Source organism: Aythya ferina, assembly GCF_964211825.1.
Source record: "Aythya ferina genome assembly, chromosome: 31".
Taxonomy (NCBI): domain Eukaryota; kingdom Metazoa; phylum Chordata; class Aves; order Anseriformes; family Anatidae; genus Aythya; species Aythya ferina.
In genome coordinates, this window is record NC_140328.1 from 1,199,407 (window position 1) to 1,269,882 (window position 70,476).

The 70,476-nt window shown below is 43.9% G+C and overlaps 4 protein-coding genes and 1 long non-coding RNA gene across 7 annotated transcripts in view; 4 read left to right on the top strand and 1 right to left on the bottom strand.

The window, feature by feature from the left end:
* Window positions 1-905: 905 nt before the first annotated feature.
* On the top strand, window positions 906-10,037 carry LOC311425462 (sulfotransferase 2B1-like). Of its 2 annotated transcripts, XM_084501332.1 has the most exons (9): window positions 906-1,171; window positions 6,398-6,537; window positions 6,868-7,028; window positions 7,319-7,493; window positions 8,059-8,267; window positions 8,646-8,772; window positions 9,128-9,222; window positions 9,310-9,490; window positions 9,744-10,037. In XM_084501332.1, the coding sequence occupies exons 4-9, from the start codon at window positions 7,358-7,360 to the stop codon at window positions 9,857-9,859; spliced, it is 864 nt and encodes a 287-aa protein (XP_084357458.1). In that variant the 5' UTR covers window positions 906-1,171; window positions 6,398-6,537; window positions 6,868-7,028; window positions 7,319-7,357; the 3' UTR covers window positions 9,860-10,037. The 2 variants fall into 2 exon arrangements, with proteins under 2 accessions (XP_084357458.1, XP_084357457.1); XM_084501331.1 differs by lacking the exon at window positions 6,398-6,537.
* Window positions 10,038-15,646: 5,609 nt separating this feature from the next.
* Window positions 15,647-22,160, top strand: LOC311425461 (soluble scavenger receptor cysteine-rich domain-containing protein SSC5D-like). The gene is made up of 7 exons (XM_084501330.1): window positions 15,647-15,778; window positions 17,398-17,424; window positions 18,201-18,527; window positions 18,968-19,297; window positions 19,665-19,994; window positions 20,636-20,965; window positions 21,864-22,160. Exons 1-7 carry the CDS (start codon window positions 15,679-15,681, stop codon window positions 21,896-21,898), a joined length of 1,479 nt encoding a protein of 492 aa, XP_084357456.1. The 5' UTR covers window positions 15,647-15,678; the 3' UTR covers window positions 21,899-22,160.
* Window positions 22,161-23,836: 1,676 nt separating this feature from the next.
* Window positions 23,837-42,065, bottom strand: LOC311425542 (scavenger receptor cysteine-rich domain-containing protein DMBT1-like; the record flags this gene model as incomplete). Its single annotated transcript, XM_084501486.1, has 11 exons — window positions 23,837-24,217; window positions 24,570-24,893; window positions 27,433-27,756; window positions 28,564-28,887; window positions 30,825-31,148; window positions 33,280-33,603; window positions 34,294-34,617; window positions 35,992-36,315; window positions 37,161-37,484; window positions 38,885-39,208; window positions 41,954-42,065. The coding sequence occupies 11 exons, from the start codon at window positions 42,063-42,065 to the stop codon at window positions 24,207-24,209; spliced, it is 3,039 nt and encodes a 1,012-aa protein (XP_084357612.1). The 3' UTR covers window positions 23,837-24,206.
* Window positions 42,066-59,256: 17,191 nt separating this feature from the next.
* The window catches only part of LOC311425514, a 25,603-nt gene continuing 14,383 nt past the window's right edge, over window positions 59,257-70,476 (top strand). The window contains exon 1 of the long non-coding RNA XR_014686361.1: window positions 59,257-59,288. This is a non-coding gene — a long non-coding RNA (uncharacterized lncRNA). The remainder of the gene's footprint in view (window positions 59,289-70,476) is intronic.
* LOC311425471 (butyrophilin subfamily 3 member A3-like) overlaps window positions 63,816-70,476 on the top strand; it is a 151,409-nt gene continuing 144,748 nt past the window's right edge. Inside the window, exons 1-6 of one of the 2 annotated variants that reach the window (XM_084501360.1) lie at window positions 63,816-63,893; window positions 66,310-66,384; window positions 67,170-67,442; window positions 68,540-68,638; window positions 69,306-69,332; window positions 70,434-70,460. In XM_084501360.1, coding sequence (XP_084357486.1) covers window positions 63,851-63,893; window positions 66,310-66,384; window positions 67,170-67,442; window positions 68,540-68,638; window positions 69,306-69,332; window positions 70,434-70,460 — 544 coding nt within the window. In that variant the 5' untranslated portion in view covers window positions 63,816-63,850. Of the gene's footprint in view, window positions 63,894-66,309; window positions 66,385-67,169; window positions 67,443-68,539; window positions 68,639-69,305; window positions 69,333-70,433; window positions 70,461-70,476 lie in introns of those variants that run through there. The other variant, XM_084501361.1, reaches the window with a different exon arrangement.

Genomic DNA, 70,476 nt, shown 5'->3' on the forward strand with positions numbered 1-70,476 from the left:
TCTGGGCCCTGCACTGGCAATTTAATTCTTGAACCACAGATGCAGTGTGTCCCAGTCTCCCCCTCATTCTAGTCAATTTATCACTTCTTAAATTTATGAACCTGTTTGCTTTTGTTATTCCGGACTTCTATTTCTAACACTGCTATAGATGTGTCTGTGAATGGCTGGGGAAGAATGTTTTAATTACTCGTGTGTCTGGGAGTTTCAGAACAACTGATAACAACTAGTGACTGTTGTGGGATACTATGTGGATCTTTGGTATCTGGTTAGGGAGGGCCGAGAGATAAAGAGGAAGGAGAAAGAAGCTGAAGGACGGCTGGGAGACAAGACTTGAAGAGGATGTTCTATAAACTTGGCATGGTGCCCAGTAAGTACAAAGGGGGAGAGGAAGACTACGAGCCTTCAGCATGAAAGACCCCTAGAGACCCCCAGAAGAGACCCCAGAGGAGACTGCGCATGCTCCAGTAGGAGGGACTGCACCCCGGAAGCTAATTTTAATAATCTATTTTTTTTAGAAGTAGTAATGAATATGTATTAGTCTAGGAGCATAAAAATCAGCTGCTTGATGTAACTGGTGTGCGTCCTGGTGGAGCGGAGACTCCCGGTGCACCCAGTGCTGCTTGCTTACCTCTATTCCTTTATATTCTTTCAATAAATCCTATTTTTTTATTTAATCCTAATTTGAATCCTGAGTCATTTATAACACTCCCCTCCATGAAGAAATTTGGGTCAGAACCTGGGAATGAAACAGAAAAAGATGAAGCACCAGACCCCAGCCTTGCTGCTTCCAGCCCCAGGACCCAAAGGGTTCAGGGTATCTATTTACTCATGCCTGTTACAGTTTTATGATGTGTTTGTTCCATGTTTTATGAAGTATAGGTACGCAATTCTTAGAAAACCATAAATTGTGTCCTCCAAAGTGTCAGGAGAGTTGCTGTCATCTCTACATTGATCCAAATGTCTCTCTTTCCTTTTTCTTTCCCAGAGTTCCAGTTATTTTCTCAATGCTGAATACCACAGGGTGTGGGAAGAGGAGTGCATGGGCTGCACCGAAGAAACAAGCTCAGACGCAGATAATGAAGCACATCTGTATGCAGGGGGCACAGCTTGACATACAGAAATACTGACAGTAGGAAGAAATCAGGATTTAAGGGACTTTCAGCTTGTGCAGGTAAGAAGTAAGATCAAGTAATATCTCCTCAGTCTTTCATATAGGGAGAGGCTTTGCTGATATACCAGTTTAGATTTTTTTTTTTTTGTCAGCTGTAATAATGTTCAACAATGTTAAATGCATTATTTTTCCCAATCCATGCTTATATTTTTGAAAGAAAAATACGTTATTAAGGCATGCTTAAATAAAACTGCCTTTATTTATTTATTTATTTATTTATTTATTTATTTATTTATTTTCCTCCCTTCCTCTCTCTCCTGGCTTTCTTTTGCTGTACTTGACACATCCTGAATCCACTTGGGAGACCTTGCGGGTACCTTGTGGCTGGTTGCCCTTGCTGTACTCGCACCGGTCTGCAACCAAACCCTTCTGGCAGCAGTACCAACCAGATGTCTTCTGCACCTAGCTGTGCCTCGATGCCTCCTTCCTAGAGTGGATGCTGTACTGCAGATACACAGCCTGGAAAGGAACAAGGGGAAGGAGCTACCCGTGTCAGAAAAGAACAGGGGCGCAGCAAGCACTCCCCAAAGAAGGAAAAAAAACCTCATTGGAATCTTATGTATGTTATTTGGAGCTGCTTTCTGCTGCAGCTGCTACCCACAAAGCACCAACACCTTGAGAATCCCTGTCTGCAGCCACATTTATTCAGTAGCAGTGAAGGAGAAAGCTCAGAAGAGGGAAAAAATCTTTTTCCTGTCCCACAGTTAGAAGTGATTTTGATTAATCTCCTCGTCCAACAGCTTTGGAGGAAATTAGAGCCAGGGAATCAAATGGAGAAGCAGGGGGAACCATAGCCTGGTTTGCATCAATCCATGAAGACTCCATGAAAAGATTTTAAGTGAGGGAAACTGAGGAATGGGGGAGGTTGAGGCAGAGAGAGGGAGGGAGGAGTGGAGAGAGAGATGGACCTTGGGGAACTGTTTCAGACATGCAATAAGACGACCAGGAATCATGGAAAGTGTTTTGAGAGGATATGAAAGATATGACAGGGTGTGACTGGAGGTACATGGGGTGGTGCTGGTGGAGAGTATGGGGGCTATGATCATGAAGACCTTGCAGGTGCAGAAATTTTCAATTCAGCTGCAGAGAAAAAAGTCAAAGATGATATTGAGATGGATGCATGCATTGCCATCTCTGTTAGTCTTTAATACCTCTGTTGCTACCTTTTCTCTTTTTGTACCACCTGTATAAGGTCTGGGCAATTCTGGAGGTTGTTAAAGGACATTAAGGGCAAATTAAAATTCCTGCATACAAGTCCCAAGATCTAAGTTACTGAAAGGGGCAAGACCCTTCACAGTGCTTGTGACTCTGCGGGCCCTGAGCACTGGAAGCAGCATCTCAGCTCCACTGTAGGGTTATGAAGATTGTTTTTCACCAGCAAGACTGGCAGATGGCTCATCCTCTGTGAAGATGTGATTTGTATAGTCAGTATGAATTGCCCATTCTAGCAGAGCAGCCAACAGTTTTTAGAAATTATGCTTAAATAAGCAAAATAGCTCAAAATAAATGCAAAAAGTGTGTTTTAGGACAGCTTCTTAGGATTATTCTCTGGGTAGTGTCTTCTCTAAGCTACTCAAGTGGAACAACACCTGTGTGTTTTTTTAAGGAGCAGCCAGCCCCTGTCCCTTGGAAGGGCTGACCCTGTTACTTGCCATCTGCAGTTCCTGAAGCCATTTTGTTGGGTCACGACTCTGCTAACCAAACCTGTCCTTTGGCATTTGCTTTGGGAAATTTCTGAGATGCTTCTGCCACCTTTTATCCTCATGCCAAAGTTTCGGTACAAGAGGGTTTAGGATAAACCAATAGCATGGACAATCACCATCAGGATTTACGTAAACCTTTTCAAAGAGCTCAAATACAAAATTACCTGCACTGTGTAACATAGCCTCTTAAACCAATCTCCCCAGCACAAGAACAAGGCAGGGAAATGTAAGCCTAATTGTTTGCAAGGGCTGCAAGTGATTCCAAGGACCCATGGATAATCCAGCTCTTTGAATTAAGTTTGCCAAGAGGCAGAGCAAACAAAGAGATACAGGGCTGCATGGAGCTGCTCCAGGCAGGGAATAAAAGAAATGCAGGAACTGTTTGAAAAGCCACACCAAAAACAAACAGGTTTGCAAACAAGCACAGTCAGAGGAGGTGAAGGGATCTTTGGAGGCGCTTCAAACATTCAAAATGAGATTTTCCTTCATGTCTCCCCAAGCTGCTTGGACTCTGACAACACCTCAGTGCTGCAATTCACTTTGTTGCCTTCTTGGGAGGTGGGGAATGGCTTGGTTTGGGGCAACTGATGTACACAGGGACACGATGACATGGTGACATGGACTTCCTTGTGGCTTATCCCAGTGGGGACCATTGTGCTCACCAACCTGGAGGGCTGCATTTATAAGCACCTGAGAATTAGACATGTCAATTTCTTTATGCATCCCTTTATGTTCAGAGGGGAAGGGCAGAGTATCATGTGTCAAAGCAGCAGGCATTTGATGTTCCTCATAATCCCATCTGGACATGCTGCTGCTCAGCATCACTTATCACAGGACCACCACTAGGTGCCTCCAGAGGAGACCCAGAAGCCTGCCTTACACTGAGACAAATCTCCCTTCTGCAGTCTACATCTAATTAACAAGTCATTAGGTACCCAGAGAGGGTAGTGCATTACCACTGCATCGCCTTTAGGTGAGATCTGTGAAAAAAATAAATCTCTTTTCCTTTCAGTTCCAAACCTGATATTGACATTTTGGTGCCTTATTTATTTTTAATTTCCACCCAAGTAGGGATTTGGTCTTTTTGGAGCTGGAGCAACAGGGTGATTGCACAGGCTGCTCGGAAGTGCGGCGTGTTTGACTTCTGTTCCCCTTTGGCATGAATGTTTTTTCTTTAATGAGACTTCACTCAGTTATCATAACCTTAATTAGGTTAATTTAAATTAAAGTAATAATTTCAATTAATGACTTTAATTGATTTTAAATAATTTTAATTTCCTTTGAATTCAGGTTTCATTGGATTCATTTGGGGCTTCTTTCTCGGTGCTCAAAAAGGAATTTATTATTCATACATCATAATTACATTTTAAAAGACAAGCATGCCTTAATTCTTTCTTAGCTTTTTGTCCTGGTTTTGGCTAGGGTAGAATTATTTTTTCCTCCTAGTAGCTGGTATGGTGCTGTGTTTTGGATTTAGGATGAGAATAGTCTCTATCCTAGCCAAAACCAGGATACTTTTAAATACTTCTTACTTTCTGTTAATTGTGCTTTAACAAGCATAATTTGAAATTGTTGCATATTAGTATTTTTACTTGACAATCTTGAAAATTACAGTTTTTTCCTTAAAGTTTGACTTAAAACACTTGGTTACATTTTAAAATCCTCTCTTTTTTTTTTTTTTCCCCAGTAGCATGGATGATTTTATGCTACTTTTTTAATTTTAATTTTAATTTTATGATTTTCAACATATCTAAAACTTAGTATCATATTTTTTCATTTTTGTCTCTATCTTAACTAACCAAACATTTTTTACTGTTTTACTGCCTTCTAAATATGATGAGATGTATATTTCTAAAATACAGATGATGACCTTATTTTTTAAATAACTGTCGTGGTTTAACCCGACCGGCAGCTAAACACCACGCGGCCGTTCGCTCACCCTCCCCCCTCCCTCTCTGGGACGGGGGAGAGAAATGGAAAGTGAAGCCCGTGAGTTGAGATAAAGACAGTTTAATAAGACAGAAAAAAAAAAATAACAAAATAATAATAACAATAATAATAATGATGATACAATGGTGATAATACGAAAGTAATAATAGTATGTACAAACAAGTGATGCACAATGCAATTGCTCACCACCCGCTGACCGATGCCCAGCCTAACCCCGAGCAGTCCAGCCCCCTCCCCCCGGCTAGCCACCCCTATATATTGTTTAGCATGACGTCAGATGGTATGGAATACCCCTTTGGCTAGTTTGGGTCACCTGTCCTGGGTCTGTCCCCTCCCAGCTCTTACTGCACCCCCCAGCCTGCCCGTTGGCAGGACAGAGCAAAGGCTGAGATGTCCTTGGCTTAGTATAAGCACTGCTCTGCAACAATTAAAGCATCGGGGTGTTATCAGCACTCTTCTCATTCTAAGCCAAAACACAGCATTCCACCAGCTACTAGGAAGAAAATTAATTCTGTGCTAACTGAAACCAGGACAATAACTATACATCTAAGATAGGGTGTTTACAAGCACATTAATTGCCCATTTTAAAATGATCATTTAGGCTAGTGTATTTACTTACTGGAGTCAGGCAAGTCTAGTTATTTATTAACTGCTGATTATAAAAAGACAGCTAGATTCTCTTTAGGTCTGTTCTGAAGAATGTAGATTCTCTTATGAACTGCAAGGAAAAAATAATTTTTTGCAATTTTTGGAGGGCTTTCCTTGAAGCTTTTAGTTTTATTTAACTTTTTTCTTAGTTTAGAGCAACAAAGGTGATGGGTAGTCCCAGGGATTAATTGCATTCCTTGCTTCTGCTGTTAATTGATTGCCTGTGTTCAGTTAACATTCCTCTTTGAAGTGTTTAAACATTTCTTAATTCCCATTTTTTCTCCTGTTTGCTTTGAAAACAGGACGTGATCAAAAGGGAAACTGCTGTTTTAGTTGTTTGTCTTATAAACAACTGTCCTATGCACTCAAAGCCAATATTTGCTACTACTCAGGCACTTTTCACACACACCATGTACTTAACTTATTTTTTCAGTGTACTTAATCAGAACATTGTGTTACATAAGTTTTTCAAAATACCCTTTTTTTTTTTTTTTTTTTTTTTTAATAATAATAATAAAAACTTCAAGAAATAGTTTATTTAGTCTATTGCATTCATCCCTAGTGTAGCATTTAGAAAATACCTTTAATTTCACATGTGACTATGTGGCTGCCTTATTTACTAAAAGTATTGGTTGGTGTTTTCTTGCTTCTAATTAAGGCCATTAAACATCCCTGTCCTTGGAGTGGAGCACCATATAATGCCTCACTGGAAAAGGAATTTCCCCTATTCCTCTCCGTGTAGTACAGTTGTTCAGTTAAGAAGGTTTTTCATGAAGAAGAGGAAGAGTAACCAAGAATTACCCCATGCCTTATTGCTGCAGAGGCAACTCTTCTTTTCCTGGCAGGTTATTTTTTTAATGTCACAGGTGGATTTGCTAAATTGCCTTTTATTTATTTTTTTTTCCTTTTTTCTTTTCCTGAGTAGCACTGAGCTCCATTCTCCTCCTTTTGGAGGATACAGCATTTTTTAAGATGCAATCTCAGCATAGTTTGACATAATGGAAAGGACCTTCAGCTCATGGGAATAGAATGGATTTTTCAAAGCGGCTGTGGGAAATATAAGTGGTAAGAAATGCAGGCACTGCAGTAGGACTCCTTGGGTCTTTCTGGGGGCTTTAAATAGTATATTTGGAGGAAAATGGAGAGTTACATGGGAAAATAAAGGGGCATGGGAGAAAACTGGGATTCTTGCAGGGGGTCTGGGTTCAGGGCAGAGGATGTGGGGGACCGGCTTTGATCTCTGCTGTGCTCCCAAAACACCAGTCCCCTCTACCCGCCCCCTTCCCCCCTGCAAGAAAGGGAGGGCTGCTGGACTTTGGAGCTTGTTAATCATTGCTCCAGAATGGCAGCACAAGGGTAGGAAAACTTTTCCTCTCCTTTTTATTCTCTCTCCAGCCCCTGGAAGCCTTGAGGTCCTACAGCTCCTGCAGCAGAGTAAAGCTGTGTCTTGGGTACCGGACAGGGAATTTTTGGCTTCCAGCTGCCTCCTGTCTCCCTGGCCTGCCCAAGATCCTGCTAAGATAACTGCTACACACCCATCCAAGCTGTGAGGGCAGGTAAACACCTGGGGCAACAAGGGAGAAAGAAGAAACATTGGTCCATTAGCAAGAATTTAGCCCCAGGGCTTCTTAAATGCCCTATAAGCCAGCAGTTCCCCATCTAGACAACCTGCTGTTGATGTAGGATCCTTAAGAGGAAGTATCAGAGAGTGTGTGTCACTACATAACACACCCCTACCCTGATGCTTGGCAAATGGGATGGATGGGGTCCTCTTCGGGGCCTGCTATGTGGGAAGATGTTTCCTAGCTTGGAGTCAGAACTCTGTCTCTCTCCTTCCCCGGTGTAGGGCTGCAGAGCTGCAGTGCCCCGTCCTTACCTGGGCACAATGCCAGTTCACTACGTGACGTACAAAGGCATTAAATTCCCCCCTGCCTACAACTCTGAGCACAGCTTGAGTTTTGCCCACAACGAGTTCTTGGTGCGGGATGATGATGTCTTCAACGTGACCTACCCCAAGTCTGGTATGGCAGGGGTGGCTGAGGGGGCGGGGGGGGCAGGGGTGGGGGGGAGACTGGAGGAGTGCTCTGTAGGTATCAGGGGAAGGTCTGTGGCAGAAAATAGGTTGGGATTGTGGAATCATCTCCAGGGGCTGTTTGGAGGGTGAGTCTTCTCTTGTGGTGGGGAACAGGAATGTTTTGGGTGAGATTTCCTTTTCCTTTCCTTTTCCTTTTCCTTTTCCTTTTCCTTTTCCTTTTCCTTTTCCTTTTCCTTTTCCTTTTCCTTTTCCTTTTCCTTTTCCTTTTCCTTTTCCTTTTCCTTTTCCTTTTCCTTTTCCTTTTCCTTTTCCTTTTCCTTTTCCTTTTCCTTTCCTTTCCTTTCCTTCCTTCTTGCTTCTTTTCTTCCTTCTTCCTTTTCTTCCTTCTTCCATTTTCCTTCAAGCTTCTTCTTCCCTTCCCCTACAGTGATTTCACACAGGCAAGGGAGAACCTTTTCCTAGGGAGCACAGCCTTGGTGATGAGGGTGCCGGTGAGGTCCACCCATCCCAACCCCCTGGGCAAGTCCCTGCATCTCTGCTATCCCTGGCAGGCACTGTGTGGATGACCGAGATCTTGAGCCTCATTCGCAGCCGTGGCCACCCCAGCTGGAGCCAAACCATCCTCAATTCGGACCGCATGCCTTGGTTCTCCACCCGTCTGGGCCTGGAGGCAGCCCTCAGCTACCCCTCACCTCGTCTGCTGACTTGCCACCTCCCTAGGCACATCTTCCCCAAGTCTTTCTCCCATTCCACTGCCAAGGTGGGACGGGCACCCACGCAGAGCTTGAAGGGGACTGGGAGGCTGGGAGGGCCACTGCCCATGATCGGGGAAATCTTGGGGTAAGGAGGCCTTGGGGAGTGAGAACTTTGGTGTTGGCCTAGGGTGGGAGTCCTACACACCCCCCAGATGGAAATATGCAACCCCCTGTCTCACATCTTGCATCTTTGGATATTCTGGGGAAGCTCCGATGACTCTAGGGAACTAGTGTGTTCATGGACCCCTGCCCAAGGTCTGTGTGATGGAGCACAGCGTTGATCCTTCTGTGCCAGACCCCTCAATTTACAGAGCCAGTGACAGTGCCAGCAATTTGCCTTCCCTTAGTAGGAGTGTCTCACTCCTGTATGCACTCTACCCCAGGTTATTTACACCCTACGGGATCCTCGAGATGTCGTTGTCTCCTACTACTACTTCTCCAAGATGTGCAGCAGCTATGAGGACCCCACATCCTTTGACCAGTTCCTGAGGGACTTTCTCAATGGAGAGCGTGAGTGTGGTTTGTGGCTTGCTCAGAGCATTTGTGTGTGTGGGTCTCTCATCACCTCTGACTCAGGGCTCTTTTCCTGTGGTCCACTGATGATGGCTGTGAAGCCGAGCTTCCCCCAGAAGAGGGGTGAATGGCTCAGGAAGAAAAAAAAACAACAAAAAACAAACACAAAAATACTTCTGGAGAGAGGCCCACAGGCCCACAAAGCTCTGCTGGGCTCTGAAACAGATGGAAATTCCATTTCCCTGCCTTCTTCTACAGGGTTCAGATGTCTTCAGGAAGTCGTGGTCAGCAAACCCTATAAAACCCTGGCAGGATCTGACCCATGCCCCTTCTGCCTTTTGTCTCCCATCAGTGCCCCATGGCTCCTGGTTTGAACACGTCCAAGGCTGGATGGAGATGAAGGACCAGGAAAACTTCTTCTTCATCACCTACGAAGAGCTGAAACAGGTAGAGACCTTGGCGGACCCACCAGCTCCAAATATGCTGATGTGTCACAAGCTCCTGGGTGCTAACAGGCTCCATCTGTTCCCCCAGGACCTGCAAGGCAGTGTGAGACGCATCTGCCAGTTCTTGGGACAGGATTTAGATGATGCTGCTGTCTCCTCGGTAGTTCGAAATGCCTCCTTCTCAGCCATGAGGGAGAACCCCATGTGCAGCTCTGTCCTGCTCCCTGCAGACATCATGGACCAGACTAAGGGACAGTTTCTGAGGAAGGGTGAGCAGGGTGGGTCCATGGAGGGTGAAGCAGTGGGGCTTTGGTGTCCCCAGGGGGACAGACAGACAGAGGGTGTCTGGAGGGCCACAGCACCTGCATTTGGGAGTGTAGAATGGTGTCCATGGGGAACGTATCTCATTTTGGACAGCCCCTCAGGGTGGTAACTGGACCCAGGGGTTGTGCCTGTGCCTTTGAGCAGAAAGGGGGGCTGTGCACTGGGATGTGCTCTGAGATCGAAATGTTCCTTCCACAGGCATCTGCGGGGACTGGAAGAACCATTTCACAGTGGCACAGAGTGAGACCTTTGACAGGATCTATCAGGACAGGATGCAGGGCCTGAACATGGCCTTTCCCTGGGACAGACATTAGGATCCAGACCTAACTGAAGCCAGCTGAGCACTGGATATAAACCAGCTATTGGCACCAGGGTTACCTGTCTCTTTTCTGCCACTGCCTTGGACCCAGGGATACAAACGTCTCTAAACCTCGGCGTACAAGCAGTTAATTTGCACCCCTTCTGCTTGGGGATTGAACCTCCTGAGTTGTACCTCTCTTGTCTGTTCCATCTCTTGACCTTTTTTAGCCTTGAGATAAGCTCTGGGCACCCTCTGGGGTAGGACACATCTCCCTGCCCTCCAACTTGTTACTCTCCTGCTGCTAGAGGAGGGTAGCACACCCCTGAAAGTACACAGGTGAAACATGTCCTATCCATGGAGCACAGATCAGGTCAGCTTTTTCAGTAGCTTCAGCCAGCTAAGATGTTTCCCTGGGACTTCTCACTGAATGCACTGTGGTCTCTTACTTCAAGGTTCAGTTACTCAGACTCCTTTTCCAGCAGGAGAAGAGCTCAAAGAAAATAGAACAAATAGAGCTGTTTTAGCAAAAAAGTTCAGTTCATGGTTACCCTTTCTCCCCCTAACTCACTCCTAAATGCAGGGCCCTCATTAACAGGTAGGAACTAATATATGCTCAGGGCAAGTGCTAGGTGCTTTTATAGCCTCTGGAGGGAGAATGCAAAGCGAGTACACTTCACTTGTATGCATCTCCTCAGACACACGGAGAGCATCCTTCACGTTTTTATACCCTTACATCTCACCTCAGATCAACCAGCTGCAGTTATAAATCCTACCTTGCAGTGGGGCACAGATATCAGGTCTCAAATTAGATATCTTTTTACACTTGATTCAGTTCTCACCTGTTCACTCTGTCGTAAAAACATGCACACTAATCCTGCCCAACCCTCTCTGCTAGACTGACCCACTTGTTTTCCCCAGGGAAAACCAGAGCACAGCTTTGCTCACACCAGAGCCTGTCCCAGATGAGCTTAGCAGAGCTGTAGCAAACTGCTTTTGCCTCTCAAAGCTCTAGCACTATTCTGGCCAGCTCTGACTCCCTCTGCACACACTTCCCTGTCACTCCCCGGTACACCCAACACATCTGATCTTCTTCCTATATAAAATAACTCTGGCAGCCGTGAAAAAGATCCCTTTATTTCAAACATTTTGATCTGAAAAACACAGCACATCTATCCTTACACCTAAAAAAGGCAAAGAGCATCTCCTGGTAAAGCACTGTGAAAAACATCCAATGCAGTAGGTCTGATGACAAAAGGACAAATGGCTGAGTTCTCACTGTAAGAACGTCAATGATACAGTAGCTTTATCCTGGCATGTCTGAGAAAGTGGTGATATTATTGAAAGATAGCATGAGCACTGATGATCAAGATGATCAAGTCAAACTGCCAAGGCACTTCAGGGTAAACTAAATGTTAAACAGCATTATCCAAACACCTCTTGCCATGGTTTTGGCTGTCATAGAGATAATTTATTTACACAGAGACTTGTATGATACTGGGTTTTGGATTTTTGATGAAGATAGTGATGATGACACACCAGTGTTTTAGTTGTCGCAGAGCAGTGCTTGCACAGAGTCAAGGACATTTCAGCTTCTCATGCTGTCCTGAAAGTAAGGAGGCTGGGGGTGCACAAGGAGCTGGGAGAGGACAGAACCAGAACAGCTGACCCCAAATGGCCAAAGGGGTATCCTATACCATGTTCAGCAGTAAAAGCTAGCGTAAAGAAGGAGGAGAAGGCGACACTTGGAGGGATGGTGTTTGTCTTCCCAAGTAAGTTACACACGATGAGCCCTGCTTTATGTGATGTGTCTGAACACCTGCCCACTGATGGGTAGGAGTAAATTAATTCATTCTTCTGCGTTGCTTGCATACAAAGCTTTTTCTTTATCTAGTCAACTGTCCTTTTCTCAACCTGTGAGTTCTTGCACTTTTACCTGTCCTGGTAAAAGACTCTTCTGGTAGAGAGTGAGCAAGCAGTTTTTTGGTGCTGAGCTGCCTACTGGATTAAAACACATCACTTTTGAACACTGACAGTCATGAGGCGTCAACCACCCCTCTAGAAAGCTTATTCCAGTACTGACCACCCTCACAGCAAAGAATTTTTTCCTAATATCTAGTCTGAACCTCCCCTGCTGCAGCTTTGTGCCATTCCCATGAATCCTATCATCAGCTTCTAGGGAGAAGAGGCTGACACTTCACTCCGTGTGTCCCTTCCTCAGGAAGCTGCAGAGAGCAATGAGGTTGTCTCTTGGCCTTCTTGTCTTCAAACTAGACAACCCAAGTGTCCACAGCCTCTCCTGTGGGAGAATCACCTCTTTTTGCCAGCTGGCTATGCTGCGTTTAACGCATATCAAATATATATATATATATATATATATATATATTTTTTTTTTTTTGACAAAAAAAAAAAAATATATATATATATATATTGGTTGGCCTTGTCATAGAAGGAGATTGATCTACTAAAGCAGGATTTTCCCTTGATGACTCATGTTGACTCTGCCTGATAACAGCTTTGTTCCTTAATGTCATTCAATAACTCCCAGGACAGTCTTCTGCACAACTTTTCCAGGATGGAGGTCAAACTAACATGTCTGTAGTTTCCTGGGTCTTCTCTCATGCCCTTTTTATGGCTCGGTGTAACATTGCCTAGCTTCCAGTCAGCAGGGACCTCTACGCACTCCCAAGATCTTTGGTAAGTTGTAGAGAGGGGTACAGCTGCTTCCTTCACCTGAAGAGCAGCACAGAGGAATTCCAGCCTCTCTAGCCAGTAAGGAAGGGGTCTGAAAAAATGTCTCTATACTAACTAAATTAGAATAAACCAGAGGAGTTAGAGATGTAGGGCTAGGCTGGGGGTGCAGCAGGAACTGGGAGAGGACAGAACCAGGACAGCTGACCCAAACTGGCCAAAGGGGTATTCCATACCATATGGCATCATGCTGAACAATTAATATGGGGGGCTGGCCAGGGTTGTGGGGGCTGCTCTGGGACAGAGGCTGATAGGAGTGATAGGGATACAGTGTTCAGGAAAAAATCATCCAGAAGAACAAAATCACACCAAATTACTAAGGAGAGAATATGACAGAATGGCTTATTGGGTCATAATTAAAAAGCCAACAGTCCAAAATGAAATACATAGATCAAAGGTTATATCAGGTAATAAGAATACATTGCGTAATCACATCTGCAACAAGGGAAAGAGTAAGGAAAGAGTTTACCAGCAATGCAGAGAAGAAGAGAAGCTAGTGAAAGTGTATACAAGTGTTTAATTTTTTCGCACTTTCTTCCATTCTTACTAAAATATTTACTATTTTGACAGGGCTAAAATAATTACAAGTAACAATAAAGGTGGAAATCAAGTTGAAATACTGGGTGTACACCCAGGAAAGACAGATATTTTAATCTTAATTTGAAATCCCAATCCTTTCAAAAATAACCCTTTAATATTTTTGTGAAATGGCAATGATCGTCATCAACAATACTTGTGAGATGGGGGAGATTCCAGGTAACTGGCTGGTTTGACCTGGTGTGTATGCTTAGGAATGAATGAATGAATAAATGGATGAATGAGAGAAAAAATATGATCATGATAGGAAAGAAGAAAGGGTGGAAAGAAGGAAGGGAGGCTGGGAAGAAAGGAAGGAAGCAACCCCAGTGTATTTTAGAAGATTTAGTCTAAGTTCAGTTCCTGGAAAAATACGGAGCAGAGAGCCAATACTTCTATTTGTAGTCACCTAGTAGATAACATTCTAGGAGTTATCAGTGAACACAGGTTTGTTGAGTTTAGCTATCAAGTGAGCAATCAACTGTACAAATACAAATCGGGAATTACTGGCCAACACAGACAGACAGAACCTAAGGATCAGTATCAAAGCACAACAGGCTGCAGATCAGTAACATATGGGTGTTGTGAAAAACAAAACAAAACAAAACAAAACAAAAAAACACACAAACCTCATCTGAGACTTCTATAACAAGGGTTCTCATTTACGAGTAATGTGTGTGACACTTTTATCTTCCCATGGGCTCTGGGGTCTCTGCCACACATCAGTGTCTGGGTGTAGGCATCAGTCTTTGATAAAGGTGTTGGCCAGATGCTGGCCTGCTTGAGATAGACCATGAGTGAGGCAGCAACTGCTATCAGAACATAGAAAACAGGGCAAAGATGGAGAGGGTAAAAAGTCTGCTTGATGGACAAACCCCGAAACTAAGCAGATGGATGCGAACAGTCTTCAGACAATAGGATATGAAACTCAGCTACTCTGAGTTGGATGCAATGCTCTCTTTCACCACACACAGCTTTGATATTAAATGTATTAATAAAATCTGAATAAAATTTGTACTGATGCATGTCTGCAACTGAGAGTCGTGACCCAGGTAGCTTGAGATTTATACTAATTCAGGCCTGCTTTTCTGGTCTATTACCTCCACTTTTCATCCTCTAGACATGCTGTTGCAATGAAAGGATTTGCTAGCTCTACGTTCATTTGCATTCCCTGTGAGTTGTCACCCGTTCCTACACTCCATTTCTGCCAGAGATTTTCTCTCCTTGTCTGTCATTTCCAGAGGCTATCTCAGCTTCACTCTCTTCCTTGGCTTGGGGAAGACAGAGGGGTGTTGCAAATAGTCCCTGGGTTGCACAGTCTAAGCAGAGGAGTATATCAAAGATGCACAAAATCTGCAGCTTTTTCACCAAGCTTTTTCACTGGGGTTAAAGACATCTCTATGTATTTTCAGCAGTAATATTTTCTGTGTGTTCAGCTGAGCTATTCTGTACCCATCTCTGGGGTTCCTAGGGATGATGCTGAGCAATGGTCATACTGGTCAACCACACATGTTGCTCATCTAAATGCAAGGAGTATTTTCTGAGCCCCTCTTGTACAGCAGTGGAGGGTGCAGTGTGATTCTCCTATCTATCACTCTCCTTTTGGCATATCCACCTCCTCAGACAGCCTGATGGCATTTCCCTGCTTAGACATCTTCAATACTGGTGTCTGAGTCCAAAAAATGAATGCAATCACCTCCTAGGAGTGCTTGATGAGCTCTGCTGAGCATGAAAGTTATCTGAGTGCAAGAAGTTGGTATGAAGTAGATCCCACACATGATAGCAGCAGCATCATATCCCTGTAGCATCATTTCTATGCTTGGGCATGTGACTGTCTGGGTGATCCAACTTCACAGGGGATCTGGGAGCTTGGCTTTCATTGCCAGCAACAGAGCATCCTGCTGCTTCTGTATCTGACATTGTCAAGACTAGGAGAAGTAATCACACTGACAGAAAAATTAACTAAACTGTGAACACAGACAAATATTAAAACAATATTGCACAAAGTTTTCTTTGGAACAAACATAGGAGAAAAAGGGAAAAAAAAAATCTCATCTTAGGATAAAGCCACTGCTTTCAGCACTGGGAAAAGGTTTTTTTTTTTTGTTTTTTTTTTTTTTTTTTTTTTTTAACAGACTCCCTTGCTGAACTAGTGCCAAGGGATAAATCTAGTTTTCCCATATATATTAGTACCCTATTCCTGCCTGAAGCCAGTCCTGGAAGATGAGTTGCAAAACACCAGGTGCCCCTATCCTTGCCATCAGTGGTCCAGAAAGATCTGAACTGAGAGGACATTTTTGCTCAGCAAATTCCCGAAACAGCCCAGTTTCACAATCCTATGGCTTACGGCTTACGTGACACTTATGGCACAAGGGTCACTTCCCAGCAGAGCCCCTTGGCTTCTTGCACTTTGCTGAACACCTGCCATGGGGCACAGGGGGAGGTTTTGGGATGGAGGGGAGGAGCCAGCTCCATGGGGACTTCTCAAATACCCTGTCCCTTGGGTGCATGTCCTGCCTCTTCCCTGCCCTCCTCTCCCGTGGAGACACAGAGCACACGTTTCTCCCTGCTACCAACATGAGGTTCATCCTCCTGGCATGCCTCTGGGGTAAGTGAGGTGGGATTCTTTTCTCTCCACTTTTGGCTTGTCATAACTTTACCAACAGTCCTTCCCTTCCATCATTGCTTCTTCCATAGTCCATAGCACAAAACAGATGTGACATTGCAGGGAAGTGAAATGTAATTGGTGGTGTCTACTTTGCAGTGAGCTGAATCCCTCTCTAGACTACCAGGGCTGCAATTGGTGACTTGGATCCCCTCTGGCATCTCAGACAGCCACAGGTGGACAGCTGGATGATGACCCATCTAACACCAATGCCTAGACACTTAAGTGTCTCGTTCAGGAACTGAATCCCAACCCTTATGAGATAAGACAGCACTGCACAAAATGGGTGCCCTTGTTTCTGCCCTGTGGTTCCACAGGCTTTGCGGGTTTCCATGTGTCAGGGATGGGACCAGACCTAGTAGCAATGGGCAGGGGATGATCTGTGGTTGCAGTATGTGGATAGGCACTGAAGATGATAAGCTATCTGAATGTAACTGGAATTTAGAGAGAGAAGGAAGTAATTATGAATTTTAAAAGTAGCTAAAAAAAGTGAGTAGTAAAAACACTTACCTGGGCAATAGTGCTAATGCCACTTCTGGTGTCAGCTATTCTGCCCTTGCCTGAAGTTGTTGGTCAGTGCTTGGGACCTTGCCAGGCTGTTACATGTAGGAGCATAAACTGTTGTTTGTGTTGAGCTCTTTTTTGCTTCTGACCTTCTACAGTGAGTACAAAGTCTTCTTTTCCTGAGTTTCCAGGACAAACAGATTCTGGCAAGCTTTCCCTTCCCAACTTTGCCTCAGCCTCTAATTAATCCCTAGAAGAAGCCTCTGGGCAGCAATACCACTCTTCACAGATTTCTACCTTGAAGACGCTTTTTTTGCACAGCCCCATTCTTTGGCCGATAACTGTCCCAATTGCATATCATTCTTACCATTAATGTCTACAGGCCTGGCAGTAGCCCTGGAGTTAGTTTTGTCCAGTGTCTACCTGAAGTTCAGAAGCAGCAATGCCTCTTTAATGGGTCTAGTCCTTACAAAAAAAGGAAGCAATGCTGTGGCACTTGCAGCTTATCAGATTTTCAGCAGTTTCATCCAGATGTGCACCTCTTGCCTAGCTTTTGCTGAGATCTGTGTGCCTATCCAGAGCCTCTAGGGAGAGACAAACACATCCAGATGCAGTTCGACCTCCTCTGGCTCCAGTCTTAGGATGAGCTGTCTGTGCTTCAGCCACAACTCAGATCTTTCTGCTGACTATTACAGGAGCCTAGGTAATTTAATCAGTCTGCACAAAGAATTTCAGATCACCAAGTATGGACAAGATGAGTCTCAGCTGATCTCTTATTATATTTTCACATTATCTGCCCAAATAATTTTTTCCCAGTACACACACACACACACACATATATATTTCTCTCCACATTTTCTCTCCTTATCTGAACTCTTTAACACAAATGCTCTAAAATGAGCAAAACCCATTGACAGCAGGATTTGAGAGGCTGAGAACAATGATGGGCTTTAGCAGAGCTCACAGGGTCTTTCCTCCTGTCTGGTGTTTTGCTGCCCTGAATCTCTGCACTTTGCAGAGCTGATTCAGACTAACTTCCTGTATTTCTTCTATTTCAGCTTCCCTCACAGGAGTCCTGCTGGCAGGTCAGTATTTGTAGCAGAGTGGATCATGGGTCATAAATATTGGAGTCTGTTCTCAGTTACATGAATGCCTGGTGTCCCCTTGACCTATATAAGCCAATATGAAGGTGTTCCATATTTTAGACCCCTGTACTTTCCAGTCACTGAATTATTCCCACTGGAGTTCCCCAGATCCATGCAAAGGGGTGATGGTGTCTAGAGATACTCAGTTCTTGATATAGGGGTGGCAGGTATTGTGATTAGGGGACTGGTAACTGGGGCTGAGACAGATTTTGAGACAGATTTTGAGACAGATTTTGAGACAGATTTTGTGGCCTTGTGAGTTTAATAACTGGAGGAGGACTGAGTCACAGAGACAATCCTTTCCAGTCCTGAGAGCTTTTCCGGGGAAAGGGCGAAAACTTCTCAATTCTCTCTTCCCTTCTGCTATCCCAGTGCCTTGTAGCAGTGTCTGTTGGGAGACATTGGCCTTAACCACGGGCAAACTCAGACAGAAAAAGAATGTTGGGGTAGTTTTGGGGTGGCTACACTTCTCCAATTATGGTTGAAAATGAACCCTGCAATTTGTTTCTCAAAATGGACTTTTGGTCACAAAGGCACCTGCAGCATTTGGCCATTCCCAACTCAAAACCAGGTTCCCAGACACCAAAGATCTCGGATACTAGGATACACCAGGCTTTTGTTCCCCCTGGTCTGGCAATAAGGACAGCCTTCTGGGGAGGAACAGCCCTCTTTCTCATTCCCTATCTTCACCCTGGGGTGTTTGTTCTTCTCTGAAGATGCAGACACAACCAAACTTGAGATCCGTCTGGTGGATGGCCCAAACAGCTGCTCTGGGAGAGTCGAGGTGCTTCACAAGGATACCTGGGGGACTGTGTGTGATGATGGCTGGGATTTACGAGAGGCCAGGGTGGTGTGCAGGCATCTGGGCTGTGGAACGGCACTGTCAGCCCCCCACGAGTCAAAATACGGAGAAGGGAAGGGCCAGATCTGGCTGAGTGACATGAACTGCAAAGGCACAGAAGGGTCCCTCACTGAATGCAAAGCAAAACCGTGGGGAGAGAACACCTGCAACCATGTGGAAGATGCCAGCGTGGAGTGCTCAGGTAAATTCCAGATGTCTTCAATTTTATGCCACATTGTCCCTTCTGTAAGCTATGGCACAATTTCTGACTCGTCCAACTAGGAGGTTAGGGATGCAGAGTGACTTTGTTGAGCTCCATCTCCCTATCCACTTTGACCCAGAGAAGCTGCATCGTAAGTCCAACAGAGCTGGGATTAAACACAGACAGTCTGATCCCTCTCCTAACACCTTCTATGCATTTTTTTTCCTTTTCTTTTTTTTTTTTTTTCTTTTCTTTCGTCAACCTTTCTTCTTAAGCCAGAAGGTAGGAAGGGAGCTGTTGATAGGTATAGGTGTTAGGGGTGAGTAGAGAATTTTGGTGTATCATGGGAGATTCTGTTTTCTCCAGGTGATCAAGGGCACAGATACTTCTCTAAAACTTCTCTCTGTTTTTTTTTTTTTTTTTTCTTTGTTGATTTTTAGGAACTGACATACCTGAGCCAGGGCCTGTCCGTCTGGTGGGAGGCCCAGACCGATGTGCTGGGAGAGTTGAGGTGCTTCATGAAGAGCAGTGGGGCAGCGTGTGCCATGATGACTGGGACATAAAAGATGCCCAAGTTGTGTGCAAACAGCTGGGTTGTGGGGATGCAGTGCTGGCCCCCATTGGAGCCAAATTTGGACGAGGCTTTGACACCATTTGGCTGGATGATGTGAACTGCACGGGGGTAGAAGCTGATCTCTCTGAATGTCAGGCGAGGCCATGGGGAGATCACAACTGTTACCACGGGGAAGATGCCAGTGCAATCTGTTCAGGTAATCCTTGCATCCTCCAACTTTTTCCAGCTATGTGTTGGGGTGCACTTACAAGTGTGGATACAATCATGAACAGGAACTAGGACTTAACACAAAGCACTCACCTACTGTATTGGTGTTGCTGGTGGTTTGGGGTCCTTACACCCTAAAAGAGGGCTCCAGTCTGGAAGGTTTTCTCCTGTCTGCTCACTGGGGTGTTCTGTGGTCATTTTTCTCCAGTTCAGGCTTGAGGTTAAGACCATGCACAAGAGCATGGACCATGTCCATGAGTGTGGGAGGGAGAGGTTATGCAGGGGGGGGGGCTACCAAGGTATGAGTGCACAGCCTTCTGCCTTCCTGAGCATGCCCTCTCTGGATGTCTCTGCAGAATCAGGGATTACCATCTCCACCTCAGTCCGCCTGGTGGATGGCCCAAACCGCTGCACTGGGAGAGTCGAGGTTCTTCACAATGATGTCTGGGGGACTGTGTGTGATGACGGCTGGGATTTAAGGGAAGCAAAGGTTGTGTGCAAGCAGCTGGGCTGTGGAACAGCACTATCAGCCCTCCCAGAGTCAAAATACGGAGAAGGGAAGGGCCAGATATGGCTGACTGATGTGAACTGCACAGGAACAGAAGGGTCTATCACTGAATGTGAAACCAAGCCATGGGGAGAGAATACCTGCAACCACGTGGAAGATGCCAGTGTGGTGTGCTCAGGTAACCACCTCTGAGCCCTCCCCTGCATGTGCTGGGCAGTAGGATGACAGATCCCACTGTATATAAACTTGAATCAGATATCATCCCAAGCCCCTGTGAAAGGGGCAGTGCACCTCTGTGTATGTTTTCTAGTGGAAACAGGGGGACACAGCTGAGGAACTCATCCCATCACTGGGTGCCAGCCCTGTGATGCAGAGCAGGGGTGACCAGTGGTGACACACTGATGTAGCTGTGCCAGTGTTGCATTAAATTCTCTCCTACACTGTGGTCCCTTGTCTCACCTCTGTCCTGCAGGGTGGTTATGATCAACAGACTCCTCAAACCAGATACCCAGTAGAGCCTGAAGCTGTCCATGAAGACCAGAAAAACTTCCTCCTGCCCTTTTCCTACAGCCTCTTATTTCTTTTGTTGGTGTTTTTTTTTTTTTTTTTTTTTTTTTTTTTTTTTTTGCTTTTATTTGTTTGTTTGTTTTCTGTCCTTCCTCCCACCCCAGAAAGCTCAGGTGTCATTAGAAGAACGCTGATGGCATATCTTCATTGTGCTCAGGGGCACCTGAGCCCGTGTTGAGCAGGCATACTTTCCACAGGGAATGGGGCACATAGGATGCTCCCTTAACATTTTTTTTTTTGGCATTTGTGCAGAGGTAGACGTTCCTGAGACTGGACCAGTCCGGCTTGTGGATGGCCCAAACAAGTGTGCTGGAAGAGTTGAGGTACTCCATGAGAATCGGTGGGGCAGCGTGTGTGATGACCACTGGGACATGGAGGATGCCAAAGTGGTGTGCAAGCAGGTGGGCTGTGGGTCACCACTGTCAGCCCTGGGAGGTGCCCGCTACGGCCGAGGGCCGGACGTCATCTGGCTGGATGATGTGAACTGCACGGGGACAGAAGAAAGCATCTTTGACTGTCAGGCCAGGCCATGGGGTCAACACGACTGCTATCATGGAGAGGATGCTGATGTTGTCTGTGCATGTAAGCCACCCATTACTGTGACACGTGAACTGATGAGGGGACAGGGTCAAGCAGTTCTGGCAAAGCCAGCAGGCTGGACTGGATGGGACATAATGGAAATCACAAGGCAGGAAGGCTCTTGCTCTCGGGAAGATGCTGTTGGAGGCAGGGAAATGAGTGAAGCAGGGTGCCCTAAGGAATACGGAACATCTGATTAGGGTGGATGTGGTGGGTTAGATGTGATTAGCAGGGCACAGACAAACACACCAGTGACAGTCTGACTATGGGATGGGTTCTGATGGAGAGATGCTTACAAGGGAGTTTTGTATAGGGCAAGGTTCCTAATGGGCAGCAAAAGGGAAGGTAGAACAGTTTTTGGAATAGGAGGTAATGACAAACATCTGTGGAGGGCAGGAGGAGGACAGCTGGAACCATGTCTAGGGAGAGACACCTCTCTATCATCTGTACTCAAGAAATATCTAAGTTTAACTCTCTGAAACCTCTGTGAGTTTAACTCCTCACTTCTCATGCTCTGTTTCCTGGAAGAGAAGGCTGGACAGGCCCTGCATAGGTGAAGGAAGGAATCCTTGGGGGTTTTTGGTTGGTTTTGTTATGGAGGAAAAGGGCTGTAGGGTGTTGGCAGGACTTGTTCTGCCAGGACTACATGCTGCAGTCCTCTGGAGCAAGCAGTGAATTTTGCATCAGGGTGAGAGCTTGGTCTTTGTGCAGCCATAACCTAACTTCCAGAGGGGCCAGTCCAAGGCTCTGGTGTCCACAGTATTCTTCGCTAATAGACCCAAATATATCAGTATAACCTAACAGGAAGACCTTCTTCTAGAGCAGAATCCATGTCACTTCTGGGTGCCAATTCTGGTGCAGAATTCCTGACAGCAGATTTCATTTTTCCCTTTCTCTGCAGTTAACAAGAATCTGGAGGAGCCGGAAACATCGTGAATGCCGTGCTGACCCCACCAGACCATGCTCACCTTGCCACAGGAGAAGGGCCAGTAAGATTCAGCTGAGAAAGAGAATATTTGGGATGCTAAAGAACCACCAGCGTGCCTTAACAGAATTCAAGTTTTGGCAAAACCATTCTCTCATCCGTTGAGTGATCTACAAGTTTGTTTATAAATACATTGATAGAAAACACATCTCAAAATGTTTTCCCACTGAAAATTGGGATCAAAAAGTATCAATAAATTTCCTCTTAAACTGATATTCTGTCTGTCTCATAAATTGCTTATGGACCTCTGCTGCCTGAGCATATATCTGTCAAGGAGCTGTTTATCCTACATGATGAATATTTATACCAAGTTTATGAAAGTATTTGTAAGATATCTGCTGAGAAGCATGTGTTTTCACTGGTATTCTGACTGGTAAGAAAGACAACCATAAAAGCCTTGGAAAGGGTATTGGACATTGAACAGCATAAGTTTAGTTTTGTAGGTTTGTCTGCCCCTTCTAAGAGGGGCCCAAGGAAACTGACCCCATAGAGGAGGACACACCCTTTTTCCTCTCTCACTCTTCCTAAAAGCCAAAACTGGCACTTTCTGGGGATGTCCAATCAAGGCTTAGGCTCTAACATATTTTTGTGTATGTGTGTGTCTGATTTGTTGCTTTCCAAAAAGCAATATGCTTTGTGCCCATCAGTACCATGCGAATGCTTTGTCCCAGCAAAGCAAAGCACTAAGGTCTTCATCTCAGTATTGACATTGGGTGTCTCCAAGTTGGTCAGCAAACTCAAGCTGTTGTTATGGACAGGAGAGATGACTGTATATCCCAGTTTTCTTTGGGATAGTGTTAATTTCCTTCATAGTGGCTGGTATGGTGTGTTTTGGATTTAAGATGAAAATAATGTTGATAACACACCAATGTTTTAGCTGTTGCTGAGCAGTGGTTGCACAGTCAAGGACTTCCCAGCTTCTTGTGGTACCCTGCTGGTGAGGAGGCTGGGGGTGCACAAAATGCTGTGAGGGAACAGATCCCCACCTGGCCAGAGGGATATTCTGTACGATACGACATCATGTTCAGCAATAAAACTGGGGAAAGTTGGCTGGAAAAAAATAAAGCTCCTTTTTATTAAACTATACTTATCTCAACCCATGAGTTCTTGCACTTTTACCTTTTTTAAATTCCCTCCCTCATCCCACTGTGGGGGAGTGAGTGAACCATTGCGTGATGCTGAGCCAGGTTACAACACAACACCATCTCCATTCCCGCCTCCTCCTCATGGAAGAGTTCATCTCCTCCCCAAGCAAGTCTAAAGGAGCTTGGATCATCTGCTTTTTGGGAAGTGCCTGGTTCAGTATGGCTCCAAGGAGAACAGAAATGAGGTGAAGCTGGTGGTGACCTCAGTGTTACACAGAGCACCAGACAGACTCACAGAAACATAAAGTTCAGGTCACATGCCTATATATATATATTTAGATGAGAAGTGAGAAGCAACACAGAAGTGGTTTGAGGATTGGTGGAAATGTCGCAGAGAGGGCCCACAAGGTACAATCTGTTTTACTTATCAGAGGGAAGGTTGCGTGAGGATTTCATGACAGTAGCTAAACATCTTCTACCCAAGGGAACCTCAAGCTGTTTGAGCCGATACAGCAAAAGCTGGATGTTTATATAATGTATTCTACAATCAGCACAAGAAAGCTTTCATGGATTAGAGGCATTATCAGCAGAAGAAGTTGAACTGGCATGGGAACGGTATGATCTCTTGGGCACCAAGGGCATGATAATGTGAGATGTTTCAGGGACTCAAATTGACTTCAAATGCCCACTTGTGTTCTCCAGATAATCCCTCCCCCCCCTCTCCCCCCCTCCCCCAAGGGAATATGCCTGGAAAATTGTCTTGTGGCCAAGATAAGGAATTGTGATCAGTGGGACCATGTCCACTCCAACCACCTGCAGGCATCCACAGAGGTACCCAAATCAGACACAAAATCACCCAAGGCTGTAGAAGGATCTACAGCCAGGGGAGGAAAAGGCTTCTGAAGTTACTCTGGAGACAGCCGGGCTGACTTGCCTCATGCAAGTGCCTCTCTCTCTTCATTAGCTGAAGATTCCTGGGGCAAGCATGCCCCCAGTTTGGGCACATTGTTTTTATGTTTGCATTTCAGTGTGATAGATCTGAGCTTCAGGGATTTTCTTCTGTACTGCATGCTCTTTGGCCTTCAAGGATCACTTTGGTTTGGGTTTAATAAATGTCATACACGTGTCGGCTGGCACTATTTCTCTCTTCTCCACTCCGGAAGATCTGTGAGGTTTAGATCCAACCTGGAAGGAAATTAATGCAATCCAGATCTGTAAAAGTAGTTTGCTTTATCCTGCAAGGCCACTGAAAGTAGTAGTATACTTATAATATCCTAGTGATATTTCAAAGATGCAAATAGGAAAAATGAGCTGCTATGTGGGTAGATGGGAATCATCCCTCAAAATACCAACCTCCGACTTCAAACCTCTCCCTACCCCATGGCACTTGTCAGAGACATGGAAAGAGACAGTGAAAGTGAGACAAGTGCCACTTGTCTGAGACTGAGAAGGGATGAAGGGCCACCAGTGCCAAAACCCAGCTTAGAGGCTTAATGGCTACTAATGTCTAGCAGGATGGGACATGGATGAAGGTTACCTGAACATATGACGCCTGCATCTTCTCCATGGTTGCAGTTATGGACTCCCCAAGGCCTTGCCACACACTTGGAGAGGGCTGATTCTCTGCCGGAGCATTTCACATCATCCAGCCAGATACGGCCATAACCTTGCCCAAAATAAGCGGATCCTGGGGCTGACATGGCCTTCCCACAGCCCAGCTGCTGGCACACCACTTCAGCATCGCTCAGGTCCCAGTTGTCATCGCACACTGTTCCCCACTGCTGGCTCTGAAGCACCTCAACTCTCCCAGCACAATGAGTGGGGCCATTCACCAGCCGGAGTGGAGCTATTTCTGCAATCCCTGCACATAAAGCAACCCCGAAATATAAATGCACACGTAAATGCCCTGCACCTAAACCCTACTGACAATAGGCACGTCGTGGTGTCCTAGTGCCAACCAAGCTGTCCCATGGATAATGAGGACCTTCTGGGTGGACAGAGCTCCTCCCAGGGTTGCCTCCATACTGTCATAGAATCATTGAATATCCCAAGTTGGAAGGGACCCACAAGGATCATCGAGTCCAACTCCTGGATCCCCAAAGGATGACCCAAAAATTCATACCATGTGTCTGAGAGCATTATCCAAACGCTTCTTGAACCAAAAACTGGCAGGCTTAGTGTTGTGATCAGTTCCCTGGGGAGCCTGTTCCAGTGCCCGACCACCCTCTCAGTGAAGAACCTTTTCCTGATATCCAGCCTGAACTGCCCCTGTCACAGCTTCAAACCATTCCCTCAGGTCCTGTCCATGTTACTTCTCCGTTTCCTCTGCCCGCAGACTTGCTAAAACATCTTGGTAAGGACTGAGAGTGGTATTTCAGTCTCCCAGCCAGTAAGAAATGTTAATTCATCCCTTCTGAGCAGGCATGTTTCAGATAGTTTATTTGAATCACTGTGTGAAACGGGGCACCATACCTGCTCTATATAAAGAGTAATATGCTCTGCAGAGCTCTGAAATAAAAATGCAATGTTGTGTACAGATATTACAGATGAAACCCATACAAAAGGAACAATTCAGGAGCCTCCAGTTAGGTGTCTTCTCCCATATGAGATGACGTGAAGCATCTTTGCTTCATCTTCAGCTCTCAAGTCAGAAGGGTGGAAATTTCACATAGCTCCTGGGCTCATATTGGCCCTACGTAGATTTCCAAATCCTGTTAGGTGTCTTATATAGCATTAGATACCTATGTTCAGAAACGTGATGCATTCCTAAATAAATGGGGTCACATGTGTGAGGCTTCATAATAGACCATGTTACTGAAACCTTCTTTTGGCCTTACATTTCACTCCAGTTACTGAAATATTCATCATATGTGTTCTGGATAATTTGCTAGGAGAAACTAGATTACAGTAGTGTATATTAATATACACTTATTCTTCCTTGAAATCTCTCATGCCTGGTGAAGACAGAAGGACTGGAAAATAAGTGGTCTTAGGAAATGTTAGTGTACTCTTTTCTGCACTGAAACCATGAACCACAGAATCAGTCAAAAAGAGAGAGTAAAATAAATACTTTGGTTTACAAACAGCCTGTTCTGTACTAGCATCAGATGACAGCATTTCAATCCATCATGACAATGAAGCCAAAGGAGGAGTAATGTCATCTACCACATTTGTAAGCCTTTGGATATAAGCATTTTAGGAGAGCCAGCAGAACTGTTCCTCTTTGTAATGCTGCCGTTGCTCTGCTCCTGATGGAGGCAATGAGCACCTCTGGGAGATACCCTATATCAAGATATATAAAGCAGAAAGGGATTTTTTCTCCACAAGCAGAGCTGTGGAACTGTACACCTACAACTCCCATCATCCAAGGTGATTCAGGTGAACTTGTGGAACCTTTTTCTTTCCGCTGACTTTAGAGGGGGAGATGCACGGCCAGGTCATCATCAGATGTGCACTTTTCTATGTTCAGGTCAGAGTCCTTTTGAAAGAGCTTTGAGTTCTCCTGAAGTTTCCCATAACTTTTCATGGAAAGAAGGGACTGCAGAACAGTTTTGATAATTTCTCCATCCCCAAAAAGTAGAAAAGAAAGGCTAAAAGATGAGAAAATAGGCTACCAGATCTTAAAGAAAACCTTGTGATTCTTTAGGATTACCCTGAGGGACGATTGTCCTGATGTTTTCAAGGCTGGATAAAGGCCTCCTGGTCTGCCCTCACAGCTGACCTTGCTTTGATCATGAATCTGACGTAGAGACTTCCTGAGGTATGAATTGTTCTATGATCCAAGGAGCCTCTCAACTGCTTTAACAAAGCAGGAGACTTCTTGCAGGTATGCAAGAGACACCAGAGAGAAAACTGAAAAAACATTTAGATAAAAGTGCTGCAAAGACACATTCTGTGGTTTCAGTTTTTCAAAACATCCTGAAATGTGACATGTTATTACTTCTCATGACAGAATAAAACAGACTTCCCAGTCAGCCAGAGGCCAAGACTTGCTGAAAACATTTCTTAGTTTTACATGTGATCTTTATGTAAAACTATCAGTCTGAGAGATGACTCTATTCATATGAGACTACAAACCTGAACCTTGTAAATCAATCAGGAATGGGATGTTTATGGTACCTATCCAGCCCTAGTAAAATTCTTGGAGCCTTCAGAAGCTGCATGATGGAATACAACTATCAGATTGAAGCTTGCTGATGGCAACTCAGTAATTATGGATTATCTTCCAGTGTTGCCTGCTGACCATGAGCATTGTATACATCACACAAGATTGGGTTTATACACAACAGTCATTAACAGCAGACATTAGGAGCAGCTTAAGCTCAAAAATGTCCTTTTGCTGAAGGTGAAAATCTTAGTTCCATGTTTGTGGACACGACTTAGACTGAGTCAGGAGTTACCTGAGCATACCACACCAGCGTCTTCTCCGTGTCTGCAGTTATGGGATCCCCAAGGCTGAAACTGGCATTCAGAGAGGGCAGCCTCAGTTCCTATACAATTCATGTCATCCAGCCAGATGGGGTCGGAGCCTTCTCCAAAGCGAGCTGAGCCAGGGGCTGACAGTGCTGTCCCACAGCCCAGCTGCCTGCACACGACATTGGCGTCAGCTGTGTCCCAGCCATCATCACACACGGTTCCCCACTGCTGGTCATGAAACACCTCAACTCTGCCAGCACAAGGACTCGAGCCATTCACAAGCCGTATGGGAGCAGCTTCTGCAACACCTGGAGCAAAACACAGAAGAATCACAGAAAAAGGTCAGGGAGCATTTCATGCCTCAGTGCTCTATGGAAGTGAGAAAATATCTTTCCTCGCAGGGGTCTTGTGCCAAAACAAATGGTGTGGCAACGATATGGATCATCCAGAACATCAGTGAGATTTGCTTTGATAGTGCCTCAGAGTTCATTTGTACCTGTAGCAGATTGCTACCGGACAGAGCACCAAGTGCTGAGCTCTTGCTTTAGGGCCTCAGGGAAAGCAGCAGATGCTGCCAGTGTTATCACTGGTTACACAACACTCCCCTTTTCTAGGGATCTAGGGTCTAGGATGGCCAGGGTAGTCTGTGTCATCTGTTTCTCCTTCCCACATTCCCCAGTGACTGTGCTATGGGTCTCTGTCATGATGTTGTGCAGTCATGATTTAAAGAGCGCCATTTACCTCATTACTCAACACAACGGTTCTGCACATCACCAGCTGACTACACTCTGCAGCATGTTGGGATACCATCTCCCCACATGGCCCACACGTCTTATGTGATTTCAGCAACCAGAAAACATATCCATTTTGGTAGCCAATCAATGTCATCTGACTTCCAGCTTCAGCTCCGTAGGAACACCGGGCTTCTTTAAATACTATGTCATATCCTTCAGCAATGTGCAGGTGTCTAAAGTAGTCTAAAATAACACTCGGTTCAATCCTCTTGTATCTCATCCAAGAGCAACATTGATAAACATGTCCCCCAGGGCCACAGGCACCTCTCCCCAAAACAGCTTCCATTGTACCTCATGTTACATGGTATCAATTAGCTGTACCTGAGCAGAACACAGAAGCATCTTCTTTGTGGTTACAGTTGTGGTCTCCCCAAGACCGTGCCTTGCAATCAGAGAGGGCAGTTTCGGCTCCTGCACAGTTCACATCATCCAGCCAAATTTGGCCAGTTCCTTGTCCAAACCGAGCAGAGCCAGGGGCTGAGATTGCTGCCCCACAGCCCAGCTGCCTGCACACCACTTGAGCATCTGCCAAATCCCAGCTGTCATCGCAGACGGTCCCCCACTGCTGCTCATGAAACACCTCGACTCTCCCAGAGCAGAAGTTCGAACCATTCACCAGCCGGACTGGGACTGGTTCTGGAACACCTGAGCCACAAAGGTAAGACAAGATAAGTTATTCTGGCAAAGACATTCCTGCTTGCCACATCAACAAGCACTGCATGCACTCCTTGGCTTAGTATGTATTCCAGAGATGAGCACCATGGAGAAAAGGAGGTTCATTGTGATTGCTCTTGCCCCAAAAGTCAAGGAAAAAGTCAAGGAAAAGTGCTGACTGAAACAAAGGAGAAGAGATGTACTGATGGTTCAAATCCCAAAATCTGAGGTGCTTGAAGCTCTTTTATCCCTGTCTTTGAAAGATATCCATGTCCAGATAGCAAATCCAAGTAACTCCACAACTCAAGGGAAAGGACATTTGCCAGAGTGTGCTCTTTAGGCAACATGGTGGGAACACTGGGGTATGGCTCACCTCAGCTAGACTTAAGCTTCAAGAAGCTGATTTGTTTTCCTTATTATTGGTACCTAGTGCTATTTGATATACCCAGGGAATCCCAGACATTCCAATGGGGCTGGCAGACTTGATACAAGATCAAGAGTAATTTGTGCCCTTCTGGATCTGCAATTAGAGACTGGGTAGGATGTCACAGGATATTTCAGATGACACAAGACAGGTATGTATTGGCAGATGAACCCCACTTTTACAACTCCACTGAGGACCCTTTACAGTCTCAAAAAAAAAAAAAAAAAGCTCTGTTGGGTTGCAGTTTCCTTAATCTGCTTTGGGTGTCTGCATCCCAAATGTATCTGGGGCCAAATCCTGTCACAGACTCTTCTGTCTTAGTCTTTGCTGGCTGCAGAGGGACAACAGTACATTTAATTCAGACACAGGCGGTGAATCCACAGGGTATTTTCAAGTTGTTGGCAAGTAGCCAGAGAGAAACAGGTTATCTCCAGCAAGGGCAATTAAAGTGTTCTACTACTCTGGGGAGGTAATATGATTGCACAGAGGATGAAGAGGAATTAAATGGCAATTCTTCACAAAGAGATAAAAAGGATAGAAAGTGGCACTCTAAAGTGTTGTGCTGTTTGAAGAAAGACATAGACAAGTATAAGAAGCAGTGCTAACTACAGGACATCCAAATCAAGCCTTCAGAGCTACTCAGGATTTCCAAAACCTCATCTGGGTAACAGATTAGAAGAAATATGCCTAATATCTGAGAAGCCAGAGAAGAATAAGGGGAATGAGAAGAAGGTTAAAAACCTTGTCTCAAGAGGTGGATATGAATAGGATGAGAAAACTGAGAGGGGATGTAACACACTTAACAAAAGGCAAAGAGTAAATAACAATACACACTACAAAGAGAGAAGAGTCTGTACAATAAATTCCAGGTAAAGGTAGTCAGGTCAGAGTTTCCTTCTAGTGGCAAAGAAGTGCAGTGCAACAATTTTGAGGAAATTGTCAGCTGTAGAGGTTTCAGAGAAGATGCTGGAAAAACATTTGTGAAAACAGGCCTTCTGAAGATGGTTCTAGCAAGGAAGGGAAAAGGGAAGGTAGATTAACTAGTTTCTGCAAGACTTCTTCATGTTCTTGACTTGAAGAGGAAAGAAAGAAAACTGAGACTGTATCTTGATTTTTCAAGTGTGATATGTTCATTGGCCTTGTCACTGACAAAATCAGAAGAGCCCAAGTGACAGTGTGCTGTTCTCTATACTAGGATGAATAACACCAGTCCTGCAAGCCGTCAAGGTTGCCAGTAGCTCATGTGGGAAAGAGTCCCAAATTTAAATTCTTGAGCACAGCAAGTGGCAGGCTGGACTTCAGCACCACAGTGTTATGGTTAGATTTTGAATGGGAAGGAGAGGGGAACACAAATGGATTTACAAACATCCCTGCTTGAAGCACTTTTTCTGTCTAGTACTGTGGTTTGAGATTTGTAAGATGGGAAGAGAGCACCTTATGGCATTTCAAGCATCCCTCCACATACCATAAATGTTAATCAAAAGGTGAAATAGAAGAGACTTACCCAAGCACACAACACCAGCATCTTCTCCATGACTACAGTTATGGGCTCCCCATAGACTGGTCTCACATTTGGAAAGGGCAGTTTCAGTTCCTGTGCAATTCACATCATCCAACCAGATGGGGCCAGACCCTTTTCCAAAATAAGCAGAGGCTGGAGTGGATAGTGCTTTCCCACAGCCCAGCTGCTGGCAAACGACTTCTGCATCTCTTATATCCCAACTGTCACCACACACTGTTCCCCACTGCTGGCCATAAAAAACTTCAACTCTCCCACTGCAACGATTCGGCCCATCCATTAATCGGAGTGGAGCTACTCTTGGTATGTCTAAATAAAATAGAAAGGGTAGGAATATACATTACTGAGTTGCCATTAGCCTAATTAAAAGTAAGATAAAATGCATAATCACAGTGAGTATCTTGGGGCATCCAGGGTACAGTTATCCAGTTGCCTGAAGATGGGATATCTTCACCAGTTCAAAACTAAGTAGGAAATAGTCTGTGTACCATATTCTGCAGAATATAATTTAGATATAGTATAGTATAAGTCAGAATAATTTAATAAAGGTCTTGGGAGTGTGGAGAGGTACCTGCTGACTGGAAGCTAGGCAATGTTATACCCATCCATAAAAAGGGCATGAGAGAAGACCCAGGAAACTACAGACCTGTTACTTTGACTTCAGTCCCTGGAAAAGTTATGCAGAAGATTGTCCTGGGGGATATTGAATGACATTAAGGAACATAGTTATTATCAGGCAGAGTCAACATGAGTTCATCAAGAGAAAGTCCTGCTTTTGTAAATCAATCTCCTTCTATGACAAAGCCACCTGCTTGGTGGATGAAGGGAAGGCAGTGGATGCAGTCTTTTTGAATTTCAGTGTGGTCTATGATACTGCTCCTCACAGCATCCTTTTGGATGAATTGTCCAACTGTAAGATGAACAGGTTCACGCTACACTGCGTGATGAACTGGCTTGATGGTAGAGCTCTAAATGTTGTAGTGAATGGGGCTACATCTGCCTGGCAGACAATCCCTGGCAGTGTTCTCCAGGGCTCATTCTAGGGCCAGTCCCACTCAACGTTTTTATCCATGATGTGGATGCATGAGTGGAGCTCATCCTCAGCAAGTTTAGGATTACACTAAACTGGGAGGTGGTGTTGATTCCCTAGGGGGATGAGAGGCCTTGCAGAGGGATCTAGATAGATTGGAGCACTGGGCGGTAAGTAACTGTATGAAGTTCAACAGAGGAAAATGCTGGATTCTGCACCTGTGACGGAGCAATGCCAGACACAGGCACAGGCTGGAGAACAGCTCAGCAGAAAGGGACCCAGGGGTGTTGGTTGACAACATGCTCAAGTGTATGAGCCAGCTGTGTGCCTTGGCAGCCAAGAGGGCAAACCACATTTTGGGATGCATTAAATGCAGCACGGCCAGATGGTAAAAAGAGGTGGTTGTCTTGGTATATTTAGTGTTGGTGTGGCCTCACCTTGAATATTATGTGCAGTTCTGGCCTCCACATTATAAAAATGAAGTTAAAGTCCTTGAAAGCATGCAGAGGAAGACAACAAATCTGGTAAAAGGGCTGGATGGCATGTCCTGTGAGGAAAGGCTGAGGACACTTCTTTAGAAAAAGAGAGGCCCAGATGTGACCTCATTACTCTCTGTAATTACCTAAAGAGGGGAAGCACAGAGAGATCTGCTGGCCTTTTCTCCCTGGTAGCCGATAACAACATGGGAATGGCACAAAGCTGCACCAGGGGAGGTTCAGACTGGGCCTTAGGAAATATTTATTCACTGTGAAGGTGATCAATACTGGAATGGGCTTCCTTGTAAGGTGGCTAATGCCCCATGCCTGTCAGTGTTCAAGGGGCATTTGGACAATACCCTCAACTATACGCTCTAACTTTTGGTTAACCCTGAAGTGGTCAGGGAATTGGGCTAGATGATCTTTGTAGGTCTTTTCCAACTGATCTATTCTATTCTACTCTATTCGATTCGATTCGATTCGATTAGATTCGATTCGACTCGACTTGACTCAACTCTATTCGACTCTATTCGACTCGACTCTATTCGACTCGACTCTATTCGACTCGACTCTATTCGACTCGACTCTACTCTGTTCAACTCTACTCTGTTCGACTCTACTCTATTCGACTCGACTCGACTCGACTCGACTCGACTCGACTCGACTCGACTCGACTCTACTCTACTCTACTCTACTCTACTCTAATCTACTCTAATTTTTCTAAGCCAAGGGAAACACAGATTCTGTGTTCAAGGACACCTACATGCATGCCAAAAAAGAGGAATTTGTAACACGTCTCCAGTATAATGACAGAGAGCTCACAACACATTCAGGAACTAAGGGCACATGGGCACATCATAAAGACAGAGCCTTCAGGTAGGTTGGTGCAGAAAACCTTCCCTATCATGCAGACAGAGACACAGACAGGGGTTACCTGAACATACCACACCAGCGTCTTCTCTGTGTCTGCAGTTATGGGATCCCCAAGGCTGGAACTGGCATTCAGAGAGGGCAGCCTCAGTTCCTATACAATTCATGTCATCCAGCCAGATGGGGTCGGAGCCTTCTCCAAAGCGAGCTGAGCCAGGGGCTGACAGTGCTGTCCCACAGCCCAGCTGCCTGCACACAACGTTGGCTTCAGCTATGTCCCAGCCATCATCACACACAGTTCCCCACTGCTGGTCATGAAACACCTCAACTCTACCAGCACAATGACTTGGACCATTCACAAGCCGGATGGGAGCTGTTTCTGCAACATCTGGAGCAAAACACAATTGAAAAATGTTCAGGAGTATTGCATGCCTCAGTGTGCTGTGGAGGGGCCAAAACAAAACATCATCACAATGGTCTAGTAGCCAACAGCACTTGACCCCCTGGTGTGTAAAGTTGCAGTGAAAGTTGCCTCAGAATTTGTTCCCACACCCTTGGCTGGTACTTTAGCAATGAATCTTTTATCTGTTGAGTGTTCAGAGCTGAGCACCCAGATTTCTTCCCTAATAGTAGGGCATCAAAATGGGGTTGGGGAGCATTGACTGGACCAGAGTGCAGGGGGAAACTGTGCCTTCGGGAGTGCAGAGTTTGTACTCGTGAGCCTCTATAAATCCAGCCATCAGGACTCACTGTCGAAGTCCATAGCACTCTAGTCCCCGTGAGAGCTTCAAACTGCTCCCTGGAGCATGGCTCCAGGTTCTGGGCACAATGGGTAACACAGTGCCCTAGGCCTCCTCCATAGCTCATATCCCCCAGGGATTATCCTTAGCAGTGGGATTAGTGCAGAAGGAAAAACAACCTTAGCATCCATGTATCACTCTCCTTATATCTCAGCTCACAGCTGAATGATCAGCACAGAGTCTCCTGGTCCTGAGGGGACTCCAGAGCTACCAGCAACCTTCTCACAAGTGCATTCCCTCCATTGTACTCCACATGTCATGGCATACATTAGCAGTACCTGAACACTCCACAGAAGCATCTTCATTGTGGTTACAGTTGTGGTCTCCCCAAGGCTTGGCCCGGCACTCTGTGAGGATGCTTTCAGTTCCTGCACAGTTCACATCATCCAGCCAAATTTGGCCAGTTCCTTGTCCAAACCGAGCAGAGCCAGGGGCTGAGATTGCTGCCCCACAGCCCAGCTGCCTGCACACTACTTGAGCATCTGCCAAATCCCAGCTGTCATCGCAGACGGTCCCCCACTGCTGCTCATGAAACACCTCAACTCTCCCAGAGCAGGAATTTGAACCATTCACCAGACGGACTGGAAACAGCTCAGAAAATCCTGTATTGAGAAATAGTAAAGGCATCATTTTTTTGGGCTTTCAATCATGTGGATTGAGGACTTGTTAGTGTTAGTGTTAGGTCAGAGGTTGGACTAGGTGATCTTTGAGGTCTCATCCAACCTAGATGATTCCATGATTCTATGTTTTGGTTCATACTGATTCTGTGCTGCCTGGATTGCTGCTCTGTGGCATGGGCAGACACTGCTCTTTATTCATGACAGAACAGCAGATCCTTGCAGCAGTTTCTGTCTCCTAGAATGGTGGTCTTCAGTTGACATCTCTTGTTGACTGGGCCTGACTAAAAATCAGACAAGTCTGGTGAACCCGCATTCCATCACAAGATAAGAGTTATACTTGCACCACGTTATTGTGATGAGTCAGACTAGGGGGAATAGTCTGGGCTGGTGAGCTGAACTTGGAAGGGACAGAAACCTGTGGACTAACACTGGTCCAGGAGCACCAAGGGGCATTATAGTCTAGGCTGTGTTAAGGACTCTTGGCAGCTCAGATCAGCAATTTCTGTAAGGCACAAGGCATTGATTGAGGACTGAGAGTAAGAGATGCTGAAGCTGTAAAGCTCTGGTGATGTTGAGCATCAAGTATTTGGTGCTGGGGGACTTGCTTGGGTGAAGTTATGCAATAACATCTCACTGAGGAATATTACTTGAACAGCAGCAAGCTTGAAAGATAGAATTAATGTGGCCTATTATAGGTGTTTAAACACTCAGCAGCATCTGTCTTGGGACAACTGTGAGGTAAGACATACAAATTTCACCAGAGGTGTCCGTTTCCTTCATAGATGTGTAGTCAAACCACAGTTTTAGATTTCATATTTGCACTTTTTATGTCTGAGGTTTGAAAGACAAATCTCTTCTTAAACTCAGCAGCTGATGATGGGAACTGCTTAAGATTATCTGGGCAGAGCACGGGAGTGGGAGACCTACAGCCATTCCTCACAGACATTTTTTGAATGCGTGAAGGAAGAGGAACAGGAGAAAGAGCAGTAGCATTTGAGAACCAGAGCTGTTAGCCCTGGATGAATGGGCTACAGTCTGACTTATGCAGTGATACTCCTCATACTTCACGTGTTTTTCTCTGTTAGGCCAGAAGAAATGCAAAATGATTGGGTTAAAGAGCAGCTGAGATGAGAAAACACCCCATAATGGGGGTTTTGCGCTCTGCTTTAGCAAACTGGCCCCCAGAAGCAACCCCTTTAAAAAGACATAGGTTATAATTGCCTATAGATTTAGGCACGTCGTTTTCTTAAGTACTCTATGTCACTTCCTTTGGAAGACCTATTTGTGGTGAAGGACCTGAACCCCAGGGTCACTCACAGATAACTTCCCCCATGATTTAAGGTGAATTATGGGTACCTTCACAAAGCACTCCAGCATCTTCTCCATGCCCACAGTTATGGACTCCCCAGGGAGTGGCCATGCATTCGGAGAGAGCAGCTTCTGTCCCTGTGCAGTTGACATTATCAAGCCAGATGGGGTCAGATCCTTGTCCAAAGTAAGCCCTATGGGGAGCTGATAAGGCCTTCCCACAGCCTAGCTGCCTGCACACAACTTCTGCATCAACCAAGTCCCAGTCATCATCACACACTGTTCCCCAACGTTGGCCGTAAAACACCTCAATTCTCCCAGAGCAGGGGGTCAAGCCATCCACTAATCGGAGTGGGGCAGGTTTTGCAAAGCCTGCAAGAAAAAAAAAAAAAAAAAAGGAGAAATATCTGATGAAGATTTTGTTTTGTCTGTCTCCCACTTGTCAATGAGTATAGTGACTCTCATGGCTTTGCATTTTGTAGATTTTGACAAGAGAAAATATTGCATAAAGAAGCAACACAAACTATTCCTCCACCCTCACAGCATTATCTGTTCAGCAGTGTCACCAGCAGGGTTCCAAAGGCATCCATTTGGGGGCCAGTTCTCTCTAATACTTTCTATAGGTATTCTGGATTCAGGACTCAAATGCAAACTAAGTTTGCAGATGATACTGAATTAGGAGGAGCTGTTGACTCCCTCAAGGGTGAAGAGGCCTTGCAGAGACATCTTGACAAACCACAGAGCTGGGCAATCACCAACAATGTGAAGTTTAACAAAACTGAGCACCAGATTGTGCACCCGGGAAGGGGCAGCCCTGGATAGATGTATGGACTGGGGGATGAGAGGCTGGAGAGCAGCCCTGTGGAAAAGGATCTGGGGGTTCTGGTCAATGGCAAGTTAAATATGAATCAACAGTGTGCCTTGGCAGCCAAAAGGGCCAAGAGTATCCTGGCTGTATTAAGCATGGTAGAGCTAGGTGGTCTATGGGAGTGTTTGTCTCACTGCCCTCTGTGCTAGTGTGGCTGGCCTTCACCTTGTATGTCTAGTAGCATGTTTGCCAGCCCTTTGTAGATGACCAAGGTGTGTTAAAGGGTCTAGATAACTAGAGGTTCCAGAATCACTCTCATACTGGGTAAATCAGCTGTGGCATATGCTGCCTGTGCTTTACATTTCTAGCATATGTCCACCCCCTACAAACCCACTTGTGTGAGAATTACCTGAGCATACAACACCAGCATCTTCTCCGTGCACACAGTCATGGAGTCCCCAAGGCTTTGTACTGCATTCAGACAGGGCAGCTTCAGTTCCTCTGCAGATAACCTCATCAAGCCAGATGGGTTCAGAGCCTCTCCCAAAATAAGCCGAGGAAGGAGCGGATAGGGCTGTCCCACAGCCCAGCTGCCGGCATACAACTTCAGCATCAACTATATCCCAGTTGTCATCACAGACAGTTCCCCATTGATGGCCATAAAAAACCTCCACTCTCCCAGAACAGTGACTTGTACCATTCACTAATCGTATTGGAACTGTTTTATTAAGTTCTGCATTAAAAAATAACAAACAAACAAACAAACAAACAAACAAAAGAAAACAATCGACAAACCATCACTAACAAAAACAATCCAACAGGATCAGGGATTGCACGTGGAAAGATCCCCTAGAGACTGAAGGAAAATCTGTCCAGGGCCTGAAAAGGCTGATGAGGATAAGCTTCTGAACTTTTCTCTGACATTTCAGATTTCCTAATTAGAGAGATAAACAGAAAGGATTTGGATTTTCTATGAAGCAGAATTTCAACTGACATGAAACTGTTCCAGGGTGGCAACTGGCTGCATATCCAGACACCTATGTCTTACATGTATGTACATGTTGGTATCTCCATGTGAGATGAGTATTGAAATTCTGATTAGTTGATGGTGTCTCAGCTCACCAAATATTGAGGTTTGAGTCAATGGCCCAAAAAGGTGATCAACAATGTTTGCAATGCTGCACATATTCCTCCATCAGAGTCCAGCTGGTATCCTGTTGGGTCTATCTTAGGGAATCTGTCTCATCTGCTAGTCCCATGCAGTTATGTCAGATGCCCCAGGGCATTTAGAGCTGTGTGGCAACTGTGCAGGGAATGGACTACACTACTCCTATCAGAAAGACACCCAGCCCAAACTGTGACAGCTGCATTTAGACACAGATAAATCTAGGCCTTAATATGGAGTTGAATCCCATTCCATATCCAACTAGGTGGATGTCTAGGAGCAGAGTCTTTGGGAAATACTGCCATGAAAAGGGGCAATGGGCAGCCCATTTATCTCCCAACACACTCTCTACTTCCTGGGACCTATGGGAAACTTGATTATGCTTTAATCCCAAGTTAACTGTGGTGTAGAAGGGTAAGAAACACTTTCAAGACTTTCCCACCCAGTTCCAGGAGCTCAGCATTCATCAACACCATGACATCCAGGTCAGAACTGGCTCATGGACAAATGACCCAATACTGGTCATCTCTCATCACAGTGCCAGTCTGGAGAATAGATGTATCCACCAGGAGTATCATAAAATACAAATGGAACAAAAAATTACAAATACAAAAATAGAAATGCTCAACTTCTAAGTCATATTTAAGCCATGCATGAATGGAAAGCTTATGCATCCAGGAGGTGTTCCTTTCAGTTTTTTTTGCCCATTAACAGTATGGTGATGGAATAAAAAACAGACCAGCACAGACAGAACAAATCAATGCTCTACCAGACACACTATTTAACTGACAACAGAACTGAGCTTGTCCTTGGCATGGTACAGGACAGTTCTGAAGCATCCATCTCCGATCTGAGTCCTAAGGGTGGCACTGACTGAGAAATAAAATCTTGCAAACAGGCTTAAAAATAACCCTCTACACAGCACAGCCTCTTGGTGCCACATGAGGAGTGGTGTAAACAGAAGTTACCTGAGCACACAACGCCTGCGTCTTCTCCATGATTGCAGTTGTGCTCTCCCCAGGGTCTGGTCCTGCATGCAGAAAGGTCAACTTCCGTACCATTACAATTCATGTCATCCAGCCAGATACGACCAGTTCCTTGACCAAACTGAGCCAATCCAGGAGCTGACAGTGCTTCCCCACACTCCAATTGCCTGCATACAACCATGGCATCGGATAGATCCCAGCTATCATCACACACTGTTCCCCACTGCTGATTCCAAAGCACCTCAAGCCGCCCCGTGCAGCGGTTGGGGCCATTCACGAGTCTGATTGGAGCTGAGTTGGCAACACCTGAATCACAAAACAAGACAAGATGTGAAATAGGCATGAACCAGGTTTTGGCTGACAGTGGAGAATGTTAACATCTTGCTCTTGTAGGAATAATGCCTGTTTGGGTTTGGCTGCAGAAGGATTGCTGAAATGTCAACCACTGGTACTTTCAGCAAGAACACAGAAATAAAAGTTTGTTGGCTAATTAGTGGTGCAAATGTGACACGATGTGACAGCACCACACCACAGAAACCTTAGGCTGTATCATGTAGCTTCAGAGGAAAATCTCAGGTCATAAGGAGATGGAGGTGACAGTGTTTCCATGCAACCTGAGCTACTGCAGCACTGCAGGTCTCATGTCATCCCTACCCACCCTCTTTGTGCAGCTTCCTCCACCATGAATGCTTCTCCCAAGACCTGTCACTTTCACTGTATATTGCAAATTGTTGAAGGAAGTTTTTAGTTCAGTACTCTAAGTGTAAATTGGGATTTCCACATACTTGTCAAAAACATTTGCCAGAACTGTGCTATCCAGAGCTTCTCAGATGGGGCCATGGGAAGCATACTTTATGTGTCTAAATATAGGTTGCTGGTGTCATTTGTAGCTCTGCACTCTGTAGAGCAGTAGCTGGAGCCCTGAAAAGAGAAACTAGAGCAACTTAAATGGCTCTAGGCACCTATTTTCAGACAAATGCCTACAGTGGATAGGGTAGGATTGACTTCCCACATGCTGACAGTTCCAGCATTGTCTGTGCTAAACAAATGGGCTCCCACACAGTGAAGAGAAAATGGTATTTCCAATTAGCATCCATCTTATAACAAAGGAGGAGAACTTGAGGTATAGAAGGGCCTGTTTCTCTTTGTTGTTGAAAGGAAAATTCAGGCTGCTATTGGGATCCAAACCTATCAGAAGACACCATAGTTCCTTCCGTACTGAGAAAGACCTTGTCTGATGCATAAATTGTGTCTATATCTTTGATCCTAGGTGCTGTTTCCCACAGCCTTTATGCATTATAAGAGAGGGTTTTATGTAAAAGGCTGCTACATAAAGGCTTGCCAAGTCCACTTTTCTATGATAATACATGTAAGAAGCACAGATAATTGCCAATATGGATCCTATCAGGGTTGGACAAGGGCCTGGGCAACCTGATCTAGTGGGTGGCATCCCTGCCCATGGCAGGGAGATTGAAAGTAAGTGATCTTCAAGGTGCCTTCTAGACCGAAGCCATTCTATCATTCTGTGATTTTCTTAAGCCTGAAACTGCCAAATGATGCTATTTGATTATTTACAATTCTGGCCCAGCTGTTGCTTCACCCTAGTCCCCGAAGCAGCCTTAGCTTATGTCAGGCTTGGTTAAAGATTAACAGTACTGTCTCCAGATAATCCCTATCCCATTATTTTACTTTTTTTTTTTTTTTTTTTAAAGTTATCTGAAAATGCTGGTTTGTGGAATATAAATGCAACTACATTAGGCAGTAGCTCTTACAGAGAAGCAGGGAAGGTCTGCTATACTGATTCCTTCTTAGGTCCTGGTTCAAATCTAGTCTGTGAATGTAGAGGGGAGGGAAAAATAAAAGGATTAAGTTTTGGATTACAGAGATCAATCAAGGAAAGATCTGTCTTTATGCTTGCATTTGTTTGTTTCCAGGGTTTGTATCTGTATGTTTGCATTCATAATACCTCTAAATCTCCATGTGAGCTTTGGAAGCCAAATGATGATCTCTGCTACTGCCTTCTCTTGCCTGAGAAAGGTCATGTCCTTCTGCAGTACCAGGAGTTTAATTTATCATAGAATCATAGAATGGTTTGGGCCAGTTCCAACTAGGGACCTAGTTCCAACCTCTTTGCCATGGGCAGGGACATCTTCACGTTCCCCAAAGCCCCATACAACCTGGATTTCAGGAATTTCAGGGAGGGAGCACCTACAACTTCTTTGGTCAACCAGTTCCTGTGCCTCACCACACTCAGAATGAAGAATTTCTTACTTATATCTAATCTAAATCGACCCTCTTTCAGTTTACAGCCATTACCCTTTGTCCTGTTACTATATGTCCTTACAAAAATTATCTCTTCATCTTTCTTGTAAGTTCCCTTTAATTAATGAAAGGTGGCAATAATGTCTCCCCAGAGCCTTCTCTTCTCCAAGCTGAACAACCTCAGATCTCTCAGTCTGTTTTCAAACTGTAAGTGCTCCAACACTCTGATCATTTTTGTGGCCTTCTTCTGGACCTGCTGTAACAGGTCCATGTCTTCCTTTTGCTGTGGGACCCAGAGCTGAACACACTACTACAGGTGGGGTATGACAGGAGCGGAGTAGAGGGGGAGAATCACCTCTGTCACCCTCTGGTCACGCTTCTATTGATGCAGGTTATGGTTGGCTTTCTGCAAGTGCACACTACCAGCTAATGCAGAGTTTTTCTTTCACCAACACCTCCAAGTCCTTCTCCATTCAGATTCAGATGGCTGCTCTCAGTCCTTTTATCCCCCAGCCTCTATTCACGTTTGGGATTGCCCTGACCCAGGTGCAGATACTTGGACTTGTTCAACTCCATTATGTTCATATTGGCCCCTCTCTCATGCCTGTCCAGGTCCCCCTGGATGTCATCCCTTCCTTAAGCTTACTGAATTTTCAGTCCTTTTTTTCCAGCCACAAAACCCATTTCCCTGCTGGAACCAGGGATATGAGATGGGTCAATCCATCATCAGTACCATATATCAGACCATATCTGGAACCCCATTCTCCAGGAGCAAAGGAGGAAACTTACCCCAAAGCCATGCCAGGAGGAAAAGCACAGTTTCCATCCTCATTCCTCCAAAGGCAGACAGACTCCTGCTGTGGAGAAGACTGGATGAGAGAAGACTTCCTGGCAGTCCCATGGTAGCAGCAGAAACCTTGTACAATCCAGTCCTTGAAGGCCTGGACAATGTAGAGCAGGAATAATGTCCTTTTTAGGAGAGACAAAGAGCTCAGAGTCAGTGACTGGCTGGGCAAGAAGGAGAGAAGACAGTAAGGACCAAGAGTTAAGGTAAATGACAAATATTCCTTACACTGACTCCTCCCCTTAATTGGCCTCTCCCTCTTCACCCACCAGAGCTCTGGCCACCTCCCTCTGCTTTTCTGCATCTCCCTATTACTGTTTCCATCTTCCCGTGCTCTTCTGTTTGTCAACATAATGAGGAAAAATAACCCATGCTAGAAAGTAATCTTTTGTCCTTTGTTATTTTAGCAAAAATCAAACTGTTTCTGCTACTTCTCTAAAAGTACTATTCTCCTGGCAGGACAAGGTTGTGAATAGGCAGTGCCCTGGGAAGAATTCTTGGAGAAGGCAGGAGTGATGTGTGGGTCTGCCTGTTTGACCAGCTCTTAAGTGAAGTCTAGGAATGGGGAGCATATGGAAAACAAGAAAAGACTTTTTTTACTGTGAGGTGGCCAAATACAGGAACAGGCTGTTCACAGATGTATCCATCCCTGGAGATCTCCAAAACCAACTTGACACAGATTTTGACAACTGCTCTAGCTGGCTGTGCTTTAGGAGGGGGTTGGTCTAGATGAGGAATAACAGGCCTGTTCCTACCTCAGTGATGTTGTGGATTTACTCTTTCTTGAGCTGGGGGACAGTGAAACTCTCCAGGTAGTGGGGGTGAGGAGGAGTCACTTGGGAATTGGATGGGGCTGCACTGGTGAAGTCAGTGTAAACATATTGCAAGAATGAGAACTTCAGGATCAAAGAGTTCAATATGAGATATTGTCCCATGAAAGGGACATTGCATGTACACATATGAGAGTAAATTAGGGTGCACAAAATAAACAGGGCCTGCAGAGGAGATATCGCTTGCAAAGAATTTGCTTAACATGAGCTGAAATAGCACTCAGTTGTACTACTGGTGATTAAAATAAACTTTGTTTTCAGAAAACAAAACAGAAAAAAACAAGTAAACAAACAAACAAAAAACACAAAAACCAGCAAATATCCAGCTAGCCTGCAGTACATGATTTTTCAGGAAACAATTTTTCTTTAAAGAAATGTTTTTAATTGGTGCAATTCTTTAGAAGAGTGATCTCTGAGGCCTACAGGCTTAAACTTTGTTGTTGTTATTACAGATTTTTTTTCCTTTTTTGATTCACCTTGATGATATTTTTGATGTCACAACCCAGTTATTTTCTTGGACATAGATCACAGATGAAGTTTTGGGCAGGGATTTCTGCTTATCTGGAGGCATGACAAGCAGTGGAAGCTGTAGGGGCAGCTTCATAAGTAAGTCAAAGATGGACATTTTGAGTTCAAATAGCACAGCTAAAGGCTACAGGGATGCTTAATTTTGGATCTGGTTTAATAGTTTATGACTCACAGAGATGTTTTTGAGGAAGAGCTTTTGCTGATTTCTAGTCAAAACACTGATCAAAGCATGACTACTGCTCAAATTCACTACTACTGATATAATTCACTGCAGCTTAGTCCAGCTACATCTTGAAAAACTTCACATTCTCTATAGCCTGAGGACTGAAACACCATTCAGCATTTTTTTTTCTTAAATTCCAACCTCCCAAGATGCAATTTGCTGTTGCTCCTTGTTATACATGTCTTTCCTGTCCTTGTCAAAAACCTTTTGACTCCATTATCTTTGTTGCTGACTTTCAAGTGATTATAAGTTGCTATTTCATCACCATTTGCTTTCTCTTCTTCAGAATAAACACACTGTTCTTTCAACCTCATCTTACTGAGCATGCATTCTAGGTCCATTTCTATTTTGGTAGATCCTTTGAGCTAAACCATGGCACAGACCAAGGCTGAATGTGGAAACCCTTTAAATCATGCAAATAGTCAGGAGGTTCAATTTATTTAGTTTTTCCAATTTTTTCCCCTCTCAGCATATGGGAGTATGAAAAGCTCGTGAATGGAAAAGAAAGCATATATGCCCAGAAAATTGTTAAGAGGTGGAGTTTACTGAATCACATGACACAAAGAAAATTGAACAGATGTGCTGGCTACTTGAAGGAAGGCTTGGAACAGAGTGGGCTGTGAGAGGGAAAGGGACAATATTGAAGAGACAGGTGAGCCAAGAGAGGAGATCTCATGAAATATCAAAACGACAATGAACAAGACTTTTCTGCTGTGGACAAACTATCAGCAATGCCTTCTGTGTCTCCGAAGGGAGCCACAAAGTCCTCATGCACAGGTTTTTGTCAGAGGTGCCAATTAGACTCCCTGCTTTACCTTATTGCTTCACATTTTCAATCAAGTTGTCTTTTTTTTTTTTTTTTTTTTTCAAGTAGGCATTGTTCCTTCAGCTTGTATTCTGAGCCTTCTATTCACTATTTGCTTCAACTTCAATTGGTTTTGTAGTTCCTTGTTTACCCTTCAGTCCTATTCCTTTTGACCTTCAATATAACCTTATATATCTTCTTTGTCCTCACTTACTGAAAACAATAGGCCTTTGGCCAAGTAGTGGAGCAGTTCTGCATTCCCTTGTTACTGTATCTCCCTTCAGTTTTGGAAGTATGCAGACTGGTCTTACCTTCCCTCCCCATATTTGAAGGAGGGGAGTCTGTTGCACTGTTCTTTCCTAAATTCTTCTCAGAAGCATATGACATAATCTGTTCAAAGTGCTGCAGCAGTGATCTATTTGCAGTATTAACAGGATGGGAAGGAGCATCGTGCTAGATGTTGGATGAGACACATTTGGCTTGAATGCAAGTTTTAAATAAGGCATGCAAGCATTTGGAACACAGCATACAAGTAAAGCCATTTGATTGTAGTATATATATAAGGACAGAGCCATTCTCTAAATGAAGAAAAGCCAGGAGTTGAGGGCAGGCATCACACAGGTGCTGATGCACCTCACCACCAGGGAATAGTCCCACAACACCAGAAGTAGGGAAGCAGAGCACGGTGATGATAGCAATGTGTCCCAACCACAATACGATTAACATCAAATGAAGGCAAAGACTAGGACTGAATAGACCAGGTAGTATCTTGTCAAGCCTGGAGCCATGCCCTGATGTGTCTAGCTGGATGTCCCAGGAAATAAAGCTGTGTCTTTTTTACAAGCTGTACTTTGGCAGCTGTGAAGAGATGGGTTTCCTCGTAGGCTCTGTGGAGGCTTGGGGATACATAAATCATAGAACCATCTCTAAGCCAATATTTGCAAAGAAGGACTTCCTTCCTTGATTCCCCAGAATCTTTCTATGGGGTTTGACGTAAGATGTCTATAAAGTTTGACTACCTGCAAAGCTCTTGGCCAGGTTGGATGGGGCTTTAAGCAGTCTGGTCTAGTGGAAGGTGTCTCTGCCCATGGAACTAGATGATCCCTAATGTCCCTTCAAAAACCAAATCATTCAGTGATTCTTAGGGAGTTCCTGTCCTGTAATACAATGTTTTCCCTGTGCAAAGACTAGGCTATACTTCTAAATCCCCATGAAATAATGTACAGCTGGTCTTGTTTTATTAAAACCCATCACCTGGTTTAGTCTCTATTAGGCTGGATCAACAGAGCTGCTATGTCTTGTCTGAACACCTTTTGCTAAACTCTTGTAAAGCACCCTCGGCTCTGGACCTGATAGTGCATGCTGTGCTTGGACAAGTCTATGTTTGAAATTTCCTTTTTTTTTTTTTTTGGCTGGGAAAGTGGAACAGATATTCTAGCAGCACACAGTCATACCAGTAGGTATTTGTGTTTTGCAGTGTGGAGTCAGGTGTTTTGTAGCTTTGTAACTAAAGGAGGCTTTTCTAACCATGTCTCTCTTTTATACTAACTTTCATAGTCAAAAGGAAGTACATCTCTTTCTTGTAAAAACCTAGACACTTGAAATTGGGGTGGTACTACACCACTGAATTTTATTGTCTGAGCTATCCTCTATTCAATCTTTTATTTTGTGGAATCTGTAAGGAGTTTCTCTGACACCTGCTCTCCCCTGATGTACTTGTAGGTCTGTGATCTCTTCTGCTTGTGCTGGTGTCTGGGCTCCCTTTCTCCTCCACCTAGGGGTGCTGCCAAGGCTGCTCAATATCTCCCTTACTTCTCCTCTAAACCCTTTAAGATTGACAAGCACCTCCCAAGTTGACCCCCATAGATGACTATTTGTGGCATTGCTCATGGTGACCTGAACATTCAGAAACCCTAGAGCCAATGCAGGCAACTCCAAACTTTAGAGCTGCATTCTTCAGCATTGCTGGTAGCAGGCAGCTAAGGACACTGCTGCTGAAACAGAAATTGCTCATTCTGGGTTTGCTGGAGCCTGATCTCACAGAGGAAAACTGTACTGGGGATACGGGACAAACACACCATACAAATTTCATTGCTGGCTCACCATAATTCCTGTGGATAGGTTGCATATAAGTGGGATTGTCCTTCAGGTATTTCCATTCTCTCCCTGCAGCAGATGCTGAGGTTCTTGCAGAGCCCTCTGACACTCATGTGAGCTTAGCAAGCAGATACGCTGGGGCCTGCATGCCATATTGTCCTACTGGCAAACATCCCTGCCACTGTGTGACCCTAAAGCTGTGCATTAAATCAGCAAGCACCACAAAGAGGCTGAATTCATGCAAACAAAAAGTATTTCAGTGAAAGGTCAGGGTGGCCTCATCAAAAGAAAGGTGGTTGAAACCAAGCTCCAGCAGCCACCTCAAATTTGGCTTAAAAGGTGGAAAGCAAAGACATAAACAATAATATCCTTAATAATATGTTTATATCATCATCATCATCATCATCATCATCATCATCATCATCATCATCATCAGTGTGTGACCCAGGCTCATACCTGGGATGCAGGATGGAAGGAAGACATCAGATTAAATGTAGGTTTACTATCAACTAATATATTTATGACCTTATCAGAGACAGCTTCACCACCAAATATGAGAGTGGGGAAAGAGCAGGAAGATTTCAAGACACAGGAACAACTTTTTATTGTCTCTCCTATGATCTCAATTCAATGTCAGCCTTTATAAAGCATACTTAAAACATGTGAATGTCCCTGAGGACATATTCTCTTGCTGGGACTTAGCAAGTCTCAGATTAGTGGAGTATGCCACTTAACTCTTAGTCAGCTGTGGTATTTTAAGAAGGCCTTAAAGTAAGCAATACAGATAAAGCATCAACAAATGTGGACAGAACAAGCCTGGCTGGACTTTTATCCTATAAGCAAGAAATCAAATGGAAATGAAAATTTTGGAACTAGGGGGAAATAAGACAGGTTTTCAGAAACAAAGCTCAGACACTTACTAGATTTGTGTGCTTCTCTTGCGTAGGATGAGATAATGTTAGCAATGGATGCATTCATTTATCTTATAAAACATATCACATAATACTGCAGTATGGTGGTATATCCACTTGCCTATAGGCAATTGTCTTACTTTCTCCCCTTGTCCTCCCTGTGTTGAGGAGAGAGAGTGAGAGTGTGATTTGGAGAGTGCCTGGCAGCCTGCTAAGGTTAATCCACCACAGATTATCAACAAAAGATGAGGATGCTTTGCTTCTCTGGACTTCTCAGTGACAGATGTTTCTAAGTCTCCTTGGGAGCTTTGTCACTGAGATTACCTGAGTTTAGACAATTTTAATCCTAGCAGTTAACACACCTCTACTTATTTTCAAGGTAGGATTGGAGTTTGGGGTGTATTCTTCATTTCTTCCTATTGAGTGCATAAAATTTTTAACATTACTTATAATTTTCAATGCTATTTTCTGTGGTATATTGCTTTCTATTCTCATCATTTTCCTAATTTCATTCTTTCCTAATTTCATCCTTTTCTTCATTCTCCTCTTCCACAGAGGGTGAGTGCAGGCAGATGACTGCATGCTGATAATTTCACACCAAGGGTATGCGTGTGTGCACATCTATATCCACATATATATACACACACTATATATATGTACACATATATATACATACACACACAGAGCATATGTCCAAGGCTGTGAAACTTGAACTCCTTCTGTACACACAGAAAAGGGAGAAAGTGTAGTGTGTGTGCCTTTCCACTGTGGTGAAGCCTGGATTTTCATTTGCTATGGTCATACTCATGATCTGGTGCTACCTTAGATGAAAAGAGGCAATGCAATTCCTCTAAGACAATCAGAGCTTGAAAGTTTGGAGGGATAAGTGGAGTTTGGGTCAGTTCCATCCAACTCAAGCAGGCAAAACAAAAAATTCAAACTGTTTGCAGAACTCCACTGCCTTCTGGTGTCCTTACAGATTATCAGCAACAGTGTAGATACTTATTCTTCACTTGCTTTCTTCAGCCCTGGTTGTACTCTTCTCCCTTACCTTTGGGGTCAAAACATTTACTGCAGATGTATTACACAGGGTTGCCTTTCAACAGTGCTCTTACTCTATTCTGGAGTCAGTCCTGCCAAATCACAGACAATGAAAGCCTGATGTTACTGGAATGAGATGGAGATGAAGCAGCAACAAACACCTCTTTGTCCAGCAACCTTTGCAAACACTAACTTGGAGAAAGGGGCAAATGCAAGTAGGGGACTGCAAATTCAGTCCTAAATTAAAGGTCTGCAAGCATCCATAGTTCCATTTAGGCAGGTATTCTGTCCCACCTCGTGGATGTTTTTTGTCTGTTGAAACCACCTTTTGTGTAATGAAACCACCGAATTACATTTGTGGGCAGGGAAATCTAGCTATGCAGGCCCCAAGACTGTTTATTTCTTCCAGGTTCCAAGGATGATACTCGAGCTCGATGATCTTGAGGTCTCTTCCAAACTAGAAATTCTGTGATTCTGTGATTCTGTGAGTAGCAACTGCTTTAAATTCAATCCTGGCTCTTACTGGTGGCAATGAACATCTGGCTGAAGAGTGACACCAACAGAAAAACATGATGCAAAATTAATTAGGATTAAAGATAAAAAAAAAAAAAAGGAGAGGCGGGGGGAGAAGACTAAATTATATATAAAAGCATAAAGTTTTCTAAGTTGTCTCTGTGGCCAGGTCGTTTAAGGTGTTAAGGAAGCTGGGTTCACTGATCTGACACAATGAAAATTTCTGGTTCTCTTGGAGGCCATAACTTATTCCAGTCACAAATTTCTGATTTTTTGTTTCCTTAAATTAATCAGCTGATGGTTGCATGTTTTATAGATCATGTCTATTTAATTTATCCAGCTGTGACATTTGCATACTATGGCTTTGTAGTTCCACTAGGTACAGCCTTTTGATTACTAGTAAAAAGTCATAGGTTTGTGAGGCTAGAGGATTTGCTTCGATCTAAGCAGGCTAGAGGATTGCATTGACCTAAGCAGATGTAGTGGGTTTATGTGGCAAAGTTTTGGTAGCAGGGGGGCCATAGGGGTGGATTCTGTGAGAAGAATCCAGAAGCTGCCCCATGTTAGATAAGGGCCTTGCCATTGGCCAGAGCCAAGCCAATAAGCTATGTTGTTTGCGCCTCTGTGAGAGCATATTTAAGAAAGGAAAAAACAAACAAATAAACAAACAACACTGCTACACACAGCAGCTGGGAGAGTGAGAGGAGGGAGAAACAGCCTTGCAGTCGCCAAGGTCAGTGAAGCAGGAGGGGGAGAGGTGCTCCAGGTGCCAGAGCTGAAGTCCCCTGAGGCCTGTGGAGAGGCCCCTGGTGGAGCAGGCTGTCCCCCTGCACCCATGGGTCCCACATGGAGCAGATCTCCACGCTGCAGCCCGTGGAGGAGCCCCCGGTGGAGCAGGTGTCAGTGGCCTGGAGGAGGCTGTGGCCCATGGAGAGGCCCCACAGGAGCAGGCCCCCGGCCGGCGCTGCAGCCCGTGAAGAGGAGCCCACGCAGGAGCAAGGGTCTGGCGGGAGCTGCCACCTGTGGGGACCCAAGTTGGAGCAGATCTTGAAGAGCTGCTGCCTGTGGGAAGCCCAAGCAAGATCAGCTTGGAAGGATGGCATCCCGGGGGAGGGACCCCACACAGAGCAGGGGCAAAGAGTGACCATGAGGGAGTGGTGGAGACAAAGCATTACGGACTGACCGCAGCCCTTGATCCCCTGTGCCACCTGGGGGGAGGAGGTGGAAGAGGATGGATGGGGGGAAGGTGTTTTTGGTTTGTTTCCTTTATTTCTTACTTCTCTAGCTTGTTAGTAATAGACAATAAATCTTACTATCTCACTACTCTGAGTCTTTTGCCTGTCACGATAACTGTTGAGCTATCTCCCCATCCTTATCTCAACCCTTGAAACCTTTGCATTGTACTTTCTCCCCCTTTCCCTTTGAGGAGGGAGATTGAAAGAGTGGCCATGGTGGAGCTTGGCCACCCACCTGAATAAAACCACTGCAGCAGATTTTAGCTTTTTTAGCTCTTACAATAATCTTCTAAAGCTCATGTGACTTTTCCTTAGTGAAATTGAATCAAATAAGCTATAAACAAATATGGAAATCATAAGAAAACCTATGGAGCTGTTGAGAAATATTAACATATTTTCATTGAGGTTGAGGGGTGATGGTATAATTTTAACTGTAGTTATGTTGAACATACACGAGACCCTGAGAGATAAAAAAAAAAAAAAAGCAAGCATTACCCCAGAGAAAAAAAAGGTGGATTCTAGGATGTTTACATATATATACCACTTTCAAGTTTTGTTTTATCTTGTAGTAATTGGATAATTATGGCTATAAGTGTTAATATTATGATTACAGTAATATTTTTATTTTCATTGAATTGTCATAGCATGAATCAACCTACCAGTAAATTTCTGGCTCCATGTATAAAGTGTGTTCCCCTTGTTTGCCTGTAATAAAGAACGCAATTAAATGCAATAACAGTTCAAAAATTCTTGCAGATTTTGTTCATATCTGTCTGTATTATAGAGTAACTAAAATTATCTGTATTTGTTTGTTTGTTTATTTGTTTGTTTTAGGCCTGAGAATTGTGCATAGTGTAATACAGGACCAAATCCTCCTGAAATATAATTCCTTTAAACACCTCCAAAGAACATATTTGAAAGTGAGTTATTGAGCTACTGGGATAGTTACACCACTGTCTTCACCTTGCCACAGCCCTGCTGCAGATATGTGTGTGTTGAACCAACTCTGCTATTTTTCAGAGTTCCCCATCAGTATTTTTCAGGTTCCCCATCAGTAATTCTGATCTCAACAACTTTACACCTGTCTTTCACCTTTCTTCCCTTGCTTGGTGTTAGCTTGTTAGCTGTCTGGCAGCTTAGCAATGTTCTCTTGCAAAGGGAAGCAGGAGCGCTGCTGTGTTGTACCAAACTGCTGCTGTGCACCAAGGGATTCAATCTGTAATATTTTTTTGTGTTATGTTGTAGAAAAAATGATACAAGTAGAAAGGTAAATGATACAACCACTAGCAATTGTGATGTTTGACCTCCTTCAAAATGGAATGCTGCTTGGAAAATCATAATAGTTCCTGGGCCTGTTTACATTTGTTTGTTTGTTTTCATTAGTAACTAGTGGCCTTGTTACTAATGTTGAAGGCTTTGCCTACCTTAAACCAGGCATGCTGCATGAGATTGTTCTGCAACTCTGACAGTATGATCCATTAAAGAGTGCATGAAGGAGTTCAAGAGCTATTCTGTAATTGCAAAAACAACTGTAGAGGTTAATTTACTTAAAAAAAAAAACAAACCCTTTGCATACAGAAAGTTGTTTGATTTAACTTGAATGTTCATATTAAAACATCATGTTCTAATGCATATACATTTTTGTTTGACATCAGTCACTGCAGACATTATAGCCCTGAGGCAAAGTATCTTAGGAAACCATGATCTCTATAAACATCAGCAGCCTGTAGGGGTGATGAAAGGCACAGGAATTAATCACTAAAAGTTTTTACATACGATGTCTGTTAATGACTAGATTTTGATGAACCTGCTTAATCTGTGACTGAAATAATGCACTAGTACAACTTTGCCAAGGGCTAACAATGGCTCAGCTCTTATGACATATAAATTCTGCATTAATAATTATAACTTTATTTTGTTTCTTTTTCGGACTGTATAGTTCGTTTGTCTTTTCAGTTGTAAACATTTTTTGATCAATATTTTCTGCCAGGTTTTGATAACTGACATCTTTCTTCAGGTCAAGTGCCATCATCTTCAACTGTTGATGAAGTTAAAAAATGAAAAAAAACCACTTGTTTTTCTTTTCCATTTGAGGAATTTACCTGTTGGACATATTGCTCGTTATAAAAAAGAAAAGAAAAAAGAAAAGAAAAGAAAAGAAAAGAAAAGAAAAGAAAAGAAAAGAAAAGAAAAGAAAAGAAAAGAAAAGAAAAGAAAAGAAAAGAAAAGAAAAGAAAAGAAAAGAAAAGAAAAGAAAAGAAATCTCCACTGTAAGTTATTCTAATTGACACTTGTATTTCCTGCTTCAAATATATAACCTGTGATTTCTTTAACAGTTAACTCACATTCCTGAAGCACTAATAAGTGTGTTTTTCTGATTGAAACATTTTCCCAGCATTGCTACTGAATTTGCTTCAAATGTATACACTCCACCTATGTTCCCTTTAAAGAAATACACATTTTCTCAAAAGCTTTTTTTTTCTTCTTCTTCTTTTTTTCTTCTTCTTCTTTTATTTTTCTTTTATTTATTCATTCATTTATTTATTTATTTATTTTCGACTGGGTGGGTTCTCCTCCTCTTGATTTGATTGGGGTATCTTCCTACTACCTTAAGTTTCTGAGAGCAGAACAGGATTGGATAGGGTTATTTCAGGTGCTCAAATAAGTAACTGTTTTTCATGGTGAATATATGTGAATTTCTCCCTTCTCCCAGTACCTACCTGACAGTGTCTCTAGCTGGTGAGGTGCCTCAGGCTTTCTCTGTTGCAGAACAGACGTGCCATTATTTATTACAGGTCTTGGAAAGTTTCCAGCTATTTAAGGCAAAACAAATCTTTGCCATGTACAGAACAACTTTGCAGAAACAGAGAGTGTTCCTCGTTCTTGAAACATATCTTAGGGGAAATCAAGTGCCACATCCTTCCCATGCACACCTTTCTTTGGGTGAGGCTTTGTGGCTTGTGCCATGCAAGACCACAGAAGCAACTTTGGTTAGGCTTCTAGCTCCTCACAGTGACATCAAAACCTTTCTTTCTCCTCCTGCTTAGAGAGCTTTCATCCTCAAAAGAACACACTGTACATTTATAGTCAATTTCTTCCTGGTGGTATATTTGGATGATAGCTAAGAGAAACTAAAGTTGGTATCAGGGCATAAAGCAGAACGTTGCTAGTAAGGAGAGCTGTTCAGGGACATAATTGTGGCCAAACAAGTGATATCTTTTTTGTTTTCTTTTTTTTTTTTTTTTTTTTTTTTTCTCTGTAGATACATCCTGACTGGCATGGTGTCACTCCCATTTCCATTGTCCTGCACTAAACCAGCAATGAGATGTTCTGTGTTGTAGCTGTTATGCTAGAAGTCTCATGGATGACATCTTTGTGTAAATGGGGACAGTGAGGACTCACCTGGGACAAGGACTAGGATGAGGACAAGGCCGGTGAGATCTGCTAAACTCCTGAAAATCCTGGAGGTAGATGAATGGCTGTGATGAGGACGATACCAGAAAGGAACCTTGGTTCTGAGATATGGCCAAACTATGGCACAAAAATAAGATGCATATGCAGTGGAGGCAGGGATATTCTTCCTGTGAATATTATAGGCCTGGGAGTGCAGGGAGGGGATCAGGAAAGTCACAGCACAGCTGTAGCTGAGCTTGGCTAGAGATGTTAAAAAATAACAAGAAAGGTTCCTCAAATACATATGTCAACAAAGGGAGTTAAAAGAAACTGTACTCCTTGTGATGAGTGAAGAGGCACACCTGGCTAAAACTGACATGGAAGGGTGAGGTACTCAATGAATATTTTGCCTCAGTTCTCACTGGCAAAAGCTCGAGCCACGTAGCCTTTGCCCCAGAAGAAAAAGACAGGGACTGGGAGAATGAAGCACCATCCACTGCATGAGAAGATCAGGTCTGAGACCTTCTAAGGAATATGAAGGAGCACAAGTCCATGGTATCTGAGGAGAGTCATTCATGGGTCCTGAGGGAACTGGTGGATGTAGTTGCTAAGCCACTGTCCCTCGTATTTGAGAAGTTGTGGCAGTCTGGTGAAGTTCTCACTGACTGGAAGAGGGGAAACATAACCCCCATTTTTAAAAAAGTTAAAAAGGAAAACGTGGGGAACTACAGGTCAGTCAGTCTCACCTCTGTTCCTGGAAAGATGAAGGAGCAGATGCTCCTGGAAACTATGCTAAGATGCAAGGTAGTGATTGGTGACAGCCAACAGGGCTGGGCTGGAAGGGACATCAAAGATCGTCTAGTTTCAACCCCCCTGCCATAGGCAGGGATGCCACCCACCAAATCAGCCTGCTCAGGGCCTCATCTAATCTGGTCTTGAACACCTACAGGGATGTGTCCAACTTCTGCGGGCAACCTGTTCCAGCGCCTCACCACCCTCTGAGTGAAAAATTTCCTCCTAACCTCTAATCTAAATCTCCCCTCTTTTAGTTTAAAACCATTCCCCCACATCCTGTCAATATCTGACTGAGAAAAGAATTGCTTTCCATCTTTTTATAAGCATGCACTGAAAGGCTGCAATGAGGTTCCCCCTGAGGCTTCTCTTCTCCATGCTGAACAGCTCTAGCTCTCCTAGCCTGTTTTTGTAGGAGAGGTGCTGCAGCCCCTTGATCATCTTTGTGGCCCTACTCTGGCCTCACTCTAACTGCTCCACATCCTTCTTGTGCTGGGGGCTCCAGACCTGGACACAGTACTCCAGGTGGGGCCTCACAAGGGCTGAGTAGAGGGGGACAATCATCTCCCCTGACCTGCTGGCCACTCCTCTTTTAATGCAGCCCAGGATGCAGTTGGTTTTCTGGGTGGCAAGTGCACATGCTGCTAACTCACGTCGAGTTTTTCGTCCGTCACAACCCCAAGTCCTTCTCTGCAGGGCTGCTCTCAATGAGTTCTTCTCCTAATCTGTACTCATGTCTGAGATTGCCCCAGCCCAGGTGCAGTACCCTGCATTTAGACTTAGTGAACCTCATTAGGTTCCTGTGGGCCCAGTTCTCCAGCCTCTTCAGGTCCCTTTGGATGGCATCCCTTCTTTCTACCGTATCCACCGCACCAGCCAGATTGGTGTCATCTGCAAATTTGCTGAGGGTGCACTCAATCCCACTGTCTATGTAATTGATGAAGATATTAAATGGTACTGGTCTGAGGACATGCCTGAGAGACACCACTTGTCACCGGTCTCCACTTGGACATAGAGTCATTGACCACTACTCTCTGGATGTAACCTTCAAGCCAATTCCTTATCCACTGAATGTCTTACCATTCAAATCCATATCTCTCCAATTTTGAGACCAGGATGTCATGTAGGACCATGTCAAAGGCCTTGCAGAAATCCAGGTAGATGACATCGGTAGGTCTTCACTTGTCAACTGATGCAGTCAATCCATCATAGAAAACCACGGGATTGGTCAGGCACTAATTGCTCTTGGTGAGGCCATGCTGGCTGTTTTGGATTACCTCCTTGTCTTGCATGTGCATTAACATTTCTTCTAGGAGGTTCATTTCCATAATCTTCACAGGCACAGGGGTGACGCTCACTGGTCTGTAGTTCCCTGGGTCCTCCTTTCTACCCTTCTTAAAAATGGGAGTGATGTTTCCTTTGTCCTTAAGGATAGTGTTCCAGAGGATCTCAGCTACTGGGTCTTTAAGTAGCTTGAAGTTTCCTCTTCAGAAGTTCAGTGTCCTGACTTTGCTGTTTGTTAGGCCCATATTCCTCGAGATCACAAACTCAACCAGGGCTTGGTCACTGCAGCCCAGACTGCCTCCAGTCTTGACCTCTTTAATGAGCTCTTCTATGTTGATGAGCACCAGGTCTGGTAACACTTCTCTGGTTGGTTTGTCTAGTACCTGGACCAGGAAGTTATCCTCAGTGCACTCTAGGAATCTCATGGATTGCTTACAGCCTGCTGTGTAGTTTTCCCAGCGGATATCTAGATGGTCAAAATCCTCCCTCAGGATGAGACTGTGTGAGCGTGATCCTTCTTGTAGGTCATAGAATCATAGAATCATTAAGGTTGGAAAAGACCTCCAAGATCATCTGGTCCAACCATCACCCTAATATCAATGTTGCCCACTAGACCATGTGTCTAAGCACTATGTCCAACCTCTCCTTAAATACCCCCAGGGACAGTGACTCCACTACCTCCCTGGACAACCTGTTCCAATGCCTGACTGCTCTTTCTGAGAAGAAATGGCTCCTAATTTCCACCCTGAACCTCCCCTGGTGCAAATCAAGATCATTCCCCCTAGTCCTATCACTAGTTATCTGCGAGAAGAGGCTGACCCCCAGCTCCTCACAGCTTCCTTTCAAGTAGCTGTAGAGAGCAATAAGGTTTCCCCTGAACCTCATCTTCTCCAGACTAAACAATCCCAGTTCCCTCACCTGTTCCTCACAGGGCTTGTGTTCCAGACCCTTCACCAGCTTCATAGCCGTTCTCTGGACATGCTCCAGGGTGTCAACATCCTCAATGACAATCACCTCCCTCATTCTGCTGGCCATACTATTCCTGATACAAGCCAGGATGCTGTTGGCCTTCTTGGCCACTTGAGCACAGCTGAAGCAAGAAGGCCTCATCCACAGGCTCCCCTTGATCAGGCACCCTGTATTAGACTGCAACCACAAGCTGTCATTTGTTGACGCAGTCTTTGACTTTCCCCACAAGCTCTCAACCTGTCCGGGGCTGTTTCTCAAAGGCAACAGTTCACAGTCAATTCCTTCCTTAATGTAGAGGGCAACACCCCCTCTCTTCCTTCCCTATCTATCCTTTTTGAAGAGCTTGTAGTCCTCTGTTCCAGTGTTCCAGTTATATGATCCATCCCACAACGTTTCTGTGATAGCAGTCAGGTTTTATTTGTCTAATTGTACCATGGTTTCCAACTCTTCTTGCTTGTTTCCTATGCTGTGTGCATTGGTGTAGAAGCATCGTGACTGGGCAATAGGTTGTATCATTTTTCTAGAATCGTCTTGATTGCATTGGGACAGTTCACAAGTATTTCCCTGTTGTTAGAGCGACAGTGTTGTCAGGTATGATTTCTTCACTAAAAGGTGAATCCCCTTCCTCTACTGCATCTAGTTTAAAGCCCTCCTGATAAGCCCAACCAGCTTACTTCCCACAACACTCTTGCCCCACATGGAAAACTGTGCCCCATCTGGCATCAACATGCCTGGTCCCTCAAAAGTGTGTCCAAGGTCATAGAACCCAAAACATCAGGCACAGCACCAGCCTCTCAGCCAATCATTCACCTGGCTGCTCTTTCAGTCCTCAGGAGGTCTGTTTGAGTGGAGGCATCTGTCGGGGAGGCTGTGGTCCCACTGTCTGGGTTTCAGCTGTAGACCAGCGGGCTCACCAGACAGACACCATATCTTCAGTAGAAGGTCCTTCCCAGAACAGATATGACTGACCCTGCTCGCCCTGCCTACATGAACTGTTGTGCCACATCCTGACTATCTGCCCTGTTTGCCATGCTCCTGGCTGCTTGTGTTCTTGATGCTACAGAACACATCTGCCCTGGAGCGGATCTTGCGTGCAAAATTAATGGAGTACTTCAAATAAAAGTTTTGCACTGGAAAGAAGCTAAAGAGCTCCTAGCAGCTGAAAAGCCAGAAGCTCCTAGGTCACTCATTCAAGCTCAATTTCCCACGCAAGGGCTATCTGCCTTGTGACACAAAGCAGATCTTCTTGCAGATATCCTGCTTGTGAATAGCCCAGCACAGCCTGGAATTACCAAGGCAGAAACCCATGGACAAGGGACTACAAACCCAAGTTACCAAATCCTGTCAGTGTTTTTCTTCTGAGCAGCCTCTTGGCAGAGACATGGAGGTCTTTGAGCTTGTCTTTTGGCAGATGTCCAGAGACAACTAATTTTTCCAAAATCCCTTTCCAGCACATTTACACATGTATATGTACTGTAGCATTAAAAAAGAATTAATGGTAAGAAATGTAATGACTTTGTAATTTTGACACATTGTCATAATTTTTAGTACTAAGGATTTTTGGAGGCAGCCGGTAATATAATTCCAAATGCACTTTTGATCAAAACCAAAAAACACTATAAAATTCATGCTTAATAGACAACAGCATTTATTATCTTGGTTGTCGGGCATGTCCAGTTGGTAGTGGCCAAGGCAGGAAAGAGTATTCTTAATTTCTACATCCAGATAGAGAAAGGGAACCAAGTAACTCCGGGGAGAATGTACTTTCTAGCATGGTTTTATTGTTTGTTTGTTGTTTTCTTGGTCAGAAAATCCAAATGCTTCCAGTGGTCTGTAGGAGGAAAAGGAGGCTCTTATTGGTTTCCAAATCCACAAAAAGTATTGGTAGAAAGAATATAACTTGCCTTTTGGTTCACAGCAAATTCAAAGTAGCTCAACTGAGGTTTCAACTCCCTCTTGTGGGATAACACTGTCGTTTCATGAAGTGTTTTGTCAGACACAACAGAATGAGTTTATTCTGTTTGACTTTCTATCGCCACGTATTTTTACTTGCTAAAAATCCTACTCTGCATATTTTCACTGAAGGGATTTTTTAGTGCATAGAAATAACATTTTAACGAGGACCTCGCGCAGATCGGCTGCAGCGAGGGATCCTGGCAGGGAGACGGATGGAGCCAACCCCTAAATCCCGGCCGCCGCCCCCGATAACGCGGCACAGAGCCGTTTTTGGTCAGAGCCGCAACTCCGACCGCACACCCCCCTCCCCAAGCAGTCAGGAGCTGTGATTGTGTCTCCGCCGGCCCTGACGTGCTGAGGGCAAAGCCAGGGGTGACAGCAGCCAACCAACCCCCTGATGGTATAAAAGCAGTCCTTAGGGAGCGCTGCAACCCAGGAGCACCGCCAACAGGACGCGCAAACAGGACTAACTTGGGCAGCTAGCACAGGCAGTTTGCATGGGGCAGTTCAGGCAGGGTAGGGAGGAGCACAGGGAGGATCCTCTCCTCCCTTTCCCACCTCCCTTTTTCTTCTCCTCTCCTCTGGGAACTGTACATTTTATAACTTATAATTCACTGTGGTGGGCACCTGTCGCAGCAGTCGAGCTGAGGCAGCAACCCAACCTGAGGGGACACGGCCTCTCTGGGCTCATGTGGGCACCCAGGTGGATCCTCTGAGGGGTGATGTGACAGTCCAGACCAGAGACTGCGTAGAGCTCTGGAATCTGGAGGCCTCCCTGGGTCCTGAGGGAAGAGAGGGCTGTTGTGGGTGCAGGTGTGCCCTGCTCAAGGAGCTGCTTGAGAAGATGACCAGGCTGCAGTGAGAAATTGGCAGCCTGAGGGGCTCCTGGGAGACTCTGAGGGAGACGGATAGTCTTTTGAGGAGGTGTCAACTTGCCCATACTGAGACCTGGCAGCTCCCTTCAAAGTCCCTGCAAGGGGCAGTAGCTGATCCAGCTGCTCACCTGCAGGACAGAGAGCTTGACCGCCCATGAGAGGAATGAGGCTGGCCCCTTGTCTCTGCTCAAAGCAGAAGGAGGTGTCTGCCCCCAACACCCACTTTGCCACCAACCCCCACGGAGTCCCTGGGTAATAGATTCGAGGCTCTCAGGCAGGAAAAGGAAAAGGATGAGGGTCTGGACAGCAGTCAGAAACCTGGGCCATGACAAGCATGTTAAGAATGAGGGGAGTACCAAGCATAGGGAGCGGGGCCAGACAGGGCACTGCATCAAAACCAGTGCCACAAAAAAATGGCGGAGAGTCTTAGTGACTGGAGACTTCTTGCTGGGGGGGCACTGAGGCTCCCGTTTTCCATCCAGATAACCTCTCCAGAGAGGTGTGCTGTCCTCCTGGAGCACATGTCAGAAACGTTAGGAAGGCTTTGCCACAGCTTGTTAAACCAGAGGGCTAACATCCTCTTGTTGTCATTCAGGTTGGGTTCTGGAAAGCTGCAACAAGAAAAATGAGCAATCCTCCAGTTCAGCAAGTGGGGCACAAGCAAGCTCTCTGGACTGATTACCAGGGCTTTAAACTAGGTTTGACGGGGGAAAGGAGGGGAGTTGGAAGTGACAGAGGAGGGCTGGGGGATGTTGTCACTGCTGACTCTGATGAAGATAGTATGGAAAAACCTCTGAGTTGTCCCATAGGATCATCTGAGGGCTCCTCAGGGAAGGTAATGATCCTGATACCCCATCCCAAATCTTCTTCTTGTGCCTGTCTAGGGATAACTGAGCCTGCTGCTTCCCTAAAATGCCTAGATACCAATGCACGAAGCATAGGAAATAAACAGGATGTGCTCGAGATCTGTGTACAGTCGCGGGGCCATGATCTCATTGTGATCACCATGGAGCCATGGTGGGACAGCTCGCATGACTGGAACACTGTCATGGAAGGTTATGTCCTTTTTAAAAAAGACAGGCTGAGGAAGCATGGGGGAGGAGTTGCCCTTTCTGTGAGGGAGCAATTAGAGTGTACCCAGCTCCACCTGGGGGAGGGTGATGAACAAGTGGAGAGCTTGTGGGTGAGAATTAAGGGGCCGGCTGTTATGGGTGACACTGTTGTGGGGGTGTACTACAGGTCACCTGATCAGAAGGAGGAGGTCGACGAGGCCTTCTACAAGCAACTGGAAGTAGCCACGTGATCCTGGGCACTGGTTCTCATGGGGGACTTCAATTATCCAGACATCTGCTGGATGAGCAGCTCAGCCATGAACGTGCAGTCCAAACAGTTCCTTTGATGTGTTGAAGATAATTTTCTGATGCAGGTGGTGGAGGAACCACTGAGGCTGGGGGTGCTTTTGCACCTTGTTCTTACCAACAAGGATGGACTTGTTAGGGTTATGAAGGTTGGGGGCAGCTTGGGATGTAGCGACCATGAGACGGTGGAGTTCAAGATGGAACTTGGTGGAAGAAGTAAGGCAAAAAGTAGGATTGCCACTTTGGGTTTTTGGAGAGCCAACCTCGACCTCTTCTGGGACCTTCTTGGGGGTTTCTCATGGGCTAGATTGCTAGAAGGCAAGGGTGCTTGTGAGAACTGGGTGACATTTAAACAGTACTTCTTCGAAGCTCAGGATTGGTGCTTCCCTTAGAGTAAGAAATTGGGAAAGGGGGGCAGGAGACCTGTGTGGATGAACAAGGAGCTCATCGACAAGATAAAAAGGAAGAGGAAGGTCTATGAAATGTGGAAAAAGGGCCTGCCCTCTTGGGAGGAGTACAGAAGTGTTGTCAGGGCCTGAGGAACACGACAAGGAAGGCTAAAGCCCACCTGGAGGTGAACTGGAGGTGAAGCTTGCAAAAGAGATAAAGGATAATATATATATATATATATATATATATATATATATATATTTGTTAAGGTATGTAAACAGTAAAAGGAAGACTAGGGATAATGTGTGTCCCCTGATGAACGAGGGTGTCCTGGTAACGGGGGACGCTGAGAAGGCGGAGATACTGAATGCCTTCTTTGCTTAGGTCTTTCTTTCAAAGACTCGCCCCCTGGGACTCTTAGAGCCTGGAGGGAGGAGAAAGGATCTGGGAAGTAGAGATCTCCCCCTGCTTGACGAGGGAGTGGTTCGGAAGCGTCTGAGTGGGCTCAACGCACACAAATCCATGGATCCCGATGGGATGCATCCATATGTGCTAAGGGAGTTGGCAGAGGTGATTGCCGAACCATTCTCTGTCATCTTTGAAAGGTCCTGGAGAACAGGAGAGGTGCCTGAAGACTGGAGGATAGCCAATGTCACTCCAGTCTTCAAGAAAGGCAAGATAGAAGATCCAGGAAATTACAGGCTAGTCAGTCTCACCTCTGTCCCTGGAAAGGTGTTGGAACAGCTTGTTCTGGATGCCATCTCCAAGCAACTGGAAGAGAAGAAGGTTATGAGGAGTAGTCAACATGAATTCACCAAGGAGAAATCATGTTCAACCAACCATATTGCCTTCTATGATGGCATCACCAGCTGGGTAGATTGGAGAAGAGCAGTGGATGTCCTCTTTCTTCACTTTAACAAGGCTTTTGATACTGTCTCCCATTAAATCCTGCTAGCAAAGCTGAGAAAGTGTGAAAGGATATCCTGAGAAAGGATAGACAAGTGCGCAGCAAGGTGGGTTGAGAACTGGCTGACTGGCTGAGCACAGAGGGTGGTGATTGGCCATGCAGAGTCCATCTGGAGACCTGTGACTAGCGGTGTTCCCCAGAGGTCAGTGCTGGGTCTGGTCTTGTTCAACATCTTAATCAATGACCTTGATGAGGGAATAGTGTCCACCATCAGCAAGTATGCCAATGATACAAAGCTGTGAGGAGTGGCCAACATGCCAGAAGGCTGTGCTGCCACTCAGCGAGACTTGGACAGTCTGGAGAGCTGGACAGGAAGTAACCAAATGAGGTTTGACAAGAGCAAGCGTAGTCCTGCGCCTGGGAAGGAACAACTGCATTTATCAGTACAGGCTGGGGGATGACCTGCTGGAGAGGAGCTCTGTGGAGAAGGACCTGGGGGTCCTGGTGGACGACAGGTTGACCATGAGCCAGCAGTGTGCCCTGGTGGCCAAGAAAGCCAATGGGATCCTGGCGTGCATTAAAAGGAGTGTGGCCAGCAGGTCAAGGGAGGTGATCCTCCCCCTCTACTCTGCCCTGGTCAGGCCTCACCCGGAGTACTGTGTCCATTTCTGGGCTCCCCAGTACAAAAATACAGTGATCTCCTGGAAAGAGTCCAGTGGAGCGCCACAAAGATGATATGGGGCCTGAAGCATCTTCCCTATGAAGAAAGGCTGAGAGACCTGGGTCTGTTCAGCCTTGAGAAGAGAAGACTGAGGGGGCATCTTATTAATGTTTATAAGTACCTTAACTATGGGAGACAGTGGTATTTGGCCAACCTCTTTTCAGTGTTTTGTGGGGACAGGACAAGGGGCAATGGCCAAAAAATGGAGCCCAGGAAGTTTCGCACCAACATCCAAAAGAACTTCTTCACGGTGAGGGTGATGGAGCACTGGAACAGACTGCCCAGGGAGGTTGTGGAGTCTTCTTCTCTGGAGATATTCAAGACCCATCTGGATGCCTACCTGAGCAATCTGCTCTAGGGAACCTGCTTTGGCAGGGGGGTTGGACCCAATGATCTTTTGAGGTCCCTTCCAACCCCACCAATTCTGTGATTCTGTGAAATAGTCTCAGAAGGATGTAACACTTCCTGAGGGAGGTTTTATGCCAAATATTTAACATTCTTTTATACACAAATAGTGAATGCTGCCAGTCTGGGGAGGCACACCTTTTGTAATGTAATCTCAAAGTAAATGAAGACACAGATACCAAATTTTAAGTAGGAATGCTCTTCTTGTCTTGAAAAACCTCCTCCAATACATCCAACCATAAACTCGCATTTTTAAATTAGCACCAGTATAAACTGGCCCATAATGGCCAACCCTAGTAGTTACTTGGATTAATTTTCCACAACATTATAGAAAGCTTCCATTGTCTGAAGTTTTCTGAGGGTATTTTACACTTCTTTTTAACTACCATAGAGTATTTGACCCCTAATAGTATAAATCCCCAACCCAACCAACAATCCCATTTTTTTTTCCTTTTTCATCCCCTCCCTTATTTTACTGTTGCATTGCAAAGGTTAATGGGCAACTTACGGAAATAAATTAATTAGTTTTATGGTCAGGAAAGCTGTGGCTGTCAGGGTCCAAAGGTACCAGGAACTTTCTGAGTATCGCCAACAAATGTAAGCACCTGCATGCAGATTTCTTTAGGGTACAGCTGCATTTGTGGAAATGCAGGTTTGTATTTCTCATTAAAAAATACAGTAATTTCTTTGTCTTTTTATGTAGGGAGGACTTCTGAATATTTTCTTAGCTCTCTGTTTCTGGTAGGCGTTGTGTTGCGTTGTGCTGAGTTGAATTGCGTTGGTTGGTAGATATTTTCAGTTATTGTCTTGAAAGATTTCTTGGGATTATGTCTGGGAACTGCTGAACTCTGTTTTGTATGTATTTCTGAATGGTGAGCTGCTACCTGCAAGAGACGGTAAAAACTTCAACCATACTGTCCTATCTACCTGTCTTGAAGCCATGCTTTCTTTTACATTTGACTTCAGGCTCAAATAAAAGCAGATTAGCAGAGGGAAATCCACACTCTTGAAGTGAGATGTGGATGTCCTTTTGGTAAGACCCAGATGAGATTATTCATTAATAGCATGAAATGGGAGCAGATCCCTTAACTCACTCCTCCATTTTGTCTTCTTTCTTAGGTATAAGGCATTACTTTCATTTTTGATGTTCATAGTACTCTTTGCCCCTGCTTGTAGCTGGTGCATTCAGTGTGCAGTGTTTTTCTTCATTTTCAGGGTGTTCATTGCTGTCTTTACAATGACAATGGCACAACAAATGCAGTCATAATAGATGGCAGACACCTTAATTTTTTGATCCCATTTGTTTGTTTTCCTTTTTTTTTTTTTTTTTTTTTTCTTTCAATATATTGTGCTTTTTCCTTTCCTGTTTCCTCAAATCCCAGGCATCTCAGTTCTTGTATTTCCATCAGAATCTTAGCTATGATAAAAAAACAAAGTGAAAACTTTTCTCTAGGTACCTTGCCAGGAAAGGAAGACCTTAAAATGTGTGAAGGGTAAAAAATGAGTAATTTTTAAAAAGTTAAAAAAAAAAGTTGATAAAGCCAATCATAAATCTGTCAATGCCCTACATTCTTAATGGCTTTAAAAATAGACTACAATGCTCCTCAAAAAGTATAAAAAGTAGAACTCATATATATATATATAATATAATTCAGTTTCCTGCTCTCCTTTTACAGTCAGCGAAGAAAAATAGGCATCTCACAGTCATGGTATTTGTCTTTTTTCTCCCTTGAAAGTGACCTTACTGTGTGTTAAGTGATTAGTTGTCTTAGTCATTATAACCAAAGGAAATGCTGAAAATGCTCAGGGAAGTATGGATGGGCCAAAAGTAATGAGAAGTTCCATTTTACATTGCAAACAAACAAGCAAAACAAAACAAAACAAAGAACAAAATACATATAGATAGTGCATGTGGTGGGGAAGGGAGAAGAAAACACATGACCTACCAAGGAATATGGTGGTCTTCAAAGCAGAGCACTGTTTGTTTTACAAGGTTAAAGGAAGATCTGTCTTTTCCCTTACTCCCTCCCTCTTTCTCTTTCTCTCTCTCCCTCCCTCCCTCCCTCCCTTTGTCCCTTCTCTCTTTTTTTAAATTATGAGTTTTTAAAAGTTAATTTTTACTGTTTCCAAAGTGAAACATTCTTATTTGACTATATATACAGTTATATTTATTCTAATGATATCTATTTATAGTTTTATATCTATCTATACATACAGAAAGCAAGACAGGGTTTGGTTATATAAATATTGGAAATTTCTGCTTTAAATTCACGGTTAATTTACTTTTTTAAAAAATTATTTAAACAGTTTCATTTAAAATATCTAAGGAAAATAGGGTTATACTGTTTCCAAAGTGAAATATTTAATTTAGAAAATACCAATCCCAATATGTCTTTTTATTTAAAGAGTGTATTTATTTATTTATTTTAGATTATACTTTGTTAGGGATATTTATGGAAATCTATAATTAGGGATGGTCCCTCAAAACAAAAAAAGATGCCGGGCTTGAAATTTGAATGTCTTTAAAAACTGTTGACTTAATTTTCAAGTTTTAGTTTCAACAGCAACCACAAGAATCACAAGAGGGAGCCACAGATCAACAGCACTTCATCAGACTCAAATTGGGATTGCAGTATTCAATGGAGATTAGTTGGCATGAAAAAAAAAAGGCTTTTCAGTGTCCATACCATAGCTTTACATATCAAAATACGGCAGATTTTGTGTTCTGTTTTGTACCAATATTGTCTTTGCCCTTAACTCAAAAGAGTCATCCCAAGTCCTTTTACTAGTATGACTAATGAGAGGCATGTCTACCTGGCTCAGGAACTGCTCAATTCATAATCATCAACTGCTATCAGTGTTGGAGCATCTCCATGCAGCTCACAGGAGCAGTCATAGGACTGTTCTGGCCACTGCTTCACTTGGGTTGCAGTTAAGCATGTAAGTACTGTACATGAGCAGTCGACAAGATCTTACAGTGAAAGAGTGAATTTGGGTTGTAATTCAGCTATGCAGACCCCCACATCCTTTATTTTACCTTCAAACAGATTTTTTTTTCTACCATATAGGCATGGGACTCTCAGTCCAGCTGACAGCAGTCATCTTCATCTTGATGTTGGTATCTACATACCAGCCCATTGAAGGTAATTGAGCTCTGTAATAAGTACACTCTGTACTAAGTTTGTTTAAGAGACTATGAACACATTTGAATGGATGCCTCCTATGACTGTCTTCTCCTCTCCAGGAGGGCCAGGTTTAGATGATTTCTTTGGATTTCAGGGAGCACAGATGCGAATTCTAGAATTCAGTGTGCTCAAGTGCAGGCATTAAAACTGAGCATCTGAGAGCTCAGTTTTATCTAAGATACCTGTACAGTCAGCAGGAGGAGACAGGAGCTCAAAAAGTATAACATATCTTATGCTATCATCTTCCACATGAATGAAACACTGTGTGGTAAGTTCTGTTTCTCCACATTTTCTCTATAATTGCTTCCATGAGGTACTTATCTTTTAGATAGCTAAGATTTGATGAGATGAACATACTCAGATAACCTAGTGTTGTCAATACTGGGAATGGAGGTGCCAAAGTAATTTTGACTGGCAGTTGCATAGCTGGGATTGTTGCTGGTCATTTAAAATAGGGACAGTTTTTAATGACTTGTGCTTCAAAGGCATCCATGATCTTTTTTTTTTTTTTTTTTTTTTTTTTTTTTTTTTTTTTTTTATCCTGTGCTTTACAATCTGTCTTCTGCTTCTGATCAGAGCTGTGAGAGTACATGCTGATGTTATCTGATAAAGGCTGCATCTTCCATGGAGAAAGTGCTGTTAGGGCATTATAAATGCAAAACTTCTCACAGTGTTCTTCCCCTTACCCTGTAGAACCACTGAGATTGCTGTGCATGGCTCACCTGTTCATCTGTCTCTTGTAGGTGCTGGCCATGATCCCTTGCTTGTTGTGGATGATTACAAGGATGATGGTATTCGACTCAAATGTTTCTCTGAAAGGTTGTTTTCTCAAGTTCAGATGTTGTGGACAGACAGTAGAGGAAATAATATCACTGGAACTCCTCTCACTACTGGCACCAGCACTGCTAATGTCAGCAGCTCCATCGTTTTGAAACCAGGATCTGGAAACTCTGTGTCCTGCAAAATAATAGATAAACTGCTGAAAACATCAACAGAATCTTCAGTTGTCATTGCAGGTGAGAGTGAGTTTCTGGATTGGGAGGGAAAATAGTGAACTGATGTGTATAGACCAGATTGCTCCAGGAAAACAAATTTCCAGTGGAACAGAATTATCAGTTTCACACAAGTTTTCTTCTGTAATATATGTATAAACATATATATTTAACAAAACTGAACAGCTATAAGCTTCTGTAGGTCAGTGGCAAACTTTGTAAAAATATTAATGAAAATACCCTTCCGTGGGTGTGATCACGCCTGGGGAAAATGAACTTTTGTGATCAGGTGGTACCTAGTCTCACTTACAGGGATGGAGGAGGATTCAGTTCCCTTCCTCTCCCTTTCTCATATTTCCTTCCCTTTATTTTTCTATTAATATAATACTTAATGCAGTGGTTTGGTCAAATCTTTGCTGACATAATAAAATGACACAGGGATAAAAAAGTCTTGGTGAACTGCTCCTACAGGTGTCTAGGAATGAAGCATAGAGTCAATTTTATTTTGTTTCACTTTAGACATACAGTCAGAGTATAAAATTACTTTTTTTTTTCTTTACATTCAGTGGAGTTCAATAGGCTACTCCAAAACTTATTCAGACTGTAGTATGTGAAATTCCAATAGTAAATTGCCAGTTGTTGACAGATGGATGACTAGTTTCTTTGGAATAAGGCTAATCCTAGCAATTTTTCTTCTGTGCTTTCCAGTAAAGTGAAAATGTGGTCACAACACACAGTCATACATTTATAGCACAAGCAACTATCAACTATATTTTTAGCATCATTTATTTGAGCCTGAGGATACAAATTTTGAAAGATGTTGAGATCTCACAGAGATTTTTTTTTTGAACTTTTATTTTGGTAAGATAGGAGGCAAAGCCATAAACATTTATTGTTCTGGATTCTGATACACTTGAGGTTGTTTCCAGGCTCATGCTGATGTTCTGCCTAGTTTAAACTGGCCACTAGCCTATTGAAACCAAGCATCAAAGATGATCAGAGATAGCTACTGCTCTTCCTACTTCTTTACAGACAATGTTCCTTATCCACATGAATCTGATAGAATGCTAATAGTCAGTTATGCGAGTAAAATGATACTGATCGCCTTAAATAATTTGCAGATGTCTTCTTTCCTACCACCTCCCCTTGGCTGGCGGCTTTTGTTGTGATCCTACTCCTGAGTGTTTTCCTCGTTATTGCTGCATTTTATAAACTCAGAGGTAAGTTCTACTCTAGTGTTAAAGTGATGAATGTTTAGTACAATGTGGTTGAAAGACTGTGTCACCATGTCCAGTTATCTGGGGAGTGTACAGCATTATGAGCAATCACACTTGTGATTTTCCAGCCATAACTTGTTAATGTGTTTTTGATTACCTTCTATATTCATTTTTAAACAACTGTTCACTACTCCAACATCTTGGGGTTTAAATCTATACAATTACATTTGACAATATGAATCAACACATTACTGTAGTGAAATCATTGGTTCAACTTAATCTCATTACTGAAATACAGCAACACTCACAAAAATATATTAGTGTACCCAAATGTATCCACTGGTTTCATATATTTGCAAGTCATTTTATTGCTTTATATGCTGTTTCTAAGACAGTTCTAAAACATAAATCTGTTGCCAAGAAGTTTGCTAAGTCTGATATTTTTCTTTCAATATCACTAGTTTTATTCATTAAATTATGTGTGATTCCTCATGATTGTAATTGAAAATAAATGTAAATCAAGATATTTTGAAGACAATTTGTGTATTTACCAAACAGTACCCGTGACAACTATAGAATATGAAGTTTCATTTGAAAACATAGAAGTAGGCAAGGAGGAAAGCTTGATAACATTTTCTTTCTCCCTCCCTCCCCTTTCTCTCTCTCTCAGTGAACAATAAGGCTACAACTCGTGCATGTAAGTAATGTTAACGCTGCTTTTCATCATGAACACCTTGATACGTACAGCAGTATAGAACTAGCCAATGGTATAAACAATGGGGCTAATTACCTGTATTCCTAAAGCTGTTTTTGTTTTTTAATACTTCTGACTTACAGAAGAGAATAAGAATAAATCCAGTGGCTGTTTTATATTAATGGTAACTCCAGAGAAAAGAAAATACTTCTCTGCCATATTTAAGGGAATGGACTCCTACCCAGAAACTAAACTTAGAAAACTACATACAAACAAAAATGTTTTGGATGTTTAAAATTGGGAATATCTCTACAGAAACTTTAAATATTTCAGCAATGACTAAATACAAATAATATTTTTAATCCATTTTGCCAGTTTTAAAATGGTAAGTTTGTATGGCTTGTGAAGTAAAACTCAGTATATACTGACATCACAGAACAAACAAAAAAAGTGTGTTTATTGTGATGGTGCCTGAATACTGGAACCCACAGAAGCTGTGGAATCTCCTTCCTTGGAAACATTCAAAATCCAGTTGGACACAGCCCTGGGCCAAACTTGTTTGAACAGGGTGGGTGGACTAGGTGGCCTCAAGAGGTCCCCTTCCAAGCTCAGCTCTTCTGTGATTGCAAAAAGTGTCATTAGCTGCTGGTCCCTGAATTGCCATGAGTTTGAAACAGCAGAGAAAACAAGGTTAGATATCAAAATCTGTTTTGCACTTGATCTCTACTATTTTTGTTTCAAATATTGCAAGAAACAGGCTTAACTTGAGGAAACAAGGTTATTATTTTTGTTTCAGTCAATGACAGTACTGAAGTTCTTTAAAAGTGTCTATGAAAAATAATTTATTTTTGAAGTCTATTCCCTAGCATTGGGATACAACAAACAATTTATGTATATGTACAAATATGCATGCAAATACATACAAACATACATATACATATGTACATATACATACATACATATATATATGTATGTAAAATACATAAGTACAAATATACATGCAAATTGTTGTGGTTTAATCACTTCTGAGTAGTCTTTAAAACTGAATGTTTAGTGCTTGAGGAATTATTTTTAGGATTCAAACATAATTCTCTCTGTTCACAGTAAATGCACAAAAGGAGATTCAACAAGGTAAGTGTAACAGCTT

Bases quoted from the DNA above. Each gene is read 5' to 3' on its own strand.
- LOC311425462 (XM_084501332.1), top strand. From the start codon at position 7,358: ATGCCAGTTCACTACGTGACGTACAAAGGCATTAAATTCCCCCCTGCC. The intron at 8,268-8,645 runs GTGGGACGGGCA...ACTCTACCCCAG, and splicing joins TCTCCCATTCCACTGCCAAG to GTTATTTACACCCTACGGGA. The intron at 9,491-9,743 runs GTGAGCAGGGTG...TTCCTTCCACAG, and splicing joins GGGACAGTTTCTGAGGAAGG to GCATCTGCGGGGACTGGAAG.
- LOC311425461 (XM_084501330.1), top strand. From the start codon at position 15,679: ATGTCCTGCCTCTTCCCTGCCCTCCTCTCCCGTGGAGACACAGAGCAC. The intron at 15,779-17,397 runs GTAAGTGAGGTG...CTTCTATTTCAG, and splicing joins CCTCCTGGCATGCCTCTGGG to CTTCCCTCACAGGAGTCCTG. The intron at 17,425-18,200 runs GTCAGTATTTGT...TCTTCTCTGAAG, and splicing joins CACAGGAGTCCTGCTGGCAG to ATGCAGACACAACCAAACTT.